The sequence below is a fragment of the Aethalodelphis obliquidens genome, unplaced genomic scaffold, assembly GCF_003676395.1.
Source record: "Aethalodelphis obliquidens isolate GAN/ISIS:26980383/991018 unplaced genomic scaffold, ASM367639v1 scaffold67, whole genome shotgun sequence".
In the NCBI taxonomy this organism is placed as follows: domain Eukaryota; kingdom Metazoa; phylum Chordata; class Mammalia; order Artiodactyla; family Delphinidae; genus Aethalodelphis; species Aethalodelphis obliquidens.
The window spans coordinates 10,023,611-10,095,699 of NW_020838011.1; the positions used below are offsets into that span (position 1 = coordinate 10,023,611).

Consider the following 72,089-nt stretch of genomic DNA (forward strand, 5'->3'; position numbering starts at 1 on the left):
ATCTGAGCAGATCTATAAGTAGTAAGGGCATTGAATCAGTAATCAAAAAGTCTCCCAACAAAGCAAAGCCCAGGAACAGGTGACTTCACTGATGAATTCTACCAACATTTTTTTTTTTTTTTTTTTTTTGCGGTACGCGGGCCTCTCACTGCTGTGGCCTCTCCCGTTGCGGACCACAGGCTCCGGACGCGCAGGCTCAGCGGCCATGGCTCACGGGCCCAGCCGCTCCGCGGCATGTGGGATCTTCCCGGATCGGGGCACGAACCCGCGTCCCTTAGCATCGGCAGGCAGACTCTCAACCACTGCGCCACCAGGGAAGCCCTCTACCAACATTTAAAGAAGAATTAATGTCAATCCTTCACAACTCTTCCAAAAATTTGAAGAGAAGAAAACACTCCCAAATTCATTTCATGTGGCCAGCATTATCTTGGTACCAAAGCCAGATAAGGACACTTAAAAGAAAACTATAGGCCAACATCTCTGATGAATATAGATGCAAAATCCTCAACAAAATACTGTCAAAGAAAACTCAGCAGCATGTTAAAAAAGATCACACACTCTTACCAAGTGGGCTCTATTCTTAGGATGTTTCAACATAAGGAAAGCAATCAATATGATACACCACATTACAAAATGAAGGATAAAAAAAATCACATAATCATCTCAATATGCAGAAAAAGAATTGAAAAATCCTACACCTTTTCGTGATAAAAACATTCAGCAAACTAGGAATAGAAGGAAACTACCCAACGTAACAAAGGTCACATATGAAAAGCCCACAGCTAATGTCATACTCAATGGTGAAAACATGAAAATTTTTCCTCTAAAGATCAGGAACAAGGCAACGATGCTTACTTTTACCTCATATATTCGATACAGTACTGGATGTTCTAGCCAGAGCAATCAGGAAAGAAACAGATATAAAATCCTTTCAAATTGAAAAGGAAGAAATAAAATCTATTCATAGAAGGCATGATCTTCTATGTGGAAAACGCTGAAGATTTCACAAAAAACTGTTAGAACAAATCAACTGATTCAGTAAGTTTGCAGATTACAATATCAATATAAAATTTGTTCCCTGGACTTCCCTGGTGGCACAGTGGTTAAGAATCCGCCTGCCAATGCAGGGGACACGGGAAGATCCCACATGCCACGGAGCAACTAACTCATGCACCACAGCTACTGAGCCTGCTCTCTAGAGCCCTTGAGCCACAACTACTGAGTCCGTGTGCCACAACTGCTGAAGCCTGCACGCCTAGACCCCATGCTCTGCAGCAAGGGAAGCCACCGCAGTGAGAAGGCTGTGCACCACAGCAAGGAGTAGCCCCCGCTCGCCACAACTAGAGAAAAGCCCACACGTAGCAACGAAGACCCAACGCAGCCAAAAATAAATAAATAAACTTATTAAAAAAAATTGTTTCCTACACACTAACAATGAACTATCTGAAAAGAAAATTTAAAAAACAGTCCCATTTATAACAACATTAAAAGGAATATACTTAGCCAAATATACTTAGGCATAAACTTAGCCAAAGAGGTGAAAGACTTGGATAGTTAAAACTACAAAACATTGATAAAGGAAATTAAAGAGGACACAAATAAGTGGAAAGACATTCTGTGCTCATGCATTGGAAGTACTAACATTATTAAATGTCCATACTACCCTAAACGATCTACAGATTCAATGAAATCCTTGTCAAAATCCAAATGCAAATTTTTACAGAAATAGAAAAAAAATCTAAAATTGATTTGGAACCACAAAAGGCCCCAAATATCCAAAACAATTTCAAGAAAGAATAACAAAGCTGGAGGCATCACACTACCTGATTTCAAACATATTGCAAATAGTATGGTTCTGACTTAAAGACAGACATATAGACCAATGAAACAGAATAAAGAGTCCAAAAATAAACCCACACATATATGGTCAACTGGTTTTTGACAAGGCACCAAGAATACACGGTGGGGAAAGGATAGTGTCTTTAAAAAATAGTGTTGTGAAAACTGGATATCCACATGCAAATAAATGAGATCGGATTCTTACCTTACATCATGCACAAAGATTAACTCAGAATGCACTAAAGACTTAAATGTAAGGCCTGAAATTGCAAACCCCCAAGAGGAAAACAGAGGAAAAGTTTCATGGCTTTGGTATTGACCATGATTTACTGGATACATCACAAAAAGCACAGTAAACAAAAGGCAAAAATAGACAAGTAAGATTACATCTCACTAAAAACTTCTGCAAAACAAAGGAAACCGTTAGAAGATTTAAAAGGTAACTTAATGAAATGGAAAAAAGATTTGCAAATCACATATCTGATAAGGGGTTAATATCCAAAATATATAAGGAACTCCTACAACTCAATAGCAAAAATCCCCACAAAACTTAATTACAAAATAGGCAAAAGACTTGAATAAATATTTCTGCAAAGGTAATATACAAATGGTGAACATGTATGTATATATGAAAAGATGTTCAACATCACTAACAATTAGGAAAATGCAAATAAAAACCAGTTTGATATCACCTTATACCTGTTGGCAATTATAAAACAAACAAACAAAAAATAACAAGTATTGTCAGGGATCTGCAGAAGTTGGAATCTTTACGCACTGTTGGTGAGAATGTAAAATGGTGTGTCCACTATTAGAAACAGTAAGGGGATTTCCCCAAACAGTAAAAATTGAATTACCATATGATGCAGCAATTTCTCTTCTGGTTATTTATCCAAAATAATTGAAATCACTATCTCAAAGAGATATCTACACTTACGTGTTCATTGCAGCATTATTCACAATAACTAAGATATAGAAGCAAACTAAATGTAAACCCACAGATGAATGGATAAGGAAAATGTGGTATATACATACAATGGACTATTATTCAGCATCAAAAATGAAGGAAATCCTGTCACATGCTACAACAGGGAAGAAACTTGAGGACATTATGCTAAGTGAAATAGGCCAGTCATAGAAGAATAAAATACTGCGTAATTCCATTTATATGAGGTATCTTAAATAATCAAACTCATAGAAGCAGAAAATAAAGTGGTGGATGCCAGCAACTGGAGGGAAGGGACAATGGGAGTAGCTATTCAAGAAGTATGAGTTTCAGTTCTGCAAGATGCACAAGTTTTAGAGATCTGTCGTACAACATTGTGCGTAGAGCTAACAGTACTGTATTGTACCTGTAAAAATCTAAGAAGGTAGATATATTTTTTTACCACAATTAAAAAAAAAAGAAAGAATATCCAAGTGTACCTGCTGTGCTTGTAGCAGATAGCAGAGAGTTAAATAAACATTTGATAAGCGTCAGAAAAATAGAAGTCCTAAGATTCTGGAGCACTACTATGACCTATTTTTCTGATGTCTCTTCTCCATTAGAAGAAACAGTCCCTGGCTTGTTATTGAGTTCTGGTTGAGAATGAATACCTGATCATGGGTACCAAGTGACTATGTTACTTATGATGACTATTATTTTGCAATAACAAAAATATAACTGAACATTAGCAGCAACATTCTACAATTAAATAGATATAGTATATATGAGAACAGGCCAAAGCAGTTCCAGAGAAACAAGTAAATTGTCTCTGCAGGTGGCTTAGACTTTTGTGGAACCTACCAATGCTTTTAAAACCTTTCTATAGTATTTCTGCCGCATCACAAACCAGAGACATAGTCTTAATAAAAATCATGGGCTTCCCTGGTGGCGCAGTGGTTGAGAATCTGCCTGCTAATGCAGGGGACACGGGTTCGAGCTCTGGTATGGGAGGATCCCACATGCCGTGGAGCAACTAGGCCCGTGAGCCACAACTACTGAGCCTGCACGTCCGGAGCCTGTGCTCCGCAACAAGAGAGGCCGCGATAGTGAGAAGCCCGCGCACTGCGATGAAGAGTGGCCCCCGCTTGCCACAACTAGAGAAAGTCCTTGCACAGAAACGAAGACCCAACACAGCAAGAATAAATAAATAAATTAATAAACTCCTACCTCCAATATCTTAAAAAAAAAAATCATGGTAATGATATCAGCATTGTGTATGGGCAGGAAACGTATTTACAGCTGAGGAAATTCCACAAAGTCTAATATCCATGAAATTTGCTGATTTTACCAGGTTCCCCATTAGGTAATGAGAGCTTTTCAGGGTTTTAGCTGGGGGCTAATACCCTGTATATTTTAGGTTCTGTTTTAAAGAAGGCAGTGTATGCTTTAAATTATGGCCTGATATACGATATATTCTGTATTTCAGTTTGAATACATGGGTTACGATATCAAGGGGTTGAAAGTGGGAATGGATCCTCTAACAAGTATGCTTCCCTATTTCCCTTAGACAAATTTGTTTTTCTTTACTACAACTTGGAGACAGGCAGTTTAGAGGGTGCATTTCTCAAGAGAGCAGTGATTCCACCCAGGCATATGGACATAATATACTTAGATTGGAAGCATGCATACTTCTTAATTATTTTGAGCTCCTCTGCATCAGAATTCACTTAGAGAAGGGCTTACTCTCCTGGCTGTGGTAATTTATCCAAAATACCAAAGATAAACTAGGCTGCTGACACATGATAAGTGTAGGCAAAATTATGCCTAGTAACCATCTCAATACTCTGATGTCCAATAGTAAAATGTCAGTGGAAAGCTGTGGCAAACCAGTAAGACAAGATATATTTTCACATTGATTTGGAGTGTACAAAGATTTGGATCATCCTACCAGGTAAAGAACCCTGACCAGAGGATAAACGGCATGTGGAATGTTTATGAACAAAGTAAGTAAAAATATTAAGTTCAGTCTCTTGCATAACTAAGGTCTGAGAAAGTAAGATTTATGTAAAAGTACCTGGCTGATGGGATTTGGTTTCTGCTTTATTATCCTAGAATGAACAGTTTTATGAATGACTGGTAAGGAAAGTCTGTTCTTAACCTTTTTTTAAAAAAAATCCAAATATATGCTGCAGTTATTCTAGCTAATGCAGTTGGTATCACCCAGGAATTTTTGCCAGATGACTTCTGATGATTCTCAGGCAAAGGAAGAAACCTGTAGATGACCAGAGGGCAGAAAGGGATAAATCAGGTGAGCAGCAGCTAGGGAGCTGAAGTAAGTCAAACCAAATGGGTGCCTGCACTTGGGCAGTGTTCAGGGCCAGGGATGGCCAGCCCACCTCTCATTAGATCTCAGCTATTTGCTACATTTTAATTACCAAAAATAAATTGAGCATAGAACAAACACAAACAGCTCTTCTCGAAACATAATTGTAAAAGTCAAAACGTATCCGTATGAATCACTCTTTTAGAAAGAAAACATTTAACAAACACATTTTCAGCCTTCACAAAAAAATTTTTAGAATTTATTTGCATTTTCAGTAATGTACATATTCTAGAGGAAATACCTGTACGTTCTGGTGATACAATTATTTTTAAATTGGAAGTAATTTTCGATATACCATATTAAAATAAATAAGAATTTCAAAAAATTCAGTAAGCTGATAGATGTCATTTATTTCTTCAATTATATATCAAATACTGAAATTAAAACTTTAATTAGACATGTCATTAAGTTTATGATGGGTAAAGAAAGTAAAATCTTTAATCTATTTGTTAAATTAATGCAAAGCTGAATCCAATATGAACATTTCTCTTTAGTGCTTTGCATTTATGCATGTTTACTACAACATATCTTTGGTCAAACAGGTCTGCTAACATCTTATATCCTTGGCATAACAATTATTGATGAATTTAAATTTGTAGGAGATAGAGACTGAAAAATAGCATAATAATCGTATCTTTCAGGTAAATATTTGTTTTTGACAGAAAACTACACTTTTGATTATAAATAGCAATTGTAGATTATGAGCTTTAATGATTTTTAAATATAATGAATTGACATTTAACTTTAAGGTTATCAATTGTACTGTAAATTAAAATTTTCATAAAATTATTTTAAAATTTTCCTATATTTGTTATTTTTTTCTAAAAATTATCTGTTCCCCCTTAAAATATTGCTTACATTCTCTGTCCCTGACAAAAAAATCAATGATTCAATCGATCTCTTGTTTGAAGGCAGTGCTCAGTCTCTTGCACTAAAGGGCACACAAGAATACTTGCTGACTAAAGGCAGAAATGTGGGTATGATTATCTATGTGTTTAATGGAAATTTGTAGACCTTCCCTGGTGTGATGTGCCATCACAATTATTATCAATTCGTGCTCTGACCCCAGTAACACTGGGCAAACAGAAAGACTTATTTTTATGACAAATGAAATCATTACTCTTATGATATACTAGTCTCCTGTGATGGTTTCCTAATTTGTATGTTCTAGAGGAACTTGTGAATTTTTTTTCTCTGTGGTCCCTGCATCTATCAACTTTGGCTTACATTTTGTGTGTTCCCCAGGATTCAGCATATTGTCAGTCAGCATATCACTTAAGGTTAAAAGTAAAGGAAAAATTGATATTATTAATAGAATAAACGTAAAATTATTAGTGAACCTTTGTCAGGAATGTTTGAGGAAGAGGGTAAAGCCACCTGGGAAAAGACAAAAGAAGAAGGGGACATGCCCACCAGTTAATGCTATTGTTGAATTCTAGACTTTATCTCTAGCTTAAGGCAGAGAGGAATGGGAATTTTGAAAACAGGATGAAGATGTTATGTTTTCATTAAGGCCATTGTGGCTAGAATGAACAGAATTGCCCATACAAGTCTTTACCAAACTTAGAAAGATCTATTCTCTCTTTTTCTTCTTTCCTGTTTTAACAAATTTTAGACAAGAAAACAAACAACGTTTTGTGACCAAGAATACAGCAGTTGCCACACAGGCCAGCAAGAACCCAATCACATCCAAAGAGTGGTACTGGAACCAGGTGAGGTCGTGGGCAGCTGGCCGCAGGTGCTTGGCTCCTTTGTGGTGCATGACAAACTCGATCCAGAAGACTGCTCGGTCCAGGGGCTTTACAGGCTGATCATGGTGAAGCCGTGATAACCTCATAGCATTCTCTTTATAACTGGTAGGCAAAAACAAACAAAAACATAGAAATTATAGAGCTTTTGTTTTCATTAAAAGCAAGCATACAATACATGATATGTGTTATGCAAGCCAAAATCCATAGGTGTGTTGAGAAAAACATTTTAATTCTTGCTGTGACATGAACTTTGCTGGTCACATAGCATGTTAAGAGTTGTGAAAGAGGGGTGTGGAAGAAATATATTCTTAATGGAGTGTGGTAAAATGCAAACATATAAAAAAGATGGAATAAATCAGTTGTAAATGTATAGCCTCATTTTTCCAAAAAGGAATTTTGGTATTGTGTGAATTATAGTTTCCAGGACTGTTCCAGACCAAGACTCTGAATAACCCTATTTTGAGAGAAAATACCCATTAGAGAGTCCATAAGCATGGCCTCTAATGTCAGACTAATTAATGATGACAGACATAGAAACTGATAGTCAACAGTAGTGAGACATTTTTGCAATGCCTGAGATCGACACTGTGATAATGCCTCCATTGCACACACCTGTGCCTTTGTGATGCAAAAGACAGTGTCTATAAATTGGCAGTGTCAAGATTGGATGAAGATACTAAGGTAATTTTAGAAATGGCAAGGACATGGGTTTTGAGTTTTTGAGGTAAATAGAAATGTCTCACTAGCATAAAGCCCATAATCAATGTGGCATCACAAGAGCAATAGTTAACAACTCTAATAGTCTCTCAAACACCAGTGGTTATAGGTATGTCTTCAAAAGGCATGTTCTGAATTCACTGGAGATTTCTTGATGGCTGAGACAAGAATTAGTATGTTTACCTTTGGTTTTGTGTTAGAGATAAAAGTTCCAGCTTGCAGACATGAAGATGACAGAAAGTAGAGATGTGAAGAGATGTCCTGGTGCAAGTTGGACATTGTTGGGATCAGAGAAGAAGAAATGTAATCATCATTCACCAGTGAACATGATACACAACATCCAGCAGCAAGAGGTAATTTACTTGTGTTCTTTTTTTTGTGCACAGTGAGAAAGAATAGTCATACTCTCTCTTTTTGTTTTGTTGTTTTGTTTGTTTTGTTTTTCGTTGTTTTCATACTCTCTTTCAACCAGATTGAAATATAGGTAGGACTAGAAGAGTAGTTACACAAGTTTCATCCTAATACATTTTAGGCAAACTACAGTGGTGATAAGAGACTATCTGTTCAAATCATATTTTTATTCAAGGTTTTCTCCATTTATAGATAGAGATTTAAAATTTGAAATATGCATATACTTGACAGATACACTTGTACATGTGAATACAAATAAAAATACAGTAAGCCTTCCTACAAATGAGATAGGATAATCTATGCTCATTAAGATGATTACTTAATATTTGTTGTACACTGTTTTATGACAGTTATGTTAAAATATTATGAAATTGCTATGGTTTATGTATTTAAATATAAACTTCGTGCTCCTTAACTCCTTTAAGGAATAAGAAAATGGAATACAAATACATTATATATATACTCTACACTAAACACTTTTGTTCCCAGATAATTTCAGACTTAGAATTAAGTTTAGGGTTAAAGTTAAGGTATTTTTTTGTTTGTTATTTTTGTTTCTTTTTTTTGTTTATTTTCTTTTTCAGTACCCGAGCCTCTCACTGTTGTGGCCTCTCCCATTGCGGAGCACAGGCTCCGGACGCACAGGCTCAGCGGTCATGGCTCACGGGCCCAGCCGCTCCGCGGCACGTGGGATCCTCCCAGACCGGGGCACAAACCCACGTCCCCTGCATCGGCAGGCAGACCCCCAACCACTGCGCCACCAGGGAAGCCCAGTTAAGGTATTTTTAAAATAAATAATTTCAGGTATTTTCCTGGGAAATTCTAAGAGTATAATTTTTTCACATCAATAGTTTTCAAATCAACAAGAAAATTTAGTAAGCCTTCTATAAAATGAAGTAGAATTTTTAAAAATTACAGAATTTACCTACTCTGATATTTAGTAAAATGAACCAAATTATCAGCAATTAACAATTTGGTAATAGCCTAATAGATTAGACATCAAGATCATCATTTATGAGAAACAAAAGATCATAGTAAGCCTTGCTGAACTCCTAACCTCCCTTTCCAGATCCTGATGATATATATAATATTCTGAAATATATGATTTGAATATATATGTATCTTAACAAAAATCTTTTGATTGCAATGTGAGTGGAAGGGGAAAATGGACCACCAGGGCTGACTTTTTAGGATGAGTTCAAGGCAGATATTGAGTGTCTTCCCTTTTGGAAATGAATACATTGACCACTTTGTCTAGAAAACCTTGCTGCTAGGGCTTTAACAGATGGTTTTTCATAGACTAGTTCCACTAAAGAAAGCTGCAAAAAATTCCATTTATGTTGACCTTCTCTCCTAACTCCTAAATTGCAGGTTTCAGTAATGTGAATGGAATATTACAACTATCCTTCAAGTTTTGCCTCTGAATAAAAATAATTGAGTCTGAGATAAACTGGAAACAAATTTTTTTTTTTTTTTTGCAGTACACGGGCCTCTCTCATTGCGGAGCACAGGCTCCAGACGCGCAGGCCCAGCGGCCATAGGTCACAAGCCCAGCCGCTCTGCGGCATGTGGGACCGGGGCACGAACCCGTATCCCCTGCATCGGCAGGCAGACTCCCAACCACTGCGCCACCAGGGAAGCCCGGAAACAACATTTAAAATAAGGTATCTATACAAATGTGGAGCAAATAGTGAAAGCAAGATGAAACACATGACAGCAACTTACACAATACTGGGGAAAAAACATAAAAATGACAGACTTAGAATGTAATTAGGCATAATACATAATTCAAAAGAAGAGGAAAGTTTGAGTAGAGTAAGAATGTGAGAGTTATGAACAAAAGCTCGAGGATCAGATTATGAAACAAGAGGAGGTAACAAAAGACAAGATGAGCTATTGAAATTAGTTGTTAAAAATAGCACTTTAAGGGATTAATAAGAAAATTACAAACAGTAAGTAATGTTCATGAAAAAGTGAATTTACTAATTTATGGACTATTTGAAGGAATCTCAGTAAATTAAGAAAGCAAAAAATGATTAGAACAATTAGAAAATAATAGAGAAAGAAAACAAACTCAAATATTTTAACATAGGAAATATTAAAATCTGATGTCCCTGAAATAGAGATAAAAAATGGAATTAAAAGACATTTTAATAAACAAAAAAAATTAATTTCTGAAAAGGAAAATTGAATAATTTTCATCCTAGATTAACAGTGGTAAAAGAATACACTATAATCCCAGGAAAATGTAGAAAACAAATGATAAGGATATGCCATGTTTAAGTTTCTGAATTTAAAAAATACTATCTATTTCCAGGCTGAACAAGAAACTCTTAAAAAGTAATACTGATCAGAAAGTCCTCAAAACCCTACAGCAGCATTTAAAGCCAGAAGATCATAAGTAACCCTGCACAGTTCAAAAGGAAAGAAAGTGAGATCTAAGTATGTTATATTCAGATAGGTGTCATTCTCCCATCAAGTCAATGAGCAAATATTGTTAATTGTGATTCCAGGGAGTCCATGACTCTTTGATGAAAGAAAATTCCATATGAAGCATTCAGTTAAGAATGAATTCAAAATATTTTGTAGAATCTCTGATTCAATGGTGATTATTGATTCTCTTAAAATATGTGAAAAGATTAAATTACTGTGAGGAAAATAAGTGCCATAAATATTGACAAATTAAAAATTTAAGTAATATATATTAGAGATGAAATAACTTCCAATTTCAACTATTAGTGGCTAAAATTAAAACACATTGTTAAAAATAAACACTATGTATACATATATTAATTCTTAACCTTGGTGAGACCTTTCAGAGAAAAATATTAAGATATAATCATCTGTATCTAAAGTTCATATAGTTTATAAATGTAGTTTACAAATTTATTTTATCTTTAGCTAAATCAGATAAAATTTAAAATTTTGTTTAAAAATGCATATATAGTATCAATTGATATTTATAAAATTATTAACTACTCTAACTACTCCTCCCTGTATATATGCATATACTGATTAATTATATACACCAAGTGTTAACAATGATTATTTTTGAATGATCAATATTGGGTGAATTATCACTTCCATTTTTGTACTTACTGAATGGTTATAATATTTAAATAAACATATATATTTGTTTATAAAAAAAGCAGATTATCCAGAAAATTATCTAAGAATTTATGTAATCACCAACATTATTTATTTTGAAAAAACATTAATATAATATTTGAAATCTTAGTTTGTTTTATCATCTCAGACAATCACTTCAGCAATTTGGGAAATGAAATAATAAAATGGTTTTTAAATGGTCATGTTATAGTTGTTATTTGAAAATACACTAGTTAGAAATGCATGAAACATTGGACATTTTTGAGTATGATGGGTAGCATAATTAATGACAAGCCTTTAAAAGTAGTAGTACTTACAAATGTTCATTAATGACTGTTCTCAAGGCATTGAGTAAATCTGCACTTGTCATTGTGTTTATGTTCACCTCCACAGCTGCTCCTTTGGCCTTCATGTGAGCAATGTTGTCAGGCTGATCAGCAAACATGGGAACTCCCACCATACGCACCCCATGATAGATAGCTTCATAGATCCCATTGGTTCCACCATGAGTGATAAAACCTTTTGCTTTGGGATGACCTAGTTTGGGGATTGGATGAGAAGCAGGTGAGGATTTCATGATACTTAATACATTAATAGAATTTCAGAGAGAGATGGGGAAAAAACTATTGGATAACTCAATGAAGAAGGCAGTGTTTTCTACAAAAGCCAAGAACGTGGGGAATTGCTATCTCAGATAATCATGATCCCCGAAAAAGGTGGAATTAACTTCCTCTGCATTGTCTAGAAAGACTTACTGAGGAGGCCATATCAGAACTGAAATCGAAACTTGGAGAGCGGTGAGAGTCTTAACTGAAGATTCTCTTTTATGAGCCAGAGTAAGCATCAATCTATAAAATTAATGGTCCATTCTTTAATTATATCTGCTTTAAAACTGCAAGTAAAATGTGGAAATTTAAATATTTAAAATGTTTATTGAATTTACTTGCTGTTAAGCAGCTACTTGCCCATCATCCAACTGTACAGCTTTTTTTTCTTGGTCTTACCAAGAAGATCATTCTGTGGTATCCAATCATGGAGCCGAGTATGGGCTCCTAACGTGGCCGGTTTCTTTCCTTTGTATCTCCATAAAACCTGTGGAAGACAGTGCTTTAATTTTGTAAGTAAAAACACAAAATTAAGGCATTTTAAGGCCATAGAGTTATTTATAAATCATATAGTCCATCTTAGTTTTTTTTTTTTTGACTATTTGAAAGCCTGTGTTGAGGTATTACATGAAGTATACAGAAGTTCATAAAAAGTTCAAACAACTGATGTTCATGTATATCTGTTACAGCAGTTAACTTTAAGTCATAAACAAAAGAATATTGCGAAGAAAGTTTTTCAAGAAAAAGTATACTAAAATCTGAAAACAGCAAATACCACTTGATGTTCTGAAAGGATAAAAATGATAATTTGTAAGTTTTATTAATTTAAGAAACATAGATTGTGTTCTAAATAATTTGTTGGATATTCAAGATATAATATATCATGTTTAAATCTATAACCATTATTTTGTTTTCAGATATTTTATAGCTGAGTGCAGATTACTTTTCTTGCATAAAAATATAATTGAATAGAGAGGGTCATGAGCATAATGTTCTTCCTTATTTCTTTGTATTTTGAGAGGAATTGATAAATGAGAGAAAAGTGCAGTTTGCTTCCCTCCCTGACATGCTCCAAGGCATGACAGTTGTATTCCACATGCTTCAAATAGCTCCTGCTTTCTTGGAATCAACTCTGGGCCTTAATTCCCAAATGGAGACAAGTCCAAACGCTTTTCACTTTCATCTTCTGTTTCAGTTATTTGTGAAACTGATCTAGGTTGCATAGTAGTTTATCAAGGAAGATTTTATTCTAAGCAGAGCTTCAGTCCTCTGTGCCTAACAGGCTGAAGATCCAGTGGAGAATCTGATGGTGGAAACCAGAAGCTCTTTTCTAGGGACAGAAGAGAGGGTTTTTTTTTTTCAGGTAGCATAAAAGGCTGACTCTCTTGTTCCCCAGGCTATGGCTCCAAGGAGTGAGGCACGTCCCAGGCAGAAAACCAGGCATGACTGGAGCAGAGCATCACCAGTGTCATCAGCAAAGAGTCTGGGACATTGACATATTGAATGACTTAACATCCCAGCCAGGCCGGTATGAGGGGTGCACATGTCCTCCAAATTCTGAGTTCTAAGCATCCTGTTCTGCCCTGAATGGCCGGCAGGTGGTGCACAAACCCGCCCTTTCTCAGCCCATCCTCCTTTACGTGATAGTTGAGAGGAACATACAAAAGAGGTAGTTTGCAAACATTGAGAGATAAGGTAAAACTGCTTGCCTTTACCTTTTTTGAAAGGGCTTATACTAATAGTCTATTAAATATACTATTATCACCTAAAAGCTTTTGGAAGTGAGATTGTGAGTGAAGAAATAGAAAATAAATAGGACTAGTTTAGGCAGAATATGAGGGTTAAAAAGCATTAAAACGAACATGAATACTACGTAACTTTGTCATGAGGCCATCCTAGTTCTTAAGTTTCAAATGTAATGTTTTCCAAAAATATAATTAGCTTTAAAAGTTTTTTGGCTGCTTTTTGGATGATTTGTTGCCTTTCTGCCCTCCCTCCCTTCCTTCCTCCCTTTGTTTTTCTTTCTTTCTTTCTTCCTTCCTTCCTGCCTGCCTTCCTTCCTTTCTCTCTCTCTTTTTCTCTCTTTTTCCCTTTTTTTGTTTTTGAGGGGGAATGAGATAGAGGATTTGTTTATACTCTATTATTTAATGAAGTATCTTGTTAGGATGCTAACCTTTTGTTACATAATTTTTTTCTTTCTTTTTTCTTTGTTTTCTGTATGACAATTTTCAGATTAAATACTAATAGGTGGCAAACTCTTCATCAGAAAAGTTTAAAAATAAAAATCCAGAGTTTTAACAGGCCTAAATAGTACACTTACAATTATAGAGTTTTATTTACTTTAATATAAAAATATAAAGAGACAGGGTGTTTTGTGAATGGAAGTATATAAAGAGTAGAAATCTAGAATTAACAAAATTAAAGTTAATTGAATGTCATAAATTAGAAAATATATACTGTTTGACAATAACACTAGGATCTTTAATTGTTTTAACTGTAGGAAATTTATCTTAGATAGATTAGGCTTCTATTTCTAAACCAACTATACTTTAATTGAATCCTAATAAAGCCTAGCAATATAAAGTATATTCTTGAACATGATTCTACCCTACTCTATGTGTAATCTCTCTTTTCCTGGACCTTGAAGCTAACACACTTTAGAACTTTTGGGAAGAGTCAGTGCAAGTCATAAGGTTTCAAAGAGTAAAAAGTTATTAGAATCTTAACATTTTCATCTCTATTTCATTGAAAATAAGTGACTTCATGAAAAGATGTATTTTCATAGTAATGCGAAGGCTCAGTAGGCAAATGGTAAAATGTGCCCCAAATACATTTTAATGTTTTGAGACATTTTTACTTAAAGGTGGTGCCAGTTCTTCTCAGTGTATGATGAGTTACAACTTTCACCTAGAAAGAGTACTATTAGCCACACACTCTCTCCAGTTGGCAGAGCAGCTGCCCACCATGACTGGAGTTTGTACTAACCTTCTGTGGAATCTGGGCAAGGGCTGAGGCAATGAGATTGGCTTTTTCTTCTGTGAGGATTTTGACCATTGACCCCAGAGAAAACACCACAATACCATCTTCGCCTGAACTTTGGACAAATTCTTCCATTTCCTGCAGAGATAAAATTCTTTCTCTTACACAAGTGCAGGATCACAGGGGGAAAAAGGCTCTCCTACATTTCTAAATAGGCAGACTCAAGAGAAGTGTCAGGGACATTGTTAGACTGATTCTGTCTTCTGCCACATAGAACCATCTAGTCTCTTTAAGAGGAAATATATTTCTGAAAACTATGGCTTAAATATATAATGAGTGATTACACATAAAGCCATGGAACCAAACCATTATACAAAATGAATAGGCGATAAGAGGCCGATGTTCTCATGGTACATGGAACTATTACTCCCAAGGCTTAATTTTATGAACCAACAGAGCTGGTGGCAAACTTGTAAAAATATTCCTTTGAAGGAAGCCCAAAGAAGGGTTCTGAATGAGGCTTTGAAAATTTTTAGCATGCCAGTTTACATCCAATAAATTATGAATAACTTGATCTAACTTCCTGTTAGGCGTTCAGAATATTTTTCTCATGTTTATTATTTCCCTGATTAATAGGGCTAAAAAATATTTTTTAAGAAATGGTATATATAGTAATACATTTGAAAAGATGATAATGCAGTTAAATTCCTGCTACAATCATGATAACACTTATGAGACAGTGTTTCTCTGCCTTCCCACAAGAGTGTGACACTAACTGCATGCCCAAAATTTGAGGCTTAGCACAGATTCTCTGCAAATAAAATTCTCTTGATCATCACTTACAGTTGTGCAAACTAGGCATAGCAAAGTCTGGGATTGGGGTGTTTCACATAATCTATGTAAATGTCACCCTCTAGAGATATGTCATCTCTTTGTAACTATATGTGGTCACCCTGCAATCACTATGTTTCTCAGTTTAAGGCTAGTAAAATTACAACGGGAAGGACAATACCATAAATGAAATTAGACTGCTAGTTTTACTTAGTTAATGTTAAGAGAATATCTGATGTCCCAGGAATTGGTATTTTACCATTTTGATTCAACTCCCTAAACAGATAGTGATTGAATAAAGAAACATTACACACACACAAGCACATATGCAGGCACATATACACACAGGTATATTAAGATTTACACACTTACCTGTTTGATTTGGATTCTTGATTTAACTCTCATTTCTTTTCTATTCTGTGTATCCGGTGACTGGCATAATTCTTTCATCAGAGATATAAGCCAAGATTGGTATTGCCCAAATATCTATATTAATAATTGGGTTTGGGATGGAATAATTTTTCTACCTTGTGACCTTGCGAAACATGTCTGAGTCATTTTTGTGAAATTGTCTGCATGTGAAAAGTGAGGTTGGAAGGATAAACATAATAGTGTGGCAAGGTATTACCTAATGAGCCATGGGATATGTCTTATCTCTTTCTGTACCTTTATTTATTTTAGATATTGGTTTACTATCTCCAGTAATAACACTCAATAGAGCTTGTCTTCAGCTATACCTTAGTTGGTGTGAAAAGCATATTCAGAATCCTGAAGTAAAGTTTTAAACTTCAATATTCATCTTACCCTAAACAGAAATCAAGAACTCACCTGGGAGCACCGTTTAACCTGCTATCTTCTACAGAGATTATGTTTGTTTACCCACAACCCAAGCAAATGAATATCTGTCTCTTCACTGCCTATTGATAAAGATAAATACAATATTCTTACTGTATTTACCTATTATTTTCCTTTGTTTCTCAATATTATTTGCTTCTAATATTTCTGGCAGTCCATATTTATTCTTTAATAACATTGGAATATGGGTGTATGATTTTCTCTTTTACTCCAAAAAAACCCCTGATATCATGGTCATAAAGAACCAATTCAGCGTTTGGGTTTCTCAGTTTTATGATTTCTACTTTATGTTGATGACTCCCAATTTATTTCTAATGCTCTCTGCTGAGACTAAACCTTGTATTAACAGATGACTTCTAGAAATCTCCACCTGAAAACTCCTTAGACTTCTTAAAGTGAATTTGAACTCATCATTGCTATCTCAAAAAAGCTTTTTCAACTAACTGTTTCCTGGCTCAGTAAATCTCATTGCTCTCCAAGAGGCCCTGTCTGATTCCATGTCTTCCATCAACACTTAACTTCTTCTTACTGACCAAAGCCTGTCAGTAAGAGTCTGCCCAAGACTCACGAAAGCATCTTTATCACTCAAATGATCATAGTAAATGTCCCTATTCATAACTCTATCATGCTTGTTAGGAAGACTACAGCAGTCTTCTTAATGATTTCCAAGGCTCTAGCTTCCTGTTCTTCAATCCAATATCTATACTATGGACACAATGATATTTTTAACATGTCACATGGCAGACTTCATTCTCTGCTTAAATATCAAAGTAAAGTAAAAAAAAAAAGTAATATCATTCACAAAAGACCCCTATGATTTTGAAAATAGATTTGGTGTAGCAAACTGAAGACATCCAGCAGCATAGCTCTGTTATTGACACTGTGGAGAAGAACGAGTATTTGCAAATTACCAAGTCAATGATTCGTATACACAGAAAACGTGTTTTGCATCCAAGTAAAGAAAAATTCAGATGAGAATGTTTCTTTTTTAAGGATTCTATTCAGAATTGGTGATCATGTATACTGCAGGTTGGATAGCCTCCTTTTAGAATCATTACTACTTTGTAATGCTTGGATATATGTCTGAAGTTATATAGGCAATGATTTAATTTGATAATAAAGAAGCAATTTCCAAGGACACTCAGCTTGAAATTGCCAGAGACTGGATGAGAACACTGTCTCACATTTTCCCACCAATATGTTATTGTTCTTTAGATGTCTTGTTCCATGCGTGTGACATCCTGCCTTGATTACTAAGTACTTAGGTGAAATTATTGTGTAAACCTGTAGACCACATTTTAAGAAAGACCTAGCTTAAAGTATTCACTAAGCTTCTATATTTGAAACAGTTATGCGCAGTATGAAATACAAAGCCAATCAAATGTGAGAACAAAACTGAGCAAAAGTATGCAAAAGTTGTTAAATACTTTCATAAGACATTCTAAACGTTATGCTGAGGACTTGCAAAACAAAAATATGGAATTAAACTTTACCACCAATCTTTTTCCTATGGTTATATTATTACACAAAATGAGTTATGAACACAGTGGAAAATTATATAAATAATTGATAAATGGCCATTAAATTTGAATTACCATTGTTTGAATCTATTACTGTAATCCTACATGGTGAGTTTACTGAGATGCCTTTCAGTTTCAAAGAATTCTTAGAGGTAGCCTGAATGTATGGCAAAAGCCTTAATGTAGGTGAGTTGGATGGAGGGAATTGAGCAGAGGACAGTTACCAATCTCTCGGTGGTAAGTTAGGCAAGCCGCAGATATCAACCTAGAAATAACTTTTCTAGGCTCTTTAGCTTATTCATTCCTTTCAAAGGCATGTGAGAAAACTAATATGCATAATTTCTGTATCACTTTTAAAAAATTAATACTTTACTTTTTTAGAGCAATTTTTGGATCACAGCAAAACTGAGGGGAAAGTGGAAATATCTCCCGTGTACCCTTGTCTTCACACATGCATAGACTCCTTCAGTATCAACATCCCCCAAGAGAATCGTACGTTTGTTGCAATTGATGAACCCACACTGAAACATTATAATCATCCAAAGTCTGTTGTTTACATTATAATTAACTCCTAGTATTATAAATTCTGTGGTTTTGGACAAATAATAAAGACATGATCAATCATTATGGTATCATACAGAGTATTTTCACTACCCCAATATTCTTTCATGCTCTGCCTATAAATCCCCCATCCCCATCTAACCCCCTAGCAACCATTGATTTTTTTTTTATGGTCTCCACAGTTTTACCTTTCCCAGAATGTCAGAGTTTGAATCGTACAGTAGGTAAACTTTTCAGATTGGATTTTTTCCTTAATAATAGGGACTTATGGTTCTTCCATTGTTCCATGTCTATTTGTGGCTCAATAACTCATTTTTCAGAGCTGAATAATATTCCTTTGTTTGGATCTGCAACTTGGTTGCTTCCAAGTTTATTCATTCACCAACTGAAGGGCAATGTGATTGCTTCCAAGTTTTGCCAATTACGAATAAAACTTCTATAAATATCCACGTGCACATTTTCGTGTAAACATGTTTTTAACTCCTTTAGTTAAATACCAAGGAGTGTGGTAGTATGGTAAGAGTATGTTTACTTTTATAAGAAACCGCCTAAGTGTTTCCCAAGTGGCTGTACCACTTTACATTCCCACTAGCAATAAGGAGATTTCCTGTTCCACAACTTTCCAGCTTTTGGTGTTGTCAGTGTTTTGCATTTTGGCCATTTTAATAGATGTGAAGTGGTATCTCATTATTATTTTAATTTGCATTTCCCTCAAAACAAATGACATGGAGCATCTTTTTATATGCTTATTTGCCAACTATATATCTCCTTTGTGCAGTATCTGTTATGGTCTTTGGTCTACTTTTTAATCAGGTTTCATGATTTCTTCTTGTGGAGTTTTAAGTGTTTTTAAAAAACATTTTGGATAACAGTTCTTTATCAGACCTGTCTTTTGCAAATATTTTCTCCCAGTCTGTGCCTTGTCTTTTCATTCTCTTGACATTTTATTTCACAGAGCAGAATTTTCTAACATTTTGTTGAGGACTTCTGACTCTATGTTTATGAGAAATATTGATCTGTGGCTTTCTTCCCTTGTAATGTCTTTGTCTGGTTTTGACATTTAGGTAATGCTATCCTCATAAAATGAGTTAGAACTTATTCCCTCAGCTTTTATCCTCTAAAAATGACTATAAAGAATTAGTATAATTTCATCTTTGAATTCATTTTTGTTACAATTTTTTTATCTCTCCTTTTTTGGTTTTTCTTAGGATTTGCATCTCACTGCTTACACAGTTCATCTGTTTTTACATGTTGTCCACTTTTTCTATTTAGAGCCTTTAGCATATTAATCATAATTGTTTCAGGTCCTTGTTTTGAAAATTACAACATTCTTGCCATCTCTGGTGATGATTGTTCTGACTATTCGAAATGTGTTTTTGCCTTTTGGTATGCCTTGTAATTTTTTCTTCATAGCCAGTCATGATGTACTGGGTAAAATAAACTATTGTAAATAGGCCTTTTAAATGTGGTCATGAACTGTGGGGAGAGAGGCAGTCTACAGCCCTAAGATTGGTCTCAGTATTTTACTGAGTCTATGCCTCTGGACTCGTCACAACTCTTTCTCAATTTTTTCTCCCACTTTACTTGGGGCAGGATGGTCTAGAGTTGGGTATATCCCTTTTCCATGTGGTAGTCTAGAGGGACCTGGAGTTGGGTATTTTTCTTCTGCAGGTCAGTTAGGCTCTGATAATACCCCAACACATTGTGTACTGGTTAACTAGTTTACCCTGAGGACAGACCTTTTTAGGAAGAACAGAGTGCTCTAGCTTCTTTCAAAATGATTCCTTTTCCCCTCCCCTAACTGGAAGTAAGGGATTTTTCTTTGATATTTACTATGGAAAATTGGTTGAGCTCCTGGAAGTAAATCTCACAATATTGTGGGGACTCCCTTATGATTGAGTCCCACTGGATTTTTTAACCCTCAGATTTGTCCACACTGAACCTCCAGCAATTCACCAATTATAGTTTAGGTGTTCCTACCCAGGGACTGGTTCCTGTGGTGATTTCCAATCCTGAGTCTCTGCTCTTGAGTGTTCAGATAAGCTGAAACTCTCTGTATATTCCAAAAGAATATACAGATACATTATTAGAATAGAGTTTGATAATTTCAGTGGATACAAAATATTGTGAAATGGCAACTGAAATTTGTGTGTATGAATAAAAGAAAATATAAGTAAAATATATACTTCAACTTCTAATTGTTGAATAATTGTATAAGAGTTGTGTAAACTATGTCTGATTAGAATTGTAAAGTCTTATTAAAACCCATTGTATGTCATGAAGAACCTAGGGGTAAGACAGGAATAAAGACACAGATCTGCTAAAGAATGGACTTGAGGATATGGGGAGGGGGAAGGGTAAGCTGTGACAAAGCGAGAGAGAGGCATGGACATATATACACTACCAAATGTAAGGTAGATAGCTAGTGGGAAGCAGCTGCATAGCACAGGAAGATCAGCTTGGTGCTTTGTGACCTCCTGGAGGGGTGGGATAGGGAGGGTGGGAGGGAAGGAGATGCAAGAGGGAAGAGATATGGGAACATATGTATATGTATAACTGATTCACTTTGTTATAAAGCAGAAAGTAACACACCATTGTAAAGCAATTATACTCCAATAAAAAAAATTGTAGAAAAATAAATAGAGCTATCATGTGCATTGATAGGAAAATCAAAATTCATAAAGATGTCCATTCTCTCCAAATCAATCTACAGATTCCTTGTAATTCTTATTAAAATCTCAAAATCCCAAGGTTCATGAAACTTGATAATTTCTGTAGAATTTTCCATTTAATTTAAAAAATCTACAATAGAAGAGCAAAGAGCTAAGGATAACCAAGGTGCTCTAGAAGAGATAAAAGGGGATAGGGTATTACCCTTCTAGGTATTTTGAGCAGGATGACCAAATAAGATGTCTCTCATGTATCCTCCTACCCCTCAACAACAATGATTTGGCATTTATCCACAGAAAAATGTACCTTTGTTGGAGATTCAGGATACAGATAGGAGACTGTGAAATCTGGGTGCAGTACAAGACAGAAAAAGACCTTTTGAGAAGGCAAGTTTGCAATCAGATGACTGACCCATAGAGTGTGATCCTGGTTGCAGACGTGGAAAAAAGCTCTGTACCCCTGAGAACTCAGCTACAGCCTGTTTCTCTTTGGTTCTGTCACCAACACCATATGCCAAGGAACCCAAGAAGAATCATGCCCACCTGCATGTCGAGTAATAAACACACAAACTTCAGTCTCAGCTGTGGGCCCTGAAGTGGCCCATGAACTGGCTCGAGCACCTATGGGATCCCTGGAAGCAAGTTTGCTAAACTTGGTCAGACTGTAGATTCTGAAAAGACCCTGTAACTGGGCTGCAGCCCCTCCCAGCCACAGTCCTCAAGTAGCCTTGCTGGCACAGCAGCCAGGCAGGAGGCACTCCTGTCTGCACCCCAGGAGATCCGGAAAGGCTCCTATACTTAACTCCAGCTTGCTCACAGCCACAGTCTGCCTGCTGTCCTGAGGGTTCAGGGTCCCAGAGGGAGGCACTTTGACCTACAACCTGGAGATTCTGAAAGGGCCCTAACTTGGCTCTAGCCCCTTCTAGCCACAGTCTGTGAAAAATCCTGCTAACTTACAGACCCAGCAAAATACACTCAAGGCTGTGTCCCCAGAGATCCTGAAGAGTTCCCTACTTAGCTGCAACTCCATCACAGCTACAGTCCATTAGCAGATCTGCCACACAGGGACCCAGTAGGAGACACTCCTGTCTGTGCTCTCAGAGATACTGAAATGGCCATACACTTAGTTCCAGCTCCTCCCAGCCACAGTCCATAAGTCTAATTTTTGATGGGTGGGTAGAGGATGTGGTACACACACACACACACACATATACATAATGGAATATTATTCAGCCATGAAAAAGAAGAAAATCTTGACATTTGTGACAAAATGAATGAAACATTCTAAGTGAAATAAGTCAGACAGAGAAAAACAAATACTATATGATCTCACTGAAATGTGGAATCTTAAAAAAAAAAAGGCCAAATTCAAAGAAATGGGGAGTGGATTGGTGATTTTCAGGGATGGGCGGGGGAGGCTTAGGGAGATGTTGGTCAAAGGGTACGAACTTTCAGTTATAAGATGAATAAGTTCTGGGGATCTAATATTCAGTATGATGACTATGGTTAACAATACTGTACTATATACTTGAAAGCTGCTAAGAGAGTAGACGTTAAATGTTCTCACCACAAAAATAGTAAATAGGTGGGGTGATGGATGTGCTAACTAACATTACTGTAGTGAACATTTCGCTATACTTCTGTGTGTATCAAGTCATCATGTTGTGCACTTTAAACTTACACAATGTTATATGTCAATTATGTCTTAATAAAGCTACAAAAAAGAACAAGTACAAGAAAGAAAGATAATGAATAGAAGAAAAACCACTTAAGTAGTGAAATTTCTGAATGATAAAGCAAACATTGTAGTTAACTAGGGAAAAGAAGAAGCCTTGAATAAATAGTAATGGTACAACTCCTTATCCCTGGGCAAGGGTAAGAAGAAAGAAAGGAGAGGAGAGAAGAAGAGAGGGAAGGAGGCATGAAAGAAGGAAGAAGGAGGAACAGCAAAGGAAGGAAGGTGAAAAGAAAAGAAATCGAGTCCAACCTACAAAATACACAAAAATAAATTAGTAAGTAGATTAAAATCTTCAAAAGCAAAGCAAGACCATAGCTTCTTTGGAGACAATACAAAAGACAATCTTTATGCTTTCAGAGTAAGAAAGGATTTCCTCAAGTGCATAAAGAAAATGGTTAATTAATTTGACTCCATTAAGTTTAAAACCTGAAGGTCTTCATATGATATTTAGGACAATGAGAAGCACATTATAAACTGCCAAGAAGATGTTTGCAATACGTGAAACTAACAAAGGCTTATATAGAGTATACAAGGAATTTATTGAATCCATAATGAAAGCACAAGCAAACCCATTAGAAAAAATGGGCAAAAGACATGAGAAAGATATTCACTGAAAAAGAAATAAAAACGGCCCATAAAATATGAAAAGTTACTTAATCTTAGTAATAGAAATCTAAATAAAACCTAAGATGCAATTTCAGACCTACTATATTGACCAAACTTAAAAAAAAATCATTATTTTGAGGAATTATAAAATTAGAACATGGCGACAGTTGCTGATGACTGTTAATAAAAGTCATTCAATCATATGCTAAGTAAGGATGTGGTACTGTGAGGACTAAAATGCTGTGTTGGTTAAGGTAAAATTTTGTATAGTCTTGGTTGGAGTATAATTTTTTGAGAAAAGTCTGAAATTACCTAGTAGGGGAAATATATTATATATATATATATATATACAATTTACATCCTATTGATACTATTGCTCTGTTATTACAGCAGAGGACATATACAAAAATGTTCATAATAGCAGCATTATATAAAAAAAAATTGTAAATAGATAGTTGTCCACCCACAAAATGTCATGATGTAGTCACACAACAGAACACTATCTATAGAGCTTAAAAAAAAAACCATGATTGCATCTTTAAGAGTATTGAGCATGGGCTTCCCTGGTGGCGCAGTGGTTGAGAGTCCGCCTGCCGGTGCAGGGGACACGGGTTCGTGCCCCGGTCGGGAAAGATCCCACATGCTGCGGAGAAGCTAGGCCTGTGAGCCATGGCCGCTGAGCCTGCACGTCCGGAGCCTGTGCTCCGCAGCGGGAGAGGCCACAACAGTGAGTGGTCCGCGTACTGCAAAAAAAAAAAAAAAAAAAAAAAGAGTATTGAGCATAAGTAGCCCATCTATGCTTGTATTTGTATAATATTTAAATAAACTAAACAATAGAGTGTTGAGGAAATCACATATAATGGTAAACATCAAATTTCCAAGAAAATGTTCGCCAAAATCAGACTTGTGGTTTTTACTGGAAGAAGCATGTTTCTAAGAGACTGACGACTATCTATTTCTTAACTTGCTTGTATGCACACAGAAGTTTATTTTATTATTTACATCAACTGTATACTTACATTTTTTCACTTTTTATTGGTATGATATTTTCTAAAATCTGAAACTTCATGTGTAATCTTTTAAACTATATAAAAATATTTTTATGTTGATGTAAATTGGTTTAAAATTCCTAAGTCAATTGATGAGCTTAAAAAGATGTTTGTAATGCATATCATAGAAAGAAAGGCTTTAGATTCCCTAAAATTCCAGACCAGTTAGAGATCAATAGAATAAACAGCCCATAAGAAAATGGAATAATTGCTGGCCACCTAAGAAAAGGTCTGAAGATAAAGGTTAAATGTTTCAAAAATTTTAGAGGACATTGTGGCAGAGATATAAGTACCAAAGTTTAGGGCAATATATATATGTTTTTTTGTAACACCAGAGCTGGAACAATCGAAGTATAGCTTTCACACTAGACCAGTTCAATGATTTGTTATACCCATTCATATGAATATTACTAAATCAATATAAAGGATAATGTAGATTTTAAAATGTTGTGTGGAAAGATGTCAAATATATATTAAGTGAAAAAGTAGGTAAACATGAATATTTACTCATTATTCTTACTGGTAAAAGAAAGAAAAAATGTATATTTATGTTTAATAATACATAGACAATATCTTGATGTAAAAACAAGAAAAGTTAATAGTGCTTATGTAGGAGAAACATGAAGCTAATTATCATTCATTATATATACTTTTGTTCCATTCAAATTTTTTAGCAATTTGTATTAGTTATTTTTATCATGACATCAGGAATGAAATTATACTCATAGTGCATTCAGAATTGCTTAATAAAGAACATGAGAGTACAGCAATGAAAATCAATGACAGTACTTACAGTAAAAGAAAAACCTATTAAAGATGTTAGAGTTAAAAATTTGCCATTGATCCTAAGGACTATATTTGTTTCATAATATGTATACATACAGAATCCTATACCTTTCCTCTATTTATGTATAATATGACAAATGTCCTAGAAAGTTATTGATTAGAACTAGGGCAGCATCTCTAATAATCAGAGTATTTTTCTAATTCTGTGTTTTGTGTTTATTTGTGAGGGAAGTATTGAGGCCAAGGCCCTAGTCTTATTTACCTTAAATCCACACACTGCCTATACCCAGGAAGTTCTTATCAGTTGTTAAATTATTTACTGTGAAATCAATTCAGTGTAAATTCAAAATCGTGTGTAAATCTAAGGATTTTTAAAGTGGGTTATTTTGACTATTATTTCTGTGAAACAATGTGTCTATTAAAAATCAGTGTTATGGACTGAACTATGTTCCTCTAACATTAATATATTGAAATCTGACTGTATTTGAAGATAGGTCCTTTAAAGAGGTAATTAAAATTAAATGAGGTTATAAGAGTGGGGCCCTAATCTAACATGACAGATCACCTTACAAAAAGAGGAAGAGACACTATGAATTTACATATACAGAGGAAAGACCATGAGAGGACATAGCAAGAAGGTGACCATCTACAAGCCAGAGAGATAGGCCTCAAGGGAAACCAGCCTTGACAACACCTTGGTCTTGGACTTCTAGCTTCCAGAACTGTGAGAAAATAGACTTCTGTTTTTTTATGCCATCTAGTCTTTTAGATTTAGTTATAGCATCCCTAGAAAACTACTACATTAAGGAAGTTAAATTAGTTAATATTTATAATACCCAGTATGATCTTTTGTTTGTTAGTTCATATTTCTTCATGACTCTCAAAAATATTTGGAGTGATAACAAATGCTGGAGAGGGTGTGGAGAAAAGGGAACCCTCCTACACTGTTGGTGGCAATGTAAGTTGGTGTAGCCACTATGGAAAACAGTATGAAGGTTCGTCAAAAAATGAAAATTAGAACCATATGGACCACCAATCCTGGGCATATATCCAGAGAAAACCGTAATTCAAAAAGATACATGAATCCCAATGTTCATAGCAGCACTATTCACAATAGCCAAGACATGGAAACAACCTAAATGTCCATCGACAGATGAATGGATAAAGAAGATGTAGTATATATATACAATGGAATATTACTCAGCCATAAAAAGGAATGAAATAATGCCATTTGCAGCAACATGGCTGGAACTAGAGATTATCATCCTAAGTAAGTCAGAAAGAGAAAGACAAGGACCATATGATATCACTTATATGTGGAATCTAAAATATGACACATATGAGCCTATCTATGAAACGGAAACAGATTCACAGATATAGAGAACAGACTTGTGGTTGCCAAGGGGGAAGGGAGGTGGGGGAAGGGATAAAGTGGGAATTCTGGGTTAACAGATGCACTATTATATATAGAATGGATAAACAACAAGGTCCTACTGTATAGCATGAGAACTATATTCAATATCCTGAAATAAACCATAATGGAAAAAGAATATAAAAAAGAATGTATACATATATATAACTGATAACTTTTCTATACAGCAGAAATTAACACAACATTGTAAATCAACTATACTTCAGTAAAAAAAAAAATATTTGAAGTGAAAGCCAGCCTCAGCTGATGGGATCAGATAAGAGCTAGATATGTGAAAATTGTAAAGCAAAACCATTCTTTATTAGAAAAGGCAAGTGATTAAAAATAGAACGTATGTAACTAGTGAAGTGAAAAATATGCTGTTTTTAACACCTCAAGCTGTAAACTCTTTTAAGTTTCTATTTAATTTTCCAGGTTTCTGTATTATGCTCCTCCAAGAAACATAAAACATACTAGGAAACTTTTCAGTATGACCAGCTATGATGAAGCAGTTCACATAGGACTTACTGAAGTTTCATCCCAAATTTATGAGAGAGATAGGAATAGAAGGTACTCTGGTCCAACAGGAGAATGGTATAAATTTTCAATCTAATAATCTATGATATTCTAAATTTGTAGAGCGAAATTCAAAGAAAGTTAAATAACAAATTTAATCCCATTGTTAATATAGCTTAGGTTTCAGTTTATTACTGAAACCAGGCAAGAAGATTATCTTCCTCTTTCAACAAACATTACACTCTCTTTATCAATAAGAAGTCAAACGTCCTCCTTTATGAAAACTCAGTGTACTAGACCTATTTGTGATATACTGCATCTGACAAAAATACATCTTTCACTGGATTGACGTTTAATAGCATGTTTTATATTTCATTTTGTTTTGGTAACAATCTTTTAAGTATTGAAGTATCCTACAAAATAGATGACTGGAAAGAAAGAGTAACTATAGCAAGATATTTCTTGCCTCCCCTTCCCAATTATTTATTGAATAACAATTCATTGCTATCAGTTGTGGAATTTTATGTGGAAGTGAAAGTTTTAAAAATATATTCCTTTCATCTTCCTAGACTTTTCTGAAACCTCCTTAGCTTCTTCTGATAACTACTTTAGAATGAAAAGCAGAGTCTCTTACCTAATACTTTACTGTAAAACTGGTCCCAAAGCTGAGTGTCAGTCATATTGTTGGAGCCAGAAGTCAAAGAAAATGGAAAGCATTAATTTTTTTACCCTTTCTGGAAATGTCATTTTGTCTGTTAGTCCTACCATGGCAACAGGCACATAGAAAGGCGGAGCTGGAAGTTTCCCACAGTATTCCTCCCTTGTGCTACCCAAGGAGAGCCTTAGCGTGTACACAAAAGGGACTCCCAGAAACTCAGCAATCAGCTCTCCACAGGGCATCACAGGGTCTATAATCATAACATTATAGTTGGTTTCCTGGAGCTTCTTCATGATTGACTGGTTGTAGACAACACTCTCACACAGAAGTGTTAAGTGTCTACTTATTTGAAGAAAAAATTCTTGCAGCTGTTTTGCTGATTGTTAGGGTGACAATGATGGCATGACGTTAACAGACAGGTCTGAAAAGTCATTTAGTGTATTTTCAGCAGTCTTTCTGTCCTGTGGCACAGGGACCACCTCAAAGTTCAGTGTGGAAGGCTTGTTGTGATCAGTGATGAGATTTTGTGGAGACACCAACACAGTTACTTCGTAGCACCTTTTTGTGAGTTTCTCCAAAATAACCTTTAGATTGAGCCAATGACTCATGTCACAGGGCCACACCAGGACCGTCTCACAGAATCCACAGCCAGTGAAGCTGAGCTGCAGCAGTAGAATTGCTGAAACCCATTTCTCAGACACCATGACAGCAGCTGCCTCACTCATTTCTCTACAGAGGTTGAATATTTGCTGGGCACAGAAATGAAGTGGCAATTTAGACATAGATCAAGTTAAAAATTAATTTCTAGAGTTAGGAAATGGCACTTACATGCAGAGAACTTTGCCAGTGTTTTTAACTGTGCACAGTACTATATGAAACTTGTTCAGGAGGAGGTATGAAATATTTATATATTTTGGAGGAAATGATTGCCACATTCTAGGAGTTTGTTTTAAATATGTTAAAATAGAAAAGATATTTTTAAATGAAAATTTTAAAATGTGATAGAAGAAGCCATTTAAGTAAGTCTAGTAAATAATATGGTGTATCTTTTGGAACATGATGATTAATAATTTGGGTAAACATAAAATGTAGGTCTTGTCATAAGGTTGGTCACATGCTAGTATGTGGATAAAACACATACATCACATAATATAGGAGGAATATACTAAATACTGTTCAAAGGTACAGAGTTTCAGGGCCTCAGAAAATGCTGTCACTGTAATGTGAAGAAAATCAGACAAAGCTTCAAGATGGAGGGGACATTTCAGCTGAGCCCAGTAGCAAAGATTACAGGAGAAGGGTTCTGAAGGTGAATAGAAGAGCAGGAGAAAAAGATGAATATGTAAGTCATGGTCATTTAAGTATACAGTTATTAGTTCAGTATGTATGGAGCAGAGGCTATCACAAAAGAACTGTGCAGAAAAGGAAAATATTAGTTAAAATAAGACACTTTGGAGAGCCTTGAATGCTATACTCTGGGTTCAGTTTTTTTTTTTTTTTTGCAGTACGCGGGCCTCTCACCGTTATGGCTTCTCCCGTTGTGGAGCACAGGCTCCGGACGCGCAGGCTCAGTGGCCACGGCCCACGGGCCCAGCCGCTCCGCGGCATGTGGGATTCTCCCGGACCGGGGCACAAGCCCGTGTCCCCTGCATTGGCAGGTGGACTCTCAACCACTGCGCCACCAGGGAAGCTCCTGGGTTCAGTTTTAATCTCCATAAAAATATGTCAACTCAAATTTTCGAATCAGGTTCAGAAAATGATCATATATATCCTTTAATAAAACTATTCTGACCTCTAAATAGGATTTGAGTTGTAGAGAAAAAAGAATATGTAACTGGTTAAAAATTAAATATTAAGAAAGCAAGATTTGATGAGAGTATCAGGGAGAATATAATATTGATTTGTGAATGGAGAGCATAGAATGAAAGTCTTAATGACTGACAGGAAGTGAAAGGTGACCAGTAGTTAACAAGGAAGTGCTTGGTTTATACTTTGAGCAACCAGAGTGTGATAATGACACTAGCAAAATCATGAAACACTAAAGGAAGAGTGGCTATCAGAAGAATTTTTGACCTGCAGTGTGTAAGTTAAAGACTGGACATGTCTGTGAATCCAAGAGAGGGGTAAAATTTAGAAGTACAGATTTTATGTCTACTCATCCATCCATATTTCAATCCAATTCCAATTCTTCTCCAAATTCTTGATATTTCATACCTTCAGCAAGCAATTTTTAGCACTTATTATATACCAGATTCTATATTATTTGCAGGGCATAAAGAGACAAGTAAGATACAGTTCTAATTCAAAATGATCTCACAGATTATTGGAGAAACTAAGTTAACCAGTTAACTAATACTTATTCTGCAAGTATAAGGGAGATGGATCATATAAGGTAGAGATGAATTGAGGAAGGGCAAAGCCCATGAAGGAGGTTGCTTAGTGGAGGAAGGGAATGATGGAATTATGAGTTAGCTAAGTCTTTAAGAGTCTATTTAGCAGGTTGAAAAGTATCACTTAGAAGTAAAAGATAATATTAATGTATTTGTGTTCTAAGACGTGTGGCATAGTTATATCAAGGGTTATATTCAGTTACAAAATTATACTGATTTCAATAATTTGAAAGAGATATATTGAAATTTCAAATCCCTTGAGAGATTATCTGTTTTGCTAAAATGAAAACACAGAGTAGGTTTGCTTAGAAGATGCCAAGATAAATCCAGGACCAAGGATTGAGGGTTGTGCTATGTTGCATAGTTAGGCTAAGTTCTGGTAGTAATTGGTAAAAAGTAGAATCCAAAAGAGAGTCAGAAAACAAGAAGATAGGACAGAACCATAAATCCACGAAAAGAAAAATTGAGATAACATTGTAATCTTAAAGGAGGAAGGTCCTTTTATACAGGATAAGTAACCCAGAAGTGATTTGAAAAAAAAGACATAAATTTATCTACTCACTATGACAAAATTCATATGCTGTAAACAGCTTAAACAAAGTCAAAGAGAGAGCAGAGATATATAATACAGGTCAGAAATTGACCACAACCTACATGTGTAATTTGGTAGAGAAATATTTCTAAGTTCTTTTATTATATGAGAAAACTAAGGTAGAACTCAGATTTTGAAGGATTTATTTGCATAAATTTAAAAATATAGGCCTTTTTTCACTTATGTCAAACTGAAACATTTAAAATTCTAGATAAAATATAAAATTGCCCCATTAAAATTCATTTTGCAGCAGAATCCCTAAACAAAGTCAAAGCAGGAATTCTGATGTTCAAGCTTGTCATTTCTTTGAAGAATACACAGTATAGGGCAGGAGTAGGGAGAAGGAAAGTCTGAAGGTTTGCCTAAGACCCCACACCCTGCGTATGTTCATGTAATGTTAGATTCTCGAGATATGGCCTCGCTTTTATGAATAATTCCTTTACACAGAAGTTTACAGCAAGGAAAATTGCTATTTTTGACTTGGCATTGTATGGATGAAAAAAATCTTCCCTTAGAATTAACACAGTCAGCTTTTGTATGGATTTGCAGCTCAAACTAGAAAAGGCTCTTTGAAGAAACTGACCCCAGCTTCAAAGGTTCCCACAGATAAAATTTCAAGGGAAATAAACAGCTCCTTTTCACAAGGAAACAAGGCTTCAGGACTGAGAACCAGAAAAAGCAACAGAGACCAGAAATATTAGCGCAATGATTTGAAGTATTATTATTGTTTGAATGAAAAATAAAATTATTTTGTACAATAGATTTAAGGTTATGAAAGTGAAGTCCGAAAATATGGGCAAGGAACAAGAGATTAAAAAGAATAATTGTGAAAATTTGCTAAAGAAATAAAGTGAATTTCTGGAAATTAAGAATTCAACAAATAAAATTTAAAAGTCAATTTTGACTGAAGAGCAGATTAAATGCAACTGTACAAATGAACAGTGACCCAAAAGAGAAATCAGAAGATGTTATGTGGAATTAAGTTCTGAATTTAAAAAAATGAAATAGGAAATATGATAGAATGGTGAAGAGGCATGGAGAATAGACTTAAGACTTGAATCTAGTTAGTGGTTTTGCCTACTTGGTGCCTCCTCTCTCAAGTCTTTTTTCACTCTTTAAAGCTTGTGCATTTTTCATGCAACCAGTCTGCACAACTAAGCCCTACATTAATGTTCCTTTAACCAAATCTTCCAATTACTTTAACTTTTTAAATAAATAATCATTTTAGACATAAAAAGTTTCAAATTAAGTATAGAAATTTCTGTATACCCTGCAGTAGTTATTACTATGTGTTTGCCTAATAGTGATTTTCTATTTCCATTACTCCTTCTGTAACTATTAATTGGAAATTTACTGTAAAGGATTGTAAAAATATGTGCAGACATATGAATAGCATGATTTGCATAGTCTCACAGTATCTCCCTTCAAGATACTTATTAATTACAAAGGGTGAAATAGGGAGAATCCTCTCAGACACCATCTTAACTAAGTGATCAAAATATGATCACTAGTAATAACCTATCTCTATGATGTACCTCTGCTATGTCACACTGTGAAGGACACAAGATTGCTTTGGTAGTATTCTTACCCCAAATGCATCATCTCACCCTAATCACAAGAGAATACCAGAAAAAAAAATTGAGGGATATTCTGAAAAATAACTAGCCGGTACTCTTCATAAAGGAAAAAACAAAGAAAGACTGTGGGAACTGTCACAAATTGAAGAGTAGGGAGACTGGACAAGTAAATATAAGGGGGAAACCTGGATTGTATATTGGAAAGAAAAAAGGGAATCATCAGGATAATTGACAATGTTTTAATAAGAATTCCTAGTTTTGATAACTTTATTATGGTTGTGTAAATGTAATGTTAAAAACCCAGTCAATTAAAAAATTTAATTGTTCCTTCTATATTTATTAGTTAGAATTTAAATAATTTCCTACTTACTCAATTATTTATTTACTTATATCACTATAACTCAAAAATTTATTTTTATAGATTCTATTTAATTTATTATCATTATTCATTTTATTGCTCAAATTGTCACAGATTTTGGAAACTTTTTCATATATTAGTTCCTATGTCCTTTTGATATGACCCCATCATTTTCAAGCACTCTTTACTTTCTGATACCACAAAATGTTTCAGGAAACTCTACTATTTTCACAGCCCCAACCTTAAAATCAACCATTTCTTCAATGAATGCTGGTTCATTTTATTAGAGAATGGCACTTAAAAATCAAGGTATGTTAGGTGTGTTCAGTGCTACTGGGGTTTTTAGTCTTATTCAGAAGACAAAGCTAGTAAATATACTTGCACATACCAATACTCACATAACAACATGGGGAATGTAGCCAATATTTTGTAATAACTGCAAATGGGAAGTAACTTTTAAAAATTGTATTTAAAAAAGGATGCACTAGGGGAAAAAAAAAGAAAATAAAACTGCCATAACTTTCAAATGCTATAGTTATCTATATTGAAATTCAAAGAAACATATAGCCACTGCCAAGTTACAGCTCTGCACCTGGGGAGACAAACTTTCAACTTATACATATATATATATATATATATATATATATTTAATATTATATATAATGTATAGAGAGATGTTCTGCATATGTAATGTTTTACAAACTTGAACATATCCATAGTATAATATTGCATACACAAACATATATATTATACATATGTAATGTTTTTAAGTTGATATGTCTAGTTTGGTTCTTGCAGAATGAATGGCCCTTCTGCTTCCTCAGAGCTTTCGTCCACTTGGATCTTGGGGGTCAGCTCTTAATTGTGTGGGGAGATGACATATTTAACCTATTTTGTACTTAGTGTCTTTAGTGTTATATTTTACTGACAGTAATAAATGTCATCTTATGAAAAAAAAAAAAAAAAGAATTAGCTCAACTTTGACTCCCTATGCAAAGAATTACGAATCTCCTGGTCCTTCAGGTATAACGTTTAGCTTTAACAGGGCCAAAAAGAACTGGTCCACTTATTGTTTAAATATGAGCAGTTCCTACATTGAATTGGAAGATTGAGTTCATCATTTGATAAGCCAACTTCCATATTAATGCTCAGGGAGTCAGTGCAGACTGTTAAAAATAAAATTCTTTTTAGGGAGAGGGAAGGGAGGAGTGGCAAGATGGGGTAGGGGATTAAGAGATACAATCTACTATGTATAAAATAACTAAGCTACAAGGATATATTGTACAGCACAGAAAATATAGCTAATATTTTATAATAACTATAAATTGAGTATAAGCTTTAAAAATTGTGAATTGCTATGTTGTACACTTGAAACCTATATAATTTTGTAAATTAACTATACCTCAATAAATTTTTTAAAAAGTAAAAGAAAAAATTAATAAAAATGCTTTGATAAACTGAAAAAAAGTTGATATCTCTTATAATATACACTATATATAATATTATATAATATATAATACCACTTTATATAGATAGATGCATATGTTCAACTTTAAACAATATCTACAACATCAATATCAAATAGACACACACACATATATATAATATTGATAATTTTGGAATTAAAAAAACAGTGAGAATAATAAAACATTATGGATAATTCAATAAAACAAAGTGTAATTCAATATTGCAATGTAAATTTCTGTGTAAAATGTTTTTCCTGTACCCATTTATTGAAGAGAGAATCCTTTCTAGATTGTATGTTCTTTGCTCCTTTGTCATAAATTAATTCTCCATATATGTGTGGGTTTATTTCTGGCCTCTCAATTCTGTTCCGTTGATTTATGTATCTGTTTTTCAGTCAATTCCATGCTGTCTTGATTATTATAGCTTTTTATAGTTTGAAATCAGGGAGTGTGGTACCTCCAGTGTTTTGAGTTCTTCAGCTCCAGAATTTCTGTTTGATTCTTTTAAGAGTTTAAATCTCCGTGGTAAATTATTTTTTCTGTTAATTAATTCATTAATTTTATTCCTGAGCTCATTGAATTCACTTTTGGAGTTCTCTTGTAGCTTGTTGGGGTTTCTTCATGATAGCTATTTTGAATTCTCTATCAGATTGTGATATTCAGTGATTTTAAGATTGGTTTCTGGACAACTGTCATTTTCTTTTTGTGGTACAATGTTACTGTGGATCTTCATGGAGCTTGATGAGTTGTTCCTCTGCTGGCACATTCGAAGTAGTGAATGTCTTTCTATTGTTTTCCAGTACGTGGCACTATAGCAAAGGTTTTTCGTTTCTCTTACCTGCGCTGACTGGTTATATTTGAGAATAGGCACTTTCCACCCTCTGCTAACTCTGTCATGGGTGTTGCCTAGTGCTGGCATTGTCACTACTTTGGAGTCCTTGGTGCCTTGCTGCTGCTGATGTCACTGGCATTGCTGCCTGAGGCTCCAGGATAGTGGGTGCTTCTGCTCTGTCTGCCATCTCCTGAGTCACGCATAGGCTTGTTCTCCACAGGGGGTGGGGAAAGATGGAGGGAAGTGGGGGTCACAGGTTCCTCTGCAGTGTTCGGAGTTATTGGGTTCACAGGCACTACCACTGGAGGCAGGGGCAAGGGCCTGGAGTTGTGGGTGTCTCCATGGTTAGAAGGACAGAGTCATAGACATTGCTCCCACTGCTGCCCGGTTACCTGTGGCTGCGAGCACCATTGCAGCCAGGAGGCCTGAGTTGTGTGCACTGCCTTCCCTGCTGTAACCATGTTCTCTGGGGCTGAGTTGCTGGGATTACAAGCATCACCTCTGCTGTTCCCTTGGTTACACCTTCTCTAGGTATTCTAGTCCACTCACATTTAGATGTACACTTGGTACATCTAGGAAGGGCATTAGCTGCCAAATCACTGAATAGAAAATTAGACCAGAGATGCTTGATGGATCACAAATTGAACATGAGTGACAATGTAATGATGTTACTTTTACAGTTAAAATGATTATAGGGTGTATTAAAAAGCTCAAAAAAGAAAAATGGAAGTCCAAAGAAAACAAAAACACTAATTCAAAAAGATATATGCACCCCAATGTTCATAGCAGCATTATTTACAATAGCCAAGTTATGGAAGTAATCTAAGTGTTCACCAACAGAAGAATGGATAAAGAAGATGTGATGTGTGTGTATATATATATATATATATATATATATATATATATATATATATATACATAATACACACAATGGAATATTTCTCAGCCATAAAAAAGAGTGAAATCTGCCATTTGCAACAATGTGGATGGACCTAGAGGATATTATGCTTAGTAAAATAAGTTGGACAGAGAAAGACAAATGCTCTAAGTTATCACTTATATTTGAAATCTAAAAAATAAAACAAATGAATGTACATAACAAATCAGAAACAGACTCACAGATATAGAGAATAAACCAGTGGTTACCAGTGGGGAGGTAGAAGTGGGATTAAGAGATACAAACTACTATATGTAAAATAAATAAGCAATAAGGATATATTGTACAGCACAGAGAATATAGCCAGTGTTTTACAACTTTAAATGGGGTATCATCTATAAAAATATTGAATCACTATGTCATACACCTGAAACAAATATGTTATAATATTGTAAATCAATTATAGTTCAATAAAAAAAGAAAAATGGAAGTAAATAAGAAAACTGAACTAAATGGTAGGAGTTATTCAGTCTGATAAGTGTCTAAAAAGTTCTGGAGAGCTGCCATGTTAGAAAGGGATCTTAGAGATTGACGTGTTGGTTACAAAGGTATATACATCTGATAAAACAAAGCACTGTATGCTTTATGTACTTTTTGAAAAACAACATGCAGATTAACCATTAATAAAAAAATAATAATGAGCACATCAACAATATGGTTACAATTAAAATAAAAGAAAAAAAGAAAATGCCCAGTGAGATGAAAATGAAAAGAAAAAAAAAAAAGGAGAACAATCGGAATCCTAGTAAATGGCTGATGAGATTATCAATCCGTACAAGTGCTTGAGAATCTAGACTTCAGCAGTATCTTCTAAACCTAAACAGATGCATAACCTATGACTTAGCAATTCCACTCTTATGTATATACCCCATACTATGACATACATGTATTCACCAAAAGACATGTACAAGAATGTTCATAGCAATGTTTATCATACATAGCCAAAACCAAGATAGCCAACATGACTGTCAACAGTAGAATAGATAAGTAAAATGTATATTAACTCAATAGATTTGAGAATGAACATACTATACGTACAACGACTTGGACAAAAAAACATGATGTTAAATAAAAGGAGCAAAATACAAAAGAGTCATAATGTGTGGTTCAGTTTTACAGTTTAAAATCAGGCAAATTTAATCTGTGGTGTTCGAGGTCAAGAAAGTCGTTACCCTTAGATGGGAGTTGTAGGGACTGATGCGAGGAGGGATAAGACGTTATGGGTATAATAATGTTTTGCGTACTGGCTTGGGTGCTGGTTGCATCGGTGGCTTTATATTGCAAAACTGCAATGAGCTGTACAATTTATGATTTATGTTTTACCTCCAAAGAAAGGTTACAGAGAATTTTTAAAATCTCACAGCACTGGCCACAGGAAAACCGTATGTGAGAAGGAATTAAAAGCCAACGTGAGGGCTTCTCTGGTGGCGCAGTGGTTGAGAGTCCGCCTGCCGATGCAGGGCACACGGGTTCGTGTCCCGGTCCGGGAAGACCCCACATGCCGCGGAGCGCCTGGGCCCGTGAGCCATGGCCGCTGAGCCTGCGTGTCCGGAGCCTGTGCTCCACAATGGGAGAGGCTGCAACAGTGAGAGGCCCGCGTACCGCAAAATAAATAAATAATCTGCTACGTGAGAGCAGATTAACAGAGATCCACCTTTTCCAGGGAAACGATGAGATGTTGGCAATGAGGATTAGAATGGGAGTGAGTTACAGAAAAACAAATTAAAAAATATTGGGCCCAGAAAGGGAGCCAGAAATCAAATGTAAAAAATGTAGTGAGTAACCTAGCCCAGTTTCAGTCAAGTGGGGTAGATGGGAAATGTTATGAGGCTTATTTATTTAATTAATTAATTTATTTTAATCGTCTGGGAAAAGGTAGGGTTAGTTCTAGGGAATCCATCTAAAATTTAGCAGCAGGGAAAGAGGGACCAACATGGAACCCACATGGTACTTAGAGGTAAAAGCAGGCTACACTGGTTGAGTGTTACATAGATTAGTACTGAGCTTTCCTCTCTCCTGTCTGCAGTGTGCTGGGAAAAATGGAGACAGATCAGGAAACCAAAAGACACAGGCAAAATGGGACTATTCAGTTTCTTTATCGGTTTAACTATTTTCATTACAACATTCAAGTCCTTGGCCTTCCTATAGCTGTAGCAAAGGCTAGTCTCAAATCCTTCCCACATGAGAACCACCTATGTACTATATGTACAGCAAATCTCTCTGAGGTTGGGGGAGAGATCAGGCTCAGTGCAATTGGATGATGCCTTGCAGAACAATTAGCCAGGGCAAGATTTATTAATAGATTCACTCCTTAATATGAATAACAATATCGGCATATTCCCAGATATGCCTGTTCCATTAGGTGTTAGAAACATATTCAAAATTGAATTGATGATCATTTTAATTTACTTCATTCACAAAATATTTCTTCACTGATAAATAAAACAGGATTTTTAACCAATGCAGTTAGATATTTCCTTGTTACTTACTTCTATTTCTTTCAAAATAGATTTTTGAGGGTTTTTGTTTGTTTTCTAACCACATTTAAGCATGCTATTTTTCTAGTCTATTTTTCTCACAGAACTGAAGAACAGTCATTGAAATGGAAACTTCTCAGAAATTTGACATTATGAAATCTCGTATTCAAAGATAATATCAAATATAAGGTACCTGCCCTATTTCAGTGTCAGTTTACAGTTAACAGGCATCTCTAATACTTTAAGAATGTAATTGAAAACAAAAGACAAATTAGATTTTACCAGTTCTTCTTGGAAATATAGCTTGATTTGAAATAAAATATTCAAGGTAGTTATTTGTTGTTCAACTACATTTAGTAACATGAAGAGCGTAAAGGATTTAAGTAAATAAAATATTTAATTTCTTAATATGTGGGATTTCTGAAGCTAGATTAGTATACTGTGCAAATGAGAAGTTGGGAACATTCTGTTTCACAAAGACTTTTTCACACGTTATATAATTTGTCATGGTTTCCTTTGAGAAGGGAGATTTAGTATATCCCAGAGGTCGTTTATTTTCTACAAATATTTACTGACTACTTTCTATGTACATAGCCCCATGATAGTATAATTAGGGCATTGTCATTACAGAGTTCTTGTGTAGTTTGGTGTAAATAATATTCAGCATAAGTATAAACCTTCATAATTGACATAACATTTCCATCCATAAAGTGTCATATGATCATCCTAAAGAGTACTGTGAAATAATTTCCCCATTTTAAAGAGAAGGATGTGCTGTGACTCGAGTTTACCTGCCTGAGATCACACATTTAGCAAATGGAACTTGAACCCAGAATCTCCTGTGCTTTGCAAGGCCCTTCACCATTTTACTTTTTATATCTCCTTATTTATAGACAGTTACCTTATTCAAAACCCACAGTAGTTGTTGGTATGTGATACATATATGCGCAATGATAACTACTATAGCACACATTTCAAATGTCTTGGGAAATAATCATGTGAATAACACCTAAATTTAAAGTGAAATATGTTTCTGAAGCATATGAAATTTGGAACCCAGAAAAAAAGAAAATATAGTTATGTTACATTATAAAAGATATAAAAACACAGAATTTTACTTTCAAAATTCTACCATATCTACAAAAGTATATGCAAAATTTAATTACCTTGCATATGTTTTATTTATATGTGTATGATATGTTCAATATCTTTCTTCTAGACTAATTCCACAAAGAAGTTTAAAAGTGATGGAAAACAGGATAGAGTATTCCAAAATCAAGGAAAGAAAAAAATTTTACAGATTCTACTTGTGAAAAGTAAGATTTAAGGTCAAGATACATTAAATCTTTATTGTAAATCCTTATGTAAGTCCTGCATCTATGGCCTGCCATGGGTTTTTGCACTTGTTTTTACTTATGCCTGAAATGCTTTTTCTCCAGGGATCCTACTGGTTCTCATTCTCACTGCTCTGAGGTCTTTGTCTGAATGTCATCTTTTCAGTTCAGACCTTCCTTTGCCACCCTATTTAAAAGTATAACACTACTTGCAGAACTGTCTAGTCTTCGTGTTTTACTACATAGCATATATCACAGTCTAACACCCTGTATATTTTATAGATTCATTTTATTTGTTGACTGTCTCCGTTTACTAGTGTGAGCTCCATAAGGGTAGAGTAGAGATTTTGATCTGTTTTGCTAACTGTTGTATTCCCAGTACCTAGAAAAGAGGTAGGTACTGGGCTGGTATTTGGTAACTTTTCTACACAAAGAAAGCGAGATGGATGGAAGGAAGGAAGGAAGGAAGGAGGGAGGGAGGAAAAGAGGAGGGAAGGAAGGAAGAGGGAAAGAAGAAAGTAAAATAAATGAAGGGAGATAGGGAGAGATGGAAGAAGGAAGAAAAGAAATAAAGGGAGGGACAGAGGAAAGCCAAAAGGTGAGTGAAAGAATAGTATTTTGCATATTACCTTTATAAGAAAGTACCATTGGTAACATCAACTATTAATTTTTGCTTTTAATTAGTATCCCTGCTACTACTAATAGACCTAGAGAAAAAAGCATTAATTAGAAAAGAAAACAGAAAAATAAAGAAAGGAAGACTCATGAAGATGAGAAAAAGAAATAATATATACAATGAACCAGAACTGGCCTTGACAGTTTGTTTTATTTTGTTTGATGCTCATAAAGGAATCTGTGAGACAAGGAACCTTGAGGTTTGCCAAAGGTCCCTGAGCAATTAAGTTGGAGGCAGTGCTGGCGCAAGCACCCAGGGGAACCTAAGGATGGAGAGATAGTGAGAGGCAGAGCAGAGTATAAATTCAAGTTTCCAATGCCTAACCCTAGGCTTTTTAAAGCTTCCTCAGAAAAGAAAAAATGAAGAATGAAGAGGGAAAGTAAATCAGGTATCACTTCAAAATGTGTGTCAAGGTATTTTTTAGCAGTGTCATAATTTATCCTAGTAAAGGTATTTTCATTTATATTTGAAGATTGATTTACACATTGAAAAGCTATTACCTAAATAAGCACAACATTATTTGCTTTGAGACAACAACATACGTATTAATACCACCACTCTATTTTCTAGGAATTTATCCAGAAATAATGTTCAAGGATGTGTACAAATGCATAATAAGTGTATTTACTTCAGCTTGGCATAGGCGGTGGTATGGAAACCTTCTGCTGTATTAACAATAAGAATAAATAAGATATCTAGAATCAATAGTAAGATAATATTTTAGAGACTTACCTAGGATTTTGCTATAGTATGAATTCCATTGTCCCCAGTAGGACTGAAATATATAATCTTGCAGTGGATAAGATATGGTATTTTTAACCCTTTCGCCAAAGGTCATCTGGTCAGTGAGCTCTGAAAGTGCTGCAGGTACATAGGAGGCAGGTGCTGGGATTTTTCCACAGTGTCTCTCTACTGCTGAGGCTGGAGAGAACTTCAAAGTGTACATAAATGGAATTCCTGATTTCAGAGCAACCAAGTCTCCACAGATTGTTACTGGGTCGGCTAGCAGCACATCAAAGCCTCCTTTCTGAAGTCTTGCCATTAACTTGGGGTTCTTTAATACTCAATCACAGATTTGTATATTAATCTGAAAAAAAGTATGTAGGAGTTTTCCTAGTTCTTTGTAAAAAGTCCAGAGCGTGAGAGGAGTCAGTCTGTGATCTATCCACAGCATTATCAGATGTTCAATTAAGGAGCCGATGTTGCTTTTCTTGTAGGAAACAGATATCACCTCAAAATTCACAAGAGAATCATCACTGGAGTTGACGAATAGAGTCGCTGATGAAGCCTGTACAGTCACATTGTGATTTCTTTGATTCAACTCTTCTAAAATGATCTTAGTGTTTAACCGATGGCTACCATCCTTGGCTAAATTAGCACATTCCCACTTAGAACAATTTCAATCGGAGTCAAATTAAAAATCAGAAGATGGGAAAACTTCTTAGGCATGGTGATATCCATTATGGAAACCATCCTACTACAGATCTTTTAAGACGAAAAGAAACTTTCAAAGTATATTTAGGTAGATTATTTTTTCAAACAAAATAATATTTAATGCGATGGCTACACTCATTCATAAGTCAATTGATCTATAGACTAAAAGGAAAACAATATAACTCAAATTCTTGAATATATTAATATGATTAGTCCAACAAAAGAAATGAAATCTGGCCCTATTTTAAAGAAAAAGAAGCAGGCAGGTTATAAGCCTGATATCTGTGTTCTCTGTGAAAATAACCATAATTTATAAAATGTGCCTTCAATTTAGTATACCTTTCCCCAAATTGTTAAATGAAAAATAATATTTCTCACTACTAAAGTCACTTTGCCTCAACTTGCAGAACTTTCAAGCTGGATATCTTTATTATAAGGCATTTCTACATGCATTGTCTGACTCAATCCTTTTCATAATCTTGTTTAGCAGAAGTGATTTACTCCATTTCATGGATGATGAAACTAATGTTGAATTGCATATCCAGAAGCATATTTGACAGAGTAGTACAATTGGGCCAACAATCATAACACTATTTCACTTATTTCTGGCTTTTTACGATGTCATGTCTCATCTTTGTTAAGTTTCAGGAACTTTGGCAATGCCAAGTGACCAGCATTATTATCATTTCCCCATGGCTCATATTAGGAAAATATTAAAAACAAGCTTCCCTTAGAGGATGTTTGCTCAAACACTTCAAGAAGTTTTAGATTAATTGGGTAATAGAGTTAATTACTACACATTTGATAGAGGACTGTTTTCTTCTCTGATAAAGCAAATTGATCACTGTCTTCTTGTTACAGGGAAATTTTAATTTTCTTCCCTATGATATCTTTATACACAATCAAGGAGATAGCAACCAGCACCCTGAGAAAACATACGCTTTTTACTCAGAGCTGTTTAGTAGCTTAAATTAGGTGAACTCTAGATTTCAACAGCCCCGGATTCAAAAACTGACCTTTAACAAGATTTGTGACCCTGATGAATTACCTAGATCCTCTCAGCCTTAGTTTTCTCATGTGTAAATGAGAGATGATGCTAATTTGTTATATTAAGTTGTAAATTAGCAATAATATCTGCAAAGCTGCTTTGCAGACTGCTTGGTTCAGAGCAAGAGTTTAGTAATGTTAGCAGTTTAATAAATTTGCCTAAAGATTGACCAGTAAATCAGTGGGTTAGCTACAGAATTACTGGCTAGACATGGATGTAATGATACATGTTAGTTGAGGTTCTTAGTGAATGCCAAACTGAACAAGGGCAAATATATACTGGTGCTATTTTAAAAGTTAAAATCTTTGAAAGCTGCCATTAAAAAGAGAAAATAAGAACAAAAAAAGTGATTAAAAGGATAGAAACCGGGAACTGAGATTGGAAATTAAGTGCTGGGTTTTCTCTTTATGATCTTTTGCCCTTGAATTGTCATTTCAGGACCTTAAGGAGCAAAAGGACCAGGAAGGCAGAGAAAGGGAAAGAGGAGAGAGAGAAGTTATGCTTTTAGAATGATTGTATTTGTGTCCTTTCAAGAGCTAGCCTCAATTTGGTTATAGGGGCAGTAATTTTAAAATTAATTACATTTTGAAACAAAACAGCAGGAGAAGAGTATGACTAATCTTGATGGCCATTAAAATGGCCTAGTGAAGAGAATTTAAAATAGCTTCATAAAGAAATCTGTTGCTGTCATGACCTTATTATAAAAAGGAGACAAAACACAACAACATATAAAGGATAACTGAAAGTTTATTTATAAAATACTGAGATTTGTTCAGTTATTGAAGTCCTTGTAAGTATAATAATTAATTAGCCATTACTCACTAGCAACAGCTATGATAACATTTAAAAGCTTATCAAAATATACCCAAGAATCAAATGCAGGTAGGCAGCCCTAAATTACCCTGCATTTAAAAAAAAATTCAAGCGTTCAAGGAGTTAACTTTCCACTGTTAGGTGGTCTCTTCAGGACAATAATAAAATTATATAATTTAATAAAGATAATAAGAGATAATAGAATTAATTAGTAGCTGATATATATATATATTATTTTTGTTTTAAAATTATTCTTGGATGTTAAAATGTTTAATCTCACTACCATCAATGTAGAGTTCTGTTCCATTTATTCTATGGTTTCCTGTATACCTGAAATGCTTCATAATTTGCAAATTCAAAAATGATGAAGAGATTAAAAAATAAATTATGTTTGGAGACATATGCAGTATAAGCTTAGATTTAAATTTCCATCAGTGAAAAAATAATATGCTAAATATGCATAATTTCATGAAATAATGAAGTTCTGTAATTTAAAACAATCACATATTTGTTTGCTTTATGAGTTCACCTATAGCTCTTCTGAATACGGTTTCAGTAATAGCATGTGGGATTGTCATTCTATAGCCAACATAAGTCCAGTTTGCCCATCTCCATCATTTTGTATGTAAGAAAATAGACTAAGAGAGATTTAAATAATCTGAAAGTCACAATGCTGGAAATGCATAAGTATTCTGGTTCCCAGTCCAATGTTCCTTCTTCTATAATCTACTTTTTAAATTGAATAGTTGAGATATATTTTATAACAGTAAAAATTAAAAAATATTACATTTCACAATGGTGAATATTTGATGATGACATCTTAAACATAACTAAAGAGATCAGAAAATAATTTAAAAAACATATGCCTGTGAAACAATACATAAGTACCATGAGTGAAAAATAGATTAGTCATAGAAAATTTGCACCAATTATGATATTGTTCTTGTACTTTGAATTGTTGGAGAGGAAAAAAACTTTCCCTCTACCTTTTCTAGGTTATTTTGGCTCATCTAAAAATTAAATCGATGTGACACAGATGAACAGGAGAAAACCAAATTTAGTGACATGCAGGGTCTCCTCAAGACTATGAGGCCCAAGAACAAGTTAGGCAACTGAGGCCTATATGCCACCTGAGGGAAGGAGAACGGGGTAAGGGTTTGGGGCTTTAGAGTGGAGGAAGGCAATTCACATAGAGATGGAAAAACAAATATTTGGTAAATGAATATTTGCTGTGCCATAGAGAAAATGGGACACAGATTGGACTTTGCTCTCCAGGCCCTGTTGAGTTTCCCTACCACAGTAGGTGTTGTTCTCTATAGATTTCTCTGGTGAGAGGGCTCTGCCTGGACAGGGCCTCGTATCTAAATTCTTTTAAGCAGTTAAAGGGAAGGTAAAAAGAAAGACTTCCTGAGTCTTTGTCTCTTAAAAGCAATCAGCCTCAGATAATCCTCAAGCCAAAGAGACATTTTGGGGTGGAGGATTTTGTTCCCCTCAGAATCAATTGCTCCTTTTCATTCTCTATTTTGAAAGAGAGGACTCCAAAGGATAATAAAACAGACATAAATTTTTCAGAATAAGATTTAATGAGGTTTTGTTGGAGAATGTTAGTCATCTGTATAAAACTAAATTAGAGTTAAAGTATCTTAAAATGTATAATGCTATTAGTTTGAATTGAGAATGTTTAAAACAACACTTTTGTACAGGAGTTTTTCTTACAAATTTTTTCCCCAAACACATGCCCTGCCTTGAAGCTTTCCTCTTTCTGTGCATTGCCCTGGACGCTAGGATTTAATTGTGCTGATCATTTCTCATTGTCACTCAGATTTGGAGGTGGCTCCAGAGGCCACAAAAGCCTACAAACCAGTCTTCACTGTTTTAGGAACCTGAGTAATCAACTCTTTAGTAACTTTAAAGTTTTAGCCTTACATTAGTACTTCAATTTTATTTGAGTTCCTTGATTGGCATTTAGTTAATTCATTTGAAATTGTATTTGTTTTTATTTTCTTCATTTATACATTTTTAATATGATGGATTGTCTCTTTTTTTTTTAACAACTTTTTTGGAGTATAATTGCTTTATAATGGTGTGTTAGTTTCTGCTGTATAACAAAGTGAATCAGCTATACATATACAAATATCCCCATATCTCCTCCCTCTTGTGTCTCCCTCCCACTCTCCCAATCCCACCTCTCTAGGTGGACACAAAGCACCGAACTGATCTACCTGTGCTATGCAGCTCCTTCCCACTAGCTATCTATTTTACATTTGGTAGTGTATATATGTCCATGCCACTCTCTCACTTTGTCCCAGCTTACCCTTCCCCCTCCCCATGTCCTCAAGTCCATTCTCTATGTCTGCTCTTCATTCCTGTCCTTCCCCTAGGTTCTTCAGAACCATTTAAAATATTTTTAGATTCCATATATATATGTTAGCATACAGTACTTACTTTTCTCTTTCTGACTTCCTTCACTCTGTATGACAGACTCTAGGTCCATCCACCTCACTAGAAATAACACAGTTTTGTTTCTTTCTATGGCTGAGTAATAGTCCATTGCATATATGTGCCACATCTTCTTTATCCATTCATCTGTCGATGGACACTTAGATTGCTTCCATGTTCTGGCTATTGTAAATAGAGCTTCAATGAACATTGTGGCACATGACTCTTTTTGAATTACCATTTTTTCAGGTTATATGCCCCATAGTGGGATTGATGGGTTGTATGGTAGTTTTATTTTTAAATTTTTAAGGAACCTCCATAGTGTTCTCCATAGTGGCTGTATCAATTTACATTCCCACCAACAGTGCAAGAGGGTTCCCTTTTCTCCATACCCTTTCCAGAATTTATTGTTTGTAGATTTTTTGAGGATGGACAGGGTGAGGTGATACCTCATTGTAGCTTTAATTTGCATTTCTCTAGTGATTAGAGATGTTGAGCATTCTTTCATGTGTTTGCTGGCAATCTGTACATCTTCTTTGGAGAAATGTCTATTCAGGTCTTCTGCCCATTTTTGGATTGGGCTCTTTGTTGTTTTGATATTGAGCTGCATGGGCTGCTTGTAAATTTTGAGATTAATCCTTTGTCAGTTGTTTCATTTGCAAATATTTTCTCCCATTCTGAAGGTTGTATTTTGGTCTTGTTTATGGTTTCTTTTGCTGTGCAAAAGTTTTTAAGTTTCATTAGGTCCCATTTGTATTTTTTGTTTTTATTTCCATTTCTCTAGGAGGTGGGTCAAAAAGGATCTTGCTGTGATTTATGTCATAGAGTGTTCTGCCTATGTTTTCCTCTAAGAGTTTTATAGTGTCTGGCCTTATATTTAGGTCTTAAATCCATTTTGAGTTTATTTTTGTGTATGGTGTTAAGGAGTGTTATAATTTCATTATTTTACATGTAGCTGTCCAGTTTTCCCAGTACCACTTATTGAAGAGGCTATCGTTTCTCCATTGTATATTATTGCCTCTTTTATCAAAGGTAAGGTGACCATACGTGCATGGGTTTATCTCTGGGCTTTCTATTCTGTTCCATTGATTTATATATATATATATATATATATTTTTTTTTTGCCAGTACCATACTGTCTTGATTACTGTAGCTTTGTAGTATAGTCTGAAGTCAAGGAGCCAGGTTCCTCCAGCTCCATTTTTCTTTTTCAAGTTTGCTTTGGCTATTCAAGGTCTTTTGTGTTTCCATACAAATTGTGAAATTTTTGGTTCTAGTTCTGTGAAAAGTGCCATTGGAAGTTTGGTAGAGATTGCATTGAATCTGTAGATTGCTTTGAGTAGTATAATCATTTTCACAATGCTGATTCTTCCAATCCAAGAACATGTTATATCTCTCCATCTGTTTGTATCATGTTTAATTTCTTTTATCAGTGTCTTATAATTTTCTGCATACAGGTCTTTTGTCTCCTGAGGTATGTTTATTCCTAGGTATTTTGTTATTTTTGTTGCAATGGTAAATGGGAGTGTTTCCTTAATTTCTCTTTCATATTTTTCAGCTTTAGTGTATAGGAATGCAAAAGATTTCTGTGCATTAATTCTACCAGAAAACTACTAGAGCTAATCAATGAATTTGGTAAAGTAGCCAGATATAAAATTAATGAACAGAAATCTAATTTGAAATTTTAAACTTAGGTGAACTTTCCTTTTTTCCCTTTGTTTTATCCTGTATACACTGAATATTGTCTAAAGCTTTCTTTTTAGCCCTGGGTCTGGCATTAAATCCTTCACCACTTCCTTGATTGTAACCTCAGGCAAGTTACTCAGCCTCATTACAAACTAGGGGAGAATGACGGTGCCTATTTTCTGTAGTTATGAGTACTAAACGAAGCAATGTATGTAAATTATTCAGAATAGCATTTGCACTCAATAAATGTTAGCTATATTTGATATTGTAGGGAGAGAATCTGACTTTAAAATGATCAATTTAACCAGATCAGATCACCTAGATTTCATCACTTAGACCCACCTCCCCTCTTCCACTACTCAGACAATGGCCCCCTGGGGCACCTGAGCTTCAGTGCAGATGTTCCCAAACACTTGCAATTTTCTCCACAAGAGTCAGTCATGCTCAATCTCCAGGCACATCACAAATGATCTATCACTAACAATATATGCAGTTGCAAAGTTCAAAAATGATTTAAGAAATACACAGATATAAAGCTCAAGATTATACCTACAAAGATTAAAACCTTCATTCCCTTTCATTGAGTGGGAGCAAAAAAGAGTGAAAGCTCTTTCTGGGAATTGTGCATGTCCCACAGCAAGTTCCATCTTTGTTGTCATGCCACCTATGGCTATCATCTGGCTGATGGGTAATTGTGTAAAAGGGAATGCTACCAGTGGTGATTTGAAAAATTCTAACCAATCAAGATTAACTTAAATTTTGAAATAGAAGAAGAAAGGAAGGAAGGAGAGAGGGAAGCAAAGGAAAGACAGGAAGAGAATAAAAGAAAGAAAAAGAATGTTCCAAACTAAAATGTATTACTCTTCAGGGAAAAGAAGAGTATATTCCAATATACTTTTTCTCTTTTAAAATGACAACTGGAAATCAAGCACTGTGCAGATACACACACTCAAATATGTCTAATTTCTAGCACTTTATTTTACATTAATTACCTGTGCTTAGTGAGTACCTCGTTCATGTGAAGATCTGAATACTATGGTCAAGCTTTTTTCTTTTATGAAGGTCTACAGTTTTTCCTATTGAACTTAATATATTTGCATGATTATCTATTGTTATTATAGATGGCATTCGTTTTTAGAGATTATTCATATATAAAAATACATTGTATATTTATATAAATCTAATATGTAAAAGTTACTCACAAAAAAATATTTGTTTTTATAGTGGCCACAAGGTAAAACTGTTGGTAGCAAGATGTAATATTTATGGATTATAAATATTTTTACTGGCATTAAAATGCTACATTATCATTTCCCTAAATGTTTCCCCAATTTTGGTGGCAGCTTTTTTGTTGTTAATATAAACAAAAATAAAATTTACCTGGATCAACTTTAGACAAATATATTTGAAATCTGCAGAAGCCGTTTCTAACTTTCAGTTAAAGTGAAGCTCTCTTAAGACCAGAAAGCTATCCTCAGGCAAATTATCCCAGGCAACAGAATTGCTATGCCTAAAGGAATAACAAGGTGCCTAGTGATAACATGGCCCAATTAAATTCAATTCAGCAAATTAAATAGGTGAGAAATAGAATAGCAGATTGTAAAAACTAAATATATTGAAAGGAAGAAGAAAAGTACCCAAGAAAGTTTAAACCTAAAATATTCTGAATAATTGATGAATTTGTACCTGAAGATTTTAAAGGAGAGAAAAATTGTTCTAGACGCTTTGGTGTCAGAAAGAATTGTTTGAAAATTCTCTCAACCTAATAGCTATATGATTTGATTTTAACATGTTCACTATTTCTAAGCCTCAATATTCTCATTTGTGATAGTAGATTTTTCTTCACAAGTTCATTGCAAGGATTAAGGTATATATTACATGTGAAGCACTTATCAACAAATATTGCCTGCTCTTACTATAATGATATCCAGGAGTTTCAACCAAATACCTGTTACCTGAAATAAAAGAAGTAATTTTCACATGATAATATCCAATTCCTAGCAATTAGCAGAGATGGACTCACTCTGAGGTCTTATAGCATACCACTGCAGAAAAATAATGTTATAGAAAGAAAGTTGTCCTCTATTTATTTACTCAGGTGTGACAATTTGACAACTGAGTAGATATGGATTTGTTGCAATGACTTTGATTAGAGCAGTCAAGCTAAATTAAAAGGTAAATTCAAATTACAAATTGGAAATAAGTTATTTTTCCAAGTCAGTTCCGTTCATCATCCTCATTTATCATTCCACATGTACAAAGTCTTGCAAAAAAATAAATTACTCTGTCATGTCAGTACTTTCATTTCTTACCTGACCTTTGGCATATGAGTGCTCAAGTCCCTGGACATCAATAAGAATATTGTGTTTTAGTACAACAAAGTTTAAATAGCCATTCTAAGTCGGAAGAGTGTAATTTGATTAGAAACATGAGATTATCAAAATCAGAGAGTAAGAATCTTTCTAGAAATCTTCATTACATTCCCATGAAAAAATTGTTAAGAAATATTATTCTAATATCTTAAGATGGGAAAATAGTGTGGTTTTATTACCAGTATTAACTTACAAGCAAAATACAATGAAACATGTGATTTTGAGATTGCCAGCATGGAGAAGGTTTATCTAGGGATAATTTCACCAACATAAATAAAGAACATCGTAATCCTGATAATTATTATCTCAAGTTGAGAACAACTAGTTGATAAAAACATAAGTGATGAGATGAAAATGTAGACACATACTGTGACCAAGGAACTCTCCATGTACATTCCTCTAGTTCATTAACAGATTCTGCACATGTTCAGATGTCACTGTTAGTTTACTACATGCATGAGGAGATTAAAGAGTTTTCAAAATCTTGACAGCTTTGTTGCCTTATAAAATTGCCATTTCTTTGTCCTCTTTCTTAATTTTTAAGGTCCAGTTTTAGCCCTATGATGTTGACCATTCACTTTTATCTTCGTAGGGTAGTTCACGATTGTCATAGTAGCTGAGCTTATTCTCTCTAAGAATCAGAACAGGTAGACTTTTGTTTGGATTCCAGGAGATAAATATCTGTTTTTGAGTTTGGGAGCAACTATTTAATATATCCAGAGAATATGATCAGCCAGTTGTAACTTACATCCCTCTTCATACTCCTCACCCATAAACCCACTCATATACTGTCAATTAATTTATAACAAAGGAGCCAAGAATATACAGTGGAGAAGACAGACTCTTCAATAAATCATGTTGGAAAAACTGCACAACCACATGTGAAACAATGAAACTGGACCCCTATCTTACATCATGTACAAAAATTAACTTGAAATGGTTTAAAGACTTTTGTGGTTTGAACTGAAACCACAAAACTGCTAGAAGAAAATATAGGTGCTAAACTCCTTGACATAGGTCTTGATGATGTTTTTTGGATTTACTACCAAAAGCAAAAGCAACAAAAGAAAATATAAACAAGTAGGACTACCTCAAACTTAAAAGCTTCTGCACAAAAAAGGAAACTATCAACAAAATAAAAAGGCAACCTATCATATGGGAGAAAATATCTGCAAATCATATATCTGATAAGGGGCTAATATCCAAAATATATGAAAACTTATACAACTTAGTAGCAAAAATACAAACAATATGACTGAAAATGGGCAGAGGATCTGAAATGACATTTTTCCAAAGACATACAGATGGCCAACAGATACATGAAAAGGTGTTCAACAACACTAATCATCAAAGAAATGCAAATCAATTTGACCTTCATAAATACTGAATCATCAGTAATACACAGGACACACATGCTATTTTAAGACTCCACAATATTGGGCACACTGTTTCCTTCCCCATACTTAATTTGCAGGAAAATTTATATTCACTGTTTAAAAATTTCCTTTTGAGGTGCAACACCTCAACTCTGAAGTTTTTCAGAATACCACTCTCTCTCATCACATACTGCCTGTCTCCTTTATACTATCTCTGTCCTTTATACATATTTGCATTACTCACCTCATTCATACTGTAAGTATTCCTTTTCATGTCTGACATCTCTTCTGCTTGACTGTGAAATCCTTGAATCCAAGAACTTGGTCTCAGTCTTTGTTGTAACCTCTCTATCTAAGGGAGAGCCTAGTAAACAGTAGGAAATCTATGTGCAATAATCAAACATTTTCCATAAACATGTATGTTTTTAAATACACATGCACAAATGTTTACAATAATGGGCTTGTAGACAGCTTAATTTCTTCCAGCTTTTTGCATACCCCACTGAAGTTTCTAGGCAATTTCTATTTTCAGTGCAATATCTAAATGAGAATTTAGTCCTATTTTTAAACTTAGGTATTTGTCACCAGAATGTTATCCATAAAAGAACTTATTTGGTACCTTCAAGTCCATAAAATTAGAAAACAACACACTGTAGCTGCAAATCATAGTGTCTTTTATGTTCTTTCCTGCTGTCAAATGATAGTAATAGACAGTAATCAATATGTAGGATTGAAGAAGAATAGCCATAGGGAAATAGAGAAGAAGTGATACAAAGCTCTGTTTGTTCAAACTTAAATAATAAAAAATGTAACATACCCAAAGCTTTACTATAGTAGGAATCCCATGATTTCCAAAGCATATTAAACATGTAGTCCTGTAGATGGTAGGAAATGAAATTTCTTATTCTGTCGGTGAAAGACATCTGGTCAGTAAGTTCTGATAAAATAGCAGGAACATAGGAAGGAGGGTATGGTACCTTCCCGCAGTGTTTTTCCATTGTTGAGGCTGGAGAAAACCTCAAAGAGTATATAAATGGAATTCCCAGTTTTAAAGCTATTATATCACCACAAGGAAATACTGGATCTGACACCAAGACCTCAAATTTGCTTTTCTTCAGCTTTTCCATTAGATTTTGGTTTTTGAGAACACCATCACAGACTTCTCTAGCCACCATATGGAAGTCCTTGATGACTTTGCCCATCTCCTGATAGAATCTCCAAATGGTTAAAGGAGATGGTCTATTTTCCAACCATGTCAAAACAAAGTCCTTCATCAATCCTTCTATTCTTTCTTTGCCAAAGGGCACTTTAGATATTTCAAATATCAGAGATGGGTTAGAAGTCGGTGTGATGAAAAGTGCACCAAAAGCAACTAAGACAGTCACATTATGCTCTTTTTTAATTAGCTCATCTATAATTGTCTTAACATTTAGCCAATGACTACCTTCTATTGGCCAAATCAAAACATTCCCACCAAGAGTGGTTCCTAAGAGACTTATCTGAAGAGCCAACAGCAGAATGTTCTTGTTCAACATGATGTCGTTTGATGTAGAAGATTCAATGAGGTTTGGCAGAAATGAATTTCTCTGCTTGTTAAGCAAAAAAGGAGAGACAGATTATTTCTAAGTTTTGATTCAAACCACTGATACTCTTAAGAGCCTTCTCTCTACAAAATGATATTAGTCATGGTAGCTCTATAATCATAGTTTTGTGATAATTGGAGATTTAGGGGTATCATGTGTCTTGTCTCTCAACCTGTTGCTTTAGCTTTGGTGATGATTCTGGCTCTCTGATCCTTTTCTTGAAGTTGATCCTTCAACCCTTCCTTTGCATCTTATAATTGTTAAATTATTACTACTAAGCTGCTTAAAGCCACTGTGTATCTCAACTCTACACTCAGGCCTAGGTACCAAAACCTCAGACAGGGCTAGAACTTACTCAGAAATGTAGAGTTGCTAATGCTATAGATTTTCCAAGATTTAATACATTTTATATAATGTCATTAGTAACAATTAAACTTTTTAAGTAGTTCTTAGTTGTTAATAGATAAGATTATTGCAAAGAGAATACTTACAAAATGCAAAGTACAAAGAAATATAGTGAGTGCAATATTTATTACTACTTTAATAATATGTTTAGGAAAATATTTTATGTTAATGAATTACTGAGAAAAAATTACAAGTAAATAAATAAACTATGTGCAAGTAATATATACAAGAGATGATGGGTAATGTTACATGTGAATAGGAGCTATTTGAAGAGAATTGCTAATTCAAACATCCTTCTTTTGAAAGTGCTGCTCAAAAGCTAGCTAAGCCTATGTGAATAAACTATTTTACATCTAGACTCAGATTTTTAAAATTGTTACTAGCATTTAAGTGTTCACTATTTGTCAGACATCGTGCAAAGTGTTTTACATGTATTAATGTCATTTACTCCTCACTAAAGAAAAGATCCAGTGAAGCAGTTACTCTAATTATTCCCACATAAAGAAAGAACCGTTGCTCAGAGAAGTTGAGTAACTTGACAAGTTCATACAGCAAAATAAAGAAGGAACTGGTATTAACAGAATTAAGGTTCCTTGCCTCCCATAGCCTACTGTGTCAAACACTAGGATAGATTAGCCCATGAGAGTATATCATGTCCGCTTATCAACTATAAGACACCTATGTATATGAACCATAAACTGCCCCAAACATGCTGAGACAATATAAAAGACACAATATAAATTTGTGTAAGTCACACTGAATAATGTAGGATCAAGTCATCCCAGTAACATAATCTCTATGAAAACTGTGTATGTGCATGCATATGTCTATGAGTAAGCAGAGATGAATCTTTTTGTTTTAATGTCTGTTGAAATCAGAAATCTTTTTTTTTTTCTTTAGTGATGTCTCTTCTGAGCTCCCCATCACCAAAGATAATCTGTAGTGAAACATTAACTGCTTCATTAAAACAGTTACTACCTTTTACAAAGTACTATTCAAAGTTTAGCAGAGTAATCAGACAGTTCATGGGGTGGATTTCAATTCAAGGCTCTGTGCAGTAGGATTTTATGGTATGCACAAAACTTCTGTCTGCTGCTGTCACCCTGGTCCACAGTTACTTGCCAGGAGACTTTCAAATAGTTGATACACTAGGGTGAACAACTGGTCACAGTGTACTACTATTTTATTCATTTTATTTACTAGCAGGGAATCAGATCCAGTTTAAACAACTAAAATATAGTCTTTATTCAGGTTATATGTGTTGACTGGGTACTTACTAGGCACAGAACTCCCTACTAGGCAAAAGATGAATCAAAGAGAGATACTAATATACATCTTACAGTCTATCAGAGGAAGATAAGAAAATTGCATACATAAATGTAACAAAAATCGGCATAGCGTATTAAAGACAGCATGATATTATAAAAAGAATTTAGTTTTTAGAATCAGGCCAAGAAGTCCTAGCTTAACATTATGCTGCTTAATATTTACAAAGCTTAGGTTTTTCATCTGGAAAATGAAAATTAAAACAACTTAGGATGCTTCTGTGAGTATAAAATAATACAACAAAATAGATAATAAAATATTTATTAATATATAATAAATGAATAACTTACAATAAATACTATAAATTATGTAATTATATATACAATATATAAGATAAATATATATTTAAATAAATAAAATAATATTGATTAAGCAACAAGTATAGTACCTGGAGTAAAAGACATGTTTAAAATCTATTCTCTTTCTCTTTTAATTCCTTCTCCTTCTCTTAATTAGAGAAAATGCTAAGTGCCATCAGATGAAATGACACGGTTAAAAGAACTGTTTCAGAGCTCTACAGAGTAGAGATTGCTTTCAGGTTTCTTTTTGTGGGGCATAAGGATACAAGAGTCTTTATGAGAGATGTGGTATATGACACTCATCTTGGAGTCTGAAGTATCTGGACATTAGTGATGAGTAATGTGCACAAGAGAAACCAGAGTTATATCATAAACTTTTTGATTTAAAAAATATCTTAGTAATATGACAAGTGTTAAGAAATTTGTCAAACTATTGAGGTTAAATTTTAGATTTGTTTGTGTTCTTAAATTTAATAGAAAACCAAATGAAGAAATTATATTGACCATAGACGTTTAAAGAGGTTGTAAAAAAAGGTTTTTTTGAAATGTGAGGGTCTGAAAATGTGATTTTAATTATTCTGACCTTAAGAGCACTGAAAAGATAATATACTCTTTCCAGAAAATTTTTGAGAGACTACAGCTAAAAACATGATTAATATATTTGTGAAATCAATTGAATTCAAAGAAAAAGCTAACATATTTGAAAAGAAGCTAGTATATATGAATATTTTTATCATAGATGATAATAAAAAATGTGCTTTACCTAATTGCACAAAGGAAGCAAGCACAGTATTTACAATAACAAAATTGGTTGCACAACAGGATTTTGTTTAGAGAAACTTTAAATTTTCTTTTGTTAATAAATAAATTTGACTTTGCATAAACTTATTTGAGATTTATTTGAGATATATGTATATTTAAAATATGTAGATATAAAAAATCCACTGCACAATATTAAGAAAATAAAATACCTATCGAAGGATGTCATCTTGATCTTTATACATGTTCTATCGTAAAGACCATAGTGGTCACTTGTGAGAATCACCTTTGCCTTCACCATACATCGGTATAAATCCTACTTGTTACTTTATGTGTTGGCTAATGCAGGAAGAAATAAGTTTTCCACTCGTTGGAACTGAGGTAAGTGAAGTTTTAAAGAGGCCTTTGGGCTCACATTTAGATAAAACTCTCAATTTACTGCTCTATAATACAATTCCCTCAATATCTATAAAATTATTGTGAATTGTATAACTGGAGCTGGGGAGGGACCCTCAAGTTATTTCCAGAAACCTGAAAACTTTTTCAAAGGGAAACAATGAAACAAACCAGAAGTTAACCATCAAACTTGTAATGATTGATATTTCTTTTAGAAGAAAATATAAAGTCTACATGTACATTACACATTGCTTATGTATTGCTTGTCATGAGATTTAAAAATTTCTTACCTGAAGTTTCCAGCCAGAACTTTAATTGTGCTCATTTGCCACCAGGAAGAAGTTGAACTTAGATAAATGCTAGTTGAGTAAGTATAAATGATGAGAAATATGATCTTAAGTGGAGAAAAGATTATACAGATCACTTTACTCTTTGCATTCCCCCCCATTACATTATAAAGCAGATTAACATTTTGTTAAAGGTGTATCCTTCTACTGGTTCCCTGGAAACTATTTGAATTGAATATTGCCTTTGCTATCATGGTCTCTGCGGCCTCCCACCTCCACATCAACCAAGTATTTCTGGATGTATCTGAAATAATTATTAGTAATGATTAATAATTGGGTTATTATAAGAAGTAGATAAAATTAATAACTCTCAAGTTCATGCAACATAAAATTATTATTTATAAAGAGAATAATTTTTTAAATTTGAAGTGTCTTTCTTCTTTTCTGCTGAGTCCTGTAATGGTGATAATAGTTTATGTTAATTCAAATACAGGAACCACGGCAGAGCTGAATTGCTCTGTAGAATGAAGAACCATCTCTGGAAAATCCTGGTGGTTTTACTTATCTTTGCATTTATATATTTAATAAAGGTACTAATTTAGACCATTAAATAAGTGTTTTAAAGCTGCACACTTTCATTATGCAATATCCTTGAGAGTGAAAATTACAATTACATTTCTTTGTGCAACCATTTTGAAGGGGAAAAAATAATAACTGAGTATGTCTTTTAGCAGTGTCCCAAATATGTCATTTAGTAAATAAGTACTGGAATAGAACATGACCATTTATTGTTGGACCATTTATTGTTGTAATTGATAAACAGATGTGGCAATAAATTTCAAATGGATTGTAAATAGGGATTAGTCTCACAGAGATGCATTTTATGTGATGGCAATGGAGGGGAAATAAGGAGAACAGTGGAGGTGCCACAAAGCATTTCAAGTTTAGTTCCCTTAGATTGCATACACGTGACTGCCGGTATTCTTTCTCAATTTGTGGAGTTCAAGTTCAATCTAGATAAAAGAAAATCAGTACTGTACATGTTTTATAGAATAATTCTCCATCTTTGAATTGCTAATATAATTTACCTATCAACTAAATAGAATAAGTCTAAGTAAATATTTCAAGATAAGTCTATAGGTAAAAACTTTTCTGAATCTTTCCACACCTAGTAATATATTTTTCACCTTTACACCTGTATGACAGCATGGGTGATAACTGATTTCTTTGACCCTGACATTTTTCACTAAATATCTAGTAGATCATATTGTATTGTGCTTTTCCAACTCTTGTTACAAAAGACAGCAATGAAATCGACAACTTTTTCTTTCAAAATGCCAATGTGTGTGCAGTTGTTGGTGTGTGTGTGTTTGAGTTACATTATTCCTATAAATCATTTTGTCATAATTTGTCTAGGTAATGTTGATGGAAACAATCAATAAAAAATCCATAATAGGAATAGAAAAGAGTTTTATTTGAGCCAAACTGAGTACTATCGCCTAGGAGACACAGATTCAAAAAGGACTTGAATTGTGTCCTGTCAGACTACAAAATGGAGAAGTCTTACAAAAGCAAAAAGTGCAAAATTACATAAGTTGTTTGTCAAGGATTATAACCAGACCTGGCAAGAAGAGTGCTTGTTAAGCAAAGATTGGTTGTGGTCTGAAATGATTGCATAGTTACAAGGGGAGACCTTGAGACTAGAAGGTTGCAGTTGGCAACTTCCGGTAGATATTATTTTGAGAATGACTCGTGATGTCCTTGAGCCTAATACAGTTCAGAGAATTCAAGTAAGTTCTCAGTGACACAGGTACATTGTCTGAACCCATGTCCACAATGGCCATGCAGCTCCATTTTGAATTCCTGAACCATATTTATAACATTCTGATTTTTTAAATGCATTCTTTTCTTTAATGGTTAAATCAGATGTACAATGCATGCTTAATTGGGCACAAACAGGTTGTTTATTGGTTTTGTTTTTTTTTGGGTTTTTTTGAAGTATAGTTGCTGTACAATATTAAGTAAGTTACAGCTGTATAATATAGCGATTCACAATTTTTAAAGTTATATTTCATTTATAGTTATAAAATATTGGCTATATTCCCTGTGTCGTACAATATATCCTTGTAGCTTATTTTATACTTAATAGTCTGTATCTCTTACTCCCCTACCCTTATAATTCCCCTCCCTGCTTTCCTCTCCCCACTGGTAACCACTATTTTGTTCTCTGTATTTGTGAGTCTACTTCTTTTTTGTTATATTTACAAGTTTGTAGTATTTTTTAGATTCTACATATAAATGATATTATACAGTACTTGTCTTTTTCTGACTTATTTCACTTAGCATAATGCCTTCCAAGTCCATCTATGTTGCTGCAAATGACAAAACTTCATTATTTTTTATGGCTGAATAGTATTCCATTGTCTATATATACCACATCTTCGTTATCTATTCATCTGTTGATGGACACTTAGGTTGCTTCCATATCTTGGCCATTGCAAGTAATGCTGCTTGAACTTTGGGGTCCATGTATCTTTTCAAATCAGTGTTTTTGTTTTTGGGGGCTGTATATCATGGAGTGGAATTGCTGGGTTATATGGTAGTTCTATTTTTAGTTTTTTGAGAAATTTCCATACTGTTTTCCCCAGTTGCTGCACCAATTTACATCCCCACCAACAGTGTATAAGGGTTCCCTTTTCTCCACATCCTCGCCAACATTTGTTATTTGTGTTCTTTTTGATGATAGCCATTCTAACAGGTGTAAGGCGATATTTCATTGTGGTTTTGATCTGCATTTCTCTCATGATTAGTGATGTTGAGCATACTTTCATGTGCCTGTTGGTCATCTGCATTTCCTCTTTGGAAAAATATCTATTCAGTTCTTCTGTCCATTTTTTAATCAGGTTACAAACAGGCTGTTTTGATTAGCCTAAAGTTCAAGTTAAATCATGTGTAAGCCAGAATGACTTCTCCATACTTTAATATGTAAAAATTTCTTCCATCAGTAATGAACTCATTCAATATATGTGTATTCTTTTTAACTCAAAAATTTTTCTTTGATAACTTTGATTTTTAAAAAAATGCTTTCTTATTCCGATTGGATCTCAGTATTGTAAAACTTGTATTGAACATTTTCTTACCTGAGTTATTGTTTTCCTATGTGTATCACTTATGTATTGCTGTGAAAAACATTACTCCAAAATTTAGTAAATGACAATCATTTTATTTTCTACCAATTTTGTGGGTCAGCAATTTGTGCTGGACAGTTCTGCTGATCTCACTAGATATCCCTCCTTCTGTTAAGGTCATCTAGTGGCTCTATGTGATGGCTAATTTTATGTGTCAACTTGACTAGGCCACAGTGCTCACATATTTGATCAAATATTATTCTGGTTGTTTCTGTAAAGGGGTATTTTGGATGAGATCAACATTTAAACTGGTGGACTTTGAGTAAAGCAGATTATCCTCCATAATATGTGTGGGCCTCATCCAATCAGTTGAAAACCTTATTAGAACAGAGACTGATCTTGCCTAAGTAAGAAAGAATTCTGCCAACAGACTGCCTTTGGACTTGAACTACAACTCTGCCTGGCTTTCCAGCCTTCTGTTCTACCCTAAAGATTTTGTACCTACCAAACTACCACAATTGCATGAGCCAAGTCCTTAAAGTAAATCTTTCTCTCTACATATACCTCTATATCTGTCTATCTATCTATTATCTATCTATCTATCTATCTATCTATCTATCTATCTATCTATCTATCTATACTTCCTGTTAGTTCTGTTTCTCTGGAGAACCCCAATATTCTCCACTTTAGCTAGATTATGTAAGATAGCCTCACTTGTATGTCTAGTGGTTGGTCCTGGTTGTTGACTGTTTGGTTCCAGGATCCAGCCAGATAGGGCATACTGGAATGACAGTTTCAGAGTACTGTTCCAAGAGAGTGAAGGCAATACCTGCAGTGCTTCTCAAGGCCTATGCTATAAAGTCGTGTTTTACTTCTGCAGAGTTCTGAAGGTCAAACAAGTTATCTGGCCAAGCCTAGAGCGAGAAAGAGAGGGGAATCATGGTGTCCATATTGCAAACAGTCTACCAGAGGGTACATCCTTGAAGAGAGTCTCAAATTTAACATCCTCGTGAATGAGTCTCTTTTCATGTGATCAATTTTACAATTTAGTAATTTCTATACGAGTTTTTATCCCTTATTGCATTTTCAATTTTCTGTAAGTTAACATCTATTGAGCATTTCCAATACGCCATGTGCTATTCTAAGTACTTCACGTACCTTAACTCATTTAATTCTTACAACCCTTTGAGGAAGGTAATGTTATTATCTCTATTTTCAGACGAAAAATCCAAGGCATAGAAAAGTATGTAACTTACTCATGTCATTCAGAGATTTAATGACACAGCCACAATTTAAATGTAGGCTATCTGACTACAGAGACTGACCAAGTGCTTAACCATAATATGATTAAAGGGAGCTTTTTAAAAAGCATAGTCTTTTTGTCCTTTTTATGCCCTGTGAATTGTGAATGCAGCAATAAATATTGTTCTTATTGACAGAATGAGATGACATCTATCTGTTGCTGATAAATAACAGAAGTGTAAACTGCTCATAAATATATTTTAAGTAAAATGTTAGAAATACATTCCAAAAACATTGTAAAAAAAATACATCACACTTAAGTGGGGTTTGCTGCAGAAATGATTCACTAAAATGAAATCCATTAATATAATTTATATATTAATAGAACTAAGAGAAATTTATGTAATTACCTCTCTATGAAAAAAAGCAGTTGGTGAAATATGGCACTAAATTTTAACTTACGAAGAATGCATTTAATAAAAGAGAAATCAATTAATATTTTCTTTTAAAATATCTTTATTGGAGTATAATTGCTTTAAAATGGTGTGTTAGTTTCTGCTGTATAACAAAGTGAATCAGCTATACATATACATATATCCTCATATCTCCTCCCTCTTGCATCTCCCTCCCACCCTCCATATCCCACCCCTCTAGGTGGTCACAAAGCACCAAGCTGATCTCCCTGTGCTATGCGGCTGCTTCCCAAGAGCTCTCTGATTTACATTTGGTAGTATATAGTGGTCCATGCTACTCTCTCACTTCATCCCTGCTTACCCTTCCCCCTCCCTGTGTCCTCAAGTCCATTCTCTACATCTGCATCATTCATCATTATTCCTGTCCTGTCCCTAGCTTCTTCATAACCTTTTTTTTTTTTTAGATTCCATATATATGTGTTAGCAGACAGTATTTTTTTTTATCTTTCTGACTTACTTCACTCTCTATGACAGTCTCTAGGTCCATCCACCTCACTACAAATAACTCAATTTCATTTCTTTTTATGGCTGAGTAATATTCCATTGTATATATGTGCCACATCTTCTTTATCCATTCATCTGTTGATGGACACTTAGGTTGCTTCCATGTCCTGGCTATTGTAAATAAAGCTGCAGTGAACATTGTGGTACTCCACTATATTTAAAAAGAAAATATGAAGGCCATATCTCCACTGCTATGAAACATGTGTTTGGAGATACAGACAATAAAATTAAACAAGAAAAGATAACCAGTTAAAAAAGATTGGAAAGGAAGAGATAATCTATTTTTAGTTGCAGTTTATATAAATATGTATTTGGAAAACTAGTACAACATATAAGAGAGTATAGGATAATAGCAAGATATATAATTTAAATTTAAATATGAGTAGAATTTTATATATGCAAAAATAGCCAGTAGAATAAACATGAAATATTTAATGAACGTTTGAAGTGAGTGAAACAATGAAATGAATAAGCTGTTCATAATTCTAACAAAAACATAAAATTAGTAGCCATAAATTTAACAAGAAATACACAGAACCTGTATGAGGAACAATTGTAAACACTCCAGAAGTACACAAAAATAGTCACATTTCATTAAATTAAATAGGTGCTTTTGCTTCCCATTATCTTTAAATTCTTCAAATTCCTTTTTTCCCTCCATTCTCACTAGTTTTAACAGCTTTATTGAGGTAAAATTGATATGCAGTGAATTGCAAATATGTAATGTGTACAATCTGATGAGTTTTGACATACACAAACACCAGTGATATTATCACCACAATCAAGGTAATAGATATATCTAACACATCCCAAAGTTTCCTTTGTCCCTTTGTGTGTGTGTGTGTGTGTGTGTGTGTGTGTGTAGAGAACAATTAACATAAGATCTAACCTCCTAACACATTTTGAAGTGCACAATACCACTTGGTTAACTATAAGCACTATGTTGTACAGCACATTTCTAGAATTTATCATCTAGCATAACAAACTTTATAAACATTGAACAACTCTCCATATTAATAAGATTATATTGTAAGATCCTATTAACTTGCACCTGAATCAGCTTCAGTTTAAAACATAAATATTCTGCTAGAATAATTTAACAATTGCTAAAAATATAACAAGACTCATACTTATCTCTGTAGCAGGATAGTAGTACAAATACAGAATCATGATATCAATTTAAAGGTAATTACATGAACAATGGAAACAAACTCAAGGAAACATTACTAAAGATAAAAATATAAAATGAAACATATGTAGAATAAAGAGAGAAAAATCATAGCATTAGAACATTGAAATGGGTTTTAATCAATAGCTATTAAAATTTGGTGCATACATGTGGAGACATATTTTATAACTCAAATAATAGCACATTTAATGTATAATAAAAATATGTCTGAATCTTCTTTTCCTATAATCATAGATGTGACAATCTCTTAATCTTAGCAAAAAGCAAAACAAAATAAAACTGAACAACATTATTTCTCTTAATGGCCTACAACAAGAGGATCACTGGCATCTCTTTTCCTGGGTACTTGTAACAGTGTAGAAGTGGTTGCTTGATATAAAGGGGAAGGAATCACAAGGTAATCTTTTACTTTCTTATTGGTTTAAAGTTGAGAGAGAAAGAGAGAGAGAGAGAGTGGGATTTAGTTTTCAAAACTTAAGAAAGATACTAAAGCCATGATAATTATATACTATGTAATAATATAAAATGCTGTTTCAAAACTATTTATCTTCTTTCCATAGGAACATTTGACCAAATAAAAAATAATTAAACTTTAAATAAAAACAAGTCTATAAAAATAGTTTCAAGTCCAGTTCAACTATTTCAAGAATAGTTTCCTTGATCTTCCTTTCAAGGAAGAACAATATAATTTGATAGGGTGTTCAATTAACTTCACTTTTTTCTGAGAAATATGTCATATTGCTTCTGAAAAAGCCTCTTAAAATTAAAAGTAATAATAACAATCAGAGTTCCCTCAAGTCTTTGTATGAATAGTAGCTTGCACATGCATGTGAGGATGCCACTGAGACTGGGGAAGGAACCATCAGAAAGAGTGGGTAGTTTAGGGATGGATTATATTTTCCTCCACCATAGTAGAAAGATCCTCAAACACTCTAAGTAGAGTCCTTAAAACTGTATTGCTTCAGTGGTGGGATGAAATTTATTTGAAAATAAAGTATCATCTGAGTATGATTTAATTAACTTAATAGCAAGTTTCTAATGTATCAAATTCAAAATTTATCTCTACTAGAACAGAAATCCCAAATATTTAAAAGAGTACCAAAAAATCCAGCACTCAACAAGGTAAACTCACAATAAAAAGCTATGAGACACATATATGGAATTTAAGAAAAAAATAAAATGTCATGAAAAACCTAGGGGTGAAACAGGAATAAAGACACAGACTTACTAGAGAATGGACTTGAGGCTATGGGGAGGGGGAAGGGTAAACGGTGACAAAGCGATAAAGAGGCATGGACATATATACACTACCAAACGTAAGGTAGATAGCTAGTGGGAAGCAGCCGCATAGCACAGGGAGATCAGCTCGGTGCTTTGTGACCGCCTGGAGGGGTGGGATAGGGAGGGTGGGAGGGAGGGAGACCCAAGCGGGAAGAGATATGGGAACACATGTATATATATAGCTGATTCATTTTGTTGTGAAGCTGAAACTAGCATACCATTGTAAAGCAATTATACCCCAATAAAGATGTTTAAAAAAAAAAAAAAAAGCTATGAGACATTTAAAAAAAACTATAAATATATGACTTTTAACATATGATATATATCTCTTTCACTAGACAAAGTCACAGTAACGACACAGAGGATAAAATTAGTTGATAAGAACTTTAAAACAGCTATTATAAATACATTATGGTCAAAAAAGATAGAGGTAAGCATAAGTATGTGAGGAGAGAAATAAAAAGAGATCCATATTAAACTCCATAGAGATAAAGACTATCATCTAAAATTAAAAATATATTGGATAGGATTAGCAGAAAATTAGGCATAGTATAGAAAAAGAAATTAACAAACTTGAAGACATAGTAATAGAAGCTACACGAAATGAAACACAGAGAAAATTAGCCAACTCCCCCCTTAAAAAGAAAAAAAGAAAGAAAATGAACAAAGCAGCTTACCATACATGAATAAGAGCCCCTGATGAAAGGAGTGTAGACAGAAACAAGTACTGAGAGGCACAATAGCTAAACTATATTCAAATGTAATGAATTCCACATACACAGATATTCAAGAAGCTCAATTAACCAAATAGAAAAAAGAAACATACAAACAAAATCACCCCTAGCATGTCATAATCAATATGCTGAACATCAGAGAAAAAGGGAAAATCTTTAAAAAAGAGGAAAAGTTAGAAAAGCATATTAGCAACAAAGGAACAAATTAAAGAATAAAAACAGACTTATTGTAAGCCATACAAGTTATAAAACAGTGGAGTGACATCTATAAAGTACTAAAAGAAAATTCTTCTAATTAATATATATATACACCCAGCAAACTATATAACCTGTAAATGCAATTTTAAAAACAAAGGCCAATCAAAAACTTTGTTCCATAGCTACAAGAGCCAAGAGAATTAATCTTCTATAGACCACAATGTATTATATATATTTTATAGAGAGAGCAAAGAAACTGGTTAAATCTAACCATTAATTAAATACAACACAAAAAACTCATGAAATTGAAAAACATAAAAGAGAAAGAAATAAAAAACTTTTGATAATACTAGAATGTAAGTCATGAGGGGCAAATGGATTTAAAGTACCACAGGATAATTTATTGTGCAGGAGAAATGTTAAAATACTGATTAATTTTAAGCATTTATAAGTTAAATAATGAAGTTAAATAAGAAGTGTAAAAATGTTACCAAGATTGGGCTTCCCTGGTGGTGCAGTGGTTGAGAGTCCGCCTGCCAATGCAGGGTACATGGGTTCGTGCACCGGTCCGGGAAGATCCCACATGCCGCGGAGCGACTAGGCCTGTGAGCCATGGCCGCTGAGCCTGCACGTCCGGAGCCTGTGCTGCGCAACGGGAGAGGCCACAACAGTGAGAGGCCCGCGTACCACAAAAAAAAAAAAAAAAAAAAAAAAGTTACCAAAACTGATGCAAGAAGAAATAATAAATCTCTTTGTCCCCATATCTGTATAAGAAATTGAATCAATGGTTAAATAAATTCCCACAAAAACACTCCGGGTCCAGACCAGATGGATTCCTGGGCAAGTTTTACCAAATATTCAAAGAACAGGTAATTTAAAAATTTCTCCTAAGAGGGTAGGTAATCATGATTCGAAAGATAGAGAAAGGGAAATTACAGAAAAATCACAGTCATAAGTATAGAGGCAAATAATAAAACAAATGTTAGCAATACTTTTTCAGTAATGAAAAACCTTTTCAGTAATGTATAATAAGCTTTAAGTACAAGTCAGAATTATCCCAGGAATTCAGGTTTAATGTTGGAAATCAATTAATATAATCTACAATATTAACAGATTAAAGGAGGAAAAATTATATGATAATTTTATTAGACGTAAAAAAGTCTTTAGGGAAATTCAACATCTCTTCATGATTTTTAAAAACTATAGAATAAAGGATTTCTTAACCTGATAAAGGGTATCTATAAAAAAGAAACTTTTGTAAAAAAAAAAACCCTCTTAAAGATGTAAAAACAAACAACATTAAACTACATTGTTTAGTGATGTATATATATCTGGTAAAATTATGAAAAAAGACCAAAAAGATTCATTATAAAAAAATGATGATAGTGGTCACCTCAGAAAGAAAAGGAGGGGAAATTATTGGTGATTAAGGGGTCTTTTAATTACTTGAAGCAGTCTAGTTCTAAAACAAGGAATGATGTATACTTAATTATTTAAAATGTTGGAGAAGTTTTTGATCTTTTAAAGTCTGTTCTCATGTGGCAATGCCATTTGCCTGTTTTTACAGTGAGATCTCCCATTAGATTGATTAATTTGAATTCCTGGAGTTTCAGGCTCTATTTATTTTTATGACCCAAAAATCTTTTCAAAAGAACTATAAACACTGTAAAGAACTATAAACACTGTAAAGAACTATAAACACTATAAACACTGTATCTGTATATCTGTATATTTATGTTCTATATTTATATAAATACGAAAACGTATCTAATATACACATCTAGATGAACTTAATTTTTACTCCATCAACAAAATTATGAAAATCCTAATGTTTTGGACTCATAATACCTAGTCAGTGTTATCAGCTACCATCCGCTTGAGGGCAGCATATCCTAAAGCCAGATAAACTGCTTGGAAAAGAAGCCATACCTGAGATTGGCTTTAACTTAAGCCTTAATACTCACATCTTTCAGATGATACACATTTGTATATCCTCACAAAAGTTTTGAGACCTTTATTTTACAGATGAAGAAATCAACATCAGATTGTTACTGAAGCAGGTTTGTTTGCCCAATGTTCAGCAAGCCAAATGCTCAGCCACCACGGTATGCAGCCCAGAAAGGGTTTTTCCTGAGGCAGCCATTTGAGAAGATAGAAGTCTCAAATCAGCCTCCCCCAAGGCGAGGAGCTCAGGATTTTTATGCGATGGAGAAGCATGGTGGTTGGAGGCAGGAAAAATGTAAGGTAATAGCTGCTCTGCGCAGACTTAGATCTGAATTACTTGCTTCCTCACGGGATGCTTGATCAGAAAACGACGGGACTAGCATGATTTTGGGTGGAGTTTTTGGCCCTTTGACATAGAAAGATCAGACACTCACTCAGGCCCAAATGAATGGTCAGTGGTCTCAACCGGTTTGCATTGGGCAAGACTAACTCCATGTTCCAGAAAAAAAAACTTAAGAGACAGTCGCTATAGTGACCCATACACACAGTGTTATCTACTAATATAGGGGGCATTAAAGGAATCTTGTAATACATTGTCTAAGCTATGTGAAGCTTGCGATTTTTAAGAACAATTAAAGCAAGGTTGGTCAGTGAAGGCAGGTTACAACATATTATTTATTAAGCAAGTTATAGTTTAAGAGATCTAACTGATGACTAGCCTCACTTTCAAGAGAAGTAGAGAATTTCCTGACAATTGGAAGCTGGAATTACATCTCAATTCCAACAATTGCATATTGGTTATTCAATTACATTTTGGTTACAAAATAATAGTGATAAAATCATGGCTAAAACTTGTGTAGATTTTTCTCTACTTCATTGTCATTAATTAGAGATGCCACCTATACGGAAAGCAGTTTTCAGGGGAAAATTAAATTTAGAAACCACTATTAAAAAAAAATTCCAAAGAAGTTCCAAGGTGTCATTAGCCTTTTATTTTTCTCTAGATGTTTCTTATGCAGACTAAAGTCTGAAAACCACTGGACTTGGTAACTGTACACATTGCAAATAACTAGAAAAAGAATTTTATAGAATTTTATAGAATTTGATGAGTAAAGAATTGACTCATCATTTTATAGAATTTGATGAGTAAAGAATTGATTCTTATTCCTAAAATTCAGAAAACCAACTGCATAACAAGAAGCATAGCAACCATAGATTTTTGACTTTTAATTTGGAGAACAAATAATGATTGGAATACTGGAAAAGAAGCACACAATTTATATTGATCGAATTTATGCCCTGCTATGAGCAACTTTAGAAATGAGTTCCCTGACCTCTATTTTTTTCATTTATTTAAAAAAATTGTATCCTCATATCTATGGAGGGGTAAAGAGAAGAGGTTAAAAGAAGAGAATACTGAGAGACAGGAAAGGAATAAATATTTTTCCTGAATATAAATTCATATTTGTTAAGCATAACACAGTTTTATTTCATGCAGCTCTAGTGATTAATATCAAAATGATTTAACTATGCTTAGAGAAAAACATTGAAAATAAGCAGAAAAGTTTTCCAAATTGAATTGCTTATAAACATATATATATATATATATATATACAGTGAAAGAACAAATAATTTTTAAAACATTTCCTTTAATGAGCTTGGAAGGGCTTGCTTTTTGCTTGTTACTTTAAATTTTATTTATTTATTTATTTATTTATTTATTTATTTTTAGCTGTGTTGGGTCTTCGTTTCTGTGCGTGGGCTTTCTCTAGTTGCAGCGAGCGGGAGCCACTCTTCTTTGCGGTGCGCGGGCCTCTCACTGTCGTGGCCTCTCTGGCTGCGGAACACAGGCTCCAGACGCGCAGGCTCAGTAGTTGTGGCTCACGGGCCTAGTTGCTCCGCGGCATGTGGAATCTCCCCAGACCAGGGCTCGAACCCGTGTCCCCTGAACTGGCAGGCAGATTCTCAACCACTGCACCACCAGGGAAGGGAACCCCTTTGCTTGTTACTTTAGCATTCCAGTTCCTTATTTTTTTCACAAGGTGGTGCTATAAATGTGATTTCCCTTTATTGATTGAAATATAAGACATCTTTAGTACATTTTGAAATAACGAAGTTTAGCCGCCAAGCTGTTTTGTGGTTACTTGCCAGTTAACAGTAAAGCCTTTGTCAGTGGTTTTCTGATTACTTGTTACTTGTCATGAGAGAATGTACAGGAAATGATTTAGAGAAAAAAACATCTACTTTGCTCTCAAGGTCAGGAGTAAAATCCTTAATATAGCTGTCTATGCATCCCAAAGCAGCACATCTCTAGTTACAATTCCCACAAACATGATAGTATAGCAAAAACATGAGAACAGAAAATTCTCACTGTGTTTGACTCACCAGGACTAAGCCCAGTTTATTTTTTCCTCTTCTTTTCTTTGTTTTTTTTTACAATTTCAAATTTTATAATTTAAAAGAAATGATGAAGCCTATAAGAACTAAATTCTCCTATTGTGTTAAACTTGTAAAGTTATAGATTAATGTGGGACTCTGGGAATTTGCGTTTTGATGACAATTTTTGTGAACAGTATATCATTATATATATATTTTTGTTCATGAATATGTATATAATTTTGATTGTTTAATTATCTTAAATACGTTTTAAGTAGCTGTGTCAGAAAATATATTTATTCTATTTATTTGAATTGTCTGTGGGGAAAAAAAGTTGCTATTATTTGGAGTCTAAGATATAGCAAAATCTACAGAGAAGTCAATATAATGAGATTTATTGTATGAACTTCTTTCCTTTCTCAACCCCCAAAATTGTTATTTTTGTTTCTATTTCTATTTATTTCTACTTAATCTTGAGAAATTTTGTTAGCATTGAGAATCTTGTCTTTTTGTGACGGTGGTAAGGAATGCAGAGCTAAGCATTTTCATCCTGTTTTTGCGTTAAGATTCATATAGTCCTCACACACATATGGCTATGTGGTTTTGTGCTCAGTAGTACTGAACCTGACTTTAGAAACTGGAGTATAAATAAAAATCGATAGAAGAATATTTAGAACTAGAAGGGGACTTAGAAATAATCTAGTTGATTGCCCTTTTTGACATAATAAAAAATATGCATTTGGACTTTGTCCCTGGTTGCTGACACAGAGCTCCTAAAACCCTTGGGATTCTCAGGATGATAAAAATGTCTTATTCTTAATGAGTCCCTTTGGACCACACCTGAGTTTATGCATATGCAGTGACTCCTGGTGGGCACCTAGATAGCTTCATTATGGGGCTGATTGCTAGAAGAAAAAGGAACCACCAGATTAGAGGATTAGAATTTTTAGTCCCACCACCAACCTCCCTGGAGGAGAAAGAAGCTGGAGATTGAGTTTAATCACCAATGACCAATGATTTAATTAATCATGTCTGTGTAATGGAACTTTGATAAAAACTCTGAAGCCACAAGGCTAAGGGAACTTCCAGATTGGTGAACACACTGACGTGCTGGGAGAAAGGTGTGCCTGGTGAGGGCATGGAAACTCTGCACACCCGCACTCCCCCAATTCCTTGCTCTATGCATCCCTTCCATTCGGTTGTTCCTGAGCTGTAGACTTTATAATAAAACTGTAATTGTCAGTATAGTGTTTTCCTGAGTTTTGTGAATCATTGTAGCAAAATTTTGAAGCTAAGGGGTGTATTATGAGATTTTGGAAACCCCTCTGGATTTCTAGTTGGCTGGGCTGAAGTTCAAGTAGCCTGGGGGCCCCATTTGTGGCTGGCATCTGAAGTGGGGGCAGGTTGGTGGAACTGAGCCCTTAACCTGTGAGGTCTGAGTTAACTCCTGAGCTACCCTCTGTGAGGATAATTAGTTGGAGAAGTGAATTGAATTGTAGGGCATTCAGTTGATGCTAGAGAATTGTATGTTTTAAAATCAACACCCTTTTTCTAGTTTCCTCAATACCAAAGGAAAGTTTAAAACTGAGACATGGTAAGTGATATACATAAAATCATGTTGCAAACAGCAAGGGAAGGTGGCAAAACTAACAGAGACTTCAGGCCTCTGAAGTCTGACGGTAAGTGCAGTAATCTTTGCTCTGTACCATGCTGCCCTTCTATTACTTCTGTTTTAACCAGCAGCTACTATCTCTGCTAAATGGACGAATTTGTGGCTTGCACTTCTCCATTCCTTATCCCCTTTAATAAACTCTTTCATGACCCAGTTAGAAGATAAAAAGACAGTGTTCTGGCTTCAATTTTCACCTAAATTCATTGACCTGGGCACAGCAGTGACTACAGGACATATTAAACTGGAAGTACCAAGCTCTTGAGTCACTTCTGTGCCTGAGAATCTTTCCCGCTTTCAACCCCTCGCACAATTCCTGGGTTTTGTTAGAAAACTCTGGGATTCCTGGTCCTAGGTTATAAGTAAATTGTTCCTTAGACCTAAAAATTGTTCTTTTTCTTTTGCCTTTAAATTTTATTAGCTTTCTCATTCTGATTTACAATATTACATGTACATGATTATGGCAACCAATAAAGGATATCAAAGTTATTTAGTGAAAAATTTGATAATTTTTCCTTCTCCTCTTCTCAAAATTTTATTACTCCCATTCCTTCAGCTAATGTTAATCACT

At 34.5% G+C, this 72,089-nt stretch overlaps 1 protein-coding gene across 1 annotated transcript; it reads right to left on the reverse strand.

Annotated features, from left to right (window-relative positions):
- Nucleotides 1-6,720: 6,720 nt before the first annotated feature.
- LOC113611085 (uncharacterized) lies at nt 6,721-53,260 on the reverse strand. Its single transcript, XM_027089651.1, is given in 10 exon segments — nt 6,721-7,000; nt 11,452-11,671; nt 12,139-12,226; nt 14,725-14,876; nt 27,895-27,934; nt 27,936-28,667; nt 31,484-31,562; nt 35,230-35,434; nt 41,290-41,925; nt 52,543-53,260. Coding segments are annotated over 10 exon segments (3,150 nt in total).
- Nucleotides 53,261-72,089: the final 18,829 nt, after the last annotated feature.